Below are 54541 nucleotides of genomic sequence, written 5' to 3' on the forward strand. Positions count from 1 at the left end.
ATTTTTTGGTTTTATCTTTATTTTTTCTCTTACAGTCGATAAATAAAACTACTAAAAATAGACTCGTCTATTTTTAAAGCGATTACAAATTGCGGGACGTTACATATTTTATTATTTTTTTTCTAACTATTCGAAGATCTCTTTACTCATCATTTAACTTTATTTTATATATTATAACGATTAATATATTAATATTATTATTAGTAATAATTTTATTTTATTAAACGCTCATAAATCTATTGATTACATTTGTCTTAATTATAAATATATATGTATATATTAATAATATTTTGCACTTTAGTCTTCAAAAGTCCCTCTAATTAAGCGCGCATATAAAATAAAAAAAGCTACATATTCATATTTATATACTTTTATCTATAAAACTTATCACATACCGTGATGCGAAAACTTATCAAACGCAATGTATTTTTTTTTTCAAAAAGTCACATATGAGGGAACAGGAGAGGGGGGGGTAAACGGGCTACCCCTAAAATAGGTTAAAAAAAAGTCTTTTTGAATATTAAATAAGGGAGGGTGGGGCAGAGCCCCCCTGAAATTTTGATCAAAAAAAAATTTTTTTTTTTCGACTAATTACTATAACTCCGATATGTTTGCGCATTTTTACCCCTACGCATGACATTTGGGGCAAAATGAACAAGCCCAAAATTTTGAAAAAGTGATTTTTTCATATTTTTATCGTCAAATTAAAAAAAAATGATTATAATTGCACATTTCTAGCCCTACGCATAACACCTGGGGCAAAATGGACCAGCCGAAACTTCCGAAAAAATTATTTTTTCATATTTTTCGGCCGTTTCTTTATGTAAGAGGCAAATTTGCTTACTAAAAATTTATAAAAATAAAATTTTTTTTTTTAGTTGATAAATTTTTGAAATAAAGTAAAACTATAGAATTGTTTTTTTTTTTTATTAAATAACAATTAGTGATTAAGGTAATCGAGAGTGAACGATTTATTACACCTTAAAAAATTTTTTTCGAGTGATATAAAACCAAAAATAGTTGTCAAGAGAAAGAAATACATTCTTAATGATGAAAACAATTTAAAAACAAAAAAAACGAAAAAAAAAATTTTTTATCATTTTTGGAGGGGGGCCGCTCTGCCTCACAAAAAAAAAATTTTTTTTTTCTGAATTTCGGGAAAATGTCCATAAATTTGTTCGAAATAGGACAAAAGTAAAATGATCTTATGGTTGAAAGCCACAAAATTAATAACTATTGGATGCAAAGAAAAAAAAATCTTTGGTAGTTTGTATCATAAAAAAAAGTCATCAAAATTTTTTGATTGACTTCGATTTTTGAAAAAATTCAAAATAATGCTCAATTATATTCACAAAAGTGATCTTGGAATGTTTGAAAAAAAACCTTTTTTATAAAATTCTGGAGGTATCTTCCCCCCCCCCACTCTGTCCCCTCAATTAATTAATTTATCAAAAAAGATATGAATTTTCCTCATGTACATAAAAAAATACAAACAAAAAATTTGAATATTCATATCTTTCTGATTGAATCGTAACTTTTTATGTATAACGTCATTATTTCAATAAATTTTTTTGAATATTTTAATTAAACGATTATTGCCAACGTTTTGTTTGTTTACATAATTAGTTTTGCATGTATATGGAGTAATCTATGTATATTTGTATATATATTTTGTTTTTATATTAGGTTACTAATTCAAATTATAATTCCACTTAATTTCTCAGTATTATTTTTTGTTCAGTTAAAATCATTATCGGTCTATTCGATACACGTAAATTTGATAATAAATTTTTTTGAGGCAGGGTTTTAACTAATGACCTAATTGTTCTACTCAGCCAGAAATTAATTAAAAATGTTCGTTCGCTGTCATTAGGACTCAAGAATTTTCGATATTTTTATCAAATCATTACTAAAAAAATCGCAATGTCGCCAATCCTACTTCAATTTTTTGATTCACAATCCAGTTTATCAATTACTTACACTACTGAGATTAATAATAGTAATATACCATATATATATAGATCATATGTATAGATATATATATATATATATATATATAATAGGGTAGCAATATCTTTTCGACTTTTTTTTCATGTAGAACTCCCATGAATACTTCAATCCAAAATTTCACAGGTCAAATCCAAAAAAAAAAAAGAAAATCCAAAAAATACTGCCGCCCTAATACATATATATTTATATACTTCTAAATAAATTTCGAGCAGTTATCTTACAACGCAGCTGAATAAGCATTTAAGCTCTTCCTCCATACCGAAATTTCTTCACAACCCATTTTTTATTCAATTAATTGATCTATTGATTAATCAATTAATTAATTAAGTAATTTCTTCAGTTACTTCTTCATGATTCAAAAGCATCCTATTCAATATATACTATGCATATAATATGATGATTAACTACTCTGACTAAAATATATATTTATTAAATAAATATACGATTAATTAACAATTGATGATAAATATTCAACAATGGTAATTGACTTACTAGGGTTCTAGCCGATTCACTAAAAAGCCAAATACACATTTTTAGTGACTTTTGATATGTGCATTTAAAGTTATTATTTATTATAAAATTTACTTTTTATAATCAACAATCTCATCACGTTTTTTTTTATAAATATTAAGGAGAGTGTCGGACAAAATGAGGGCATTATTTAGCAAAAAAAAGTTTTTTTCTTGTTTAAATTTCGTACTAGTTGGGCTGTCCATCCCACCCCATATTTTTTCGAGAGGCTCTAGTTCAAAATTCACGAAAACACTTTTTTTTTTTTTTTGTTAAAAAGTAGTTTCTCATTTTGCCCCACTCTCCTATTATTAATCTCAGCGACACTTATTCTATTATTAACAATAAATTTTACGTGTACCGAATACCGTTAATCTGTAATTTTGATATTTTTGAAATATTTCTATTAAAAAAACATTATTTTGATTTTATTCTCTGGCTCTGTATTTTTAAAATTATAAACTTAATTTAATTATTAAATTACTTTAGGCTAACAAATAATTATCTGACAGTATTGACTCAAACACGTCCATGCTCCTTAAACATTAATTATTTTAGATCTTCAAAGATTAGCGCCACTTTTTTAAATAATTATTGACTTCTCATTGATCATTAACTTATTCAGTAATTAATAAACTAACATACAACCAATAAAAACATTAACGAGCCCTGGCGGATCTGAATCACGGTAAATTATTTTAATTACCGTAATTTACGGTGTTCGGAAAAATTTCGGTAATTTACGAGTGTAAGTACGGTAATTTACCGAGAATTTGCGGCAATCATGCAGTATATCAGGATAAAAGTGTGGTATGTTACTGTAAGATTGCGGTATTTTATTTAAAAAGTGCAGAATTACTGCAATATTTGTAGTAAATTGCCGCAACTTGTCGTAAATTACCGCATATCACGGTAATTTGCAAAATATCACTGAAATTCGCCATAAATTACCACACGCTATAGTAATTTACAATAAATTGCTGCAACTTGTCGTAAATAACCGCACGCCGCGGTAATTTACGGTAAATGGCGGCAAAGTACCTCAAGCTGTGGTAATTTACAGTAACTTCCCATAATTTACCGTGAACTCCCACAATTTACATTAAATTCCCGTAATTTGCAGTAAATTCCCGTAATTTATAGTGAATTCCCATAATTAACATTAAATTCCCGTAATTTACAGTGAACTTCCACAATTTACAGTAAATTCCCGTAATATACAGTAAATTTCCGTAATTTCCTGAAATTTACAGTGAATTTCCGTAAATTCTCGTAATTTATAGTGAATTCCCATAATTAACATTAAATTCCCATAATTTGCAGGAAATTCCCGTAATTTGCAGTAAATTCCCGTAATTTATAGTGAACTCCCACTATTTACAGTAAATTCCCGTAATTTGCAGTAAATTTCCGTAAATTCCCGTAACTTATAGTGAATTCCCATAATTAGCAGTAAATTCTCATAATTTACAGTGAACTTCCACAATATACAGTAAATTCCCGTAAATTCCTGTAATTTACAGTGAATCCCCATAATTTACAGCGAATTCCTATAATTTACAGTAAATTCTCGTAATATTCGGTAATTGAAGGAAATTGTCGCAAAATTCAGCCAATTTGCCGTAGCAATCCGGTATTTTGCGGCAAAACATGATCACTTACGGAAAATACCATAATTTAGATTCACTAAGAAGAGATTAAACTTTTCTAACCTAACAATTAATCAAAAATTTTTTATCACATTTTTAAATTTTATTTACTAACTAATTATAATAAAATCGGTTTTTTTACCTTAATTCACTTTATATTTACCAAAAAAAAAGTAATTCGGACAAATAAATCCAAAGCTATAATTATTAGATGTTTCTAAAAATTTTAAGTGAATGTTCTAATCTGCCATTTGGGAGCAGGGTCAAGCGCAAGATTTAATGATCAGAAAAATATCTTAATTAAATTTCTTTAATAGACTTTTGAACCAAATTCACCTGCGATTAACCAGAAAATACTAATCTTACCCTTCCGAATTAAGTATTTTAATTTTTATACACTTTTGAATCTTCCAAGCGGGTCTGGTTTCATGTCCGCCATTTTGTGATCTCAAATTCCTATTATCACATAAAATCACTTTTGACTAATTACGCAGTAATTAAAAATAAATTTTCCCCCATGAAAAAAATTTATAAAAAAAATATATGTTAAAATATAAAAAAAATATATTTTTCATATAAATAAAATATTTTAAAAATACATAAAAAATATATTAATATATATAAAATATGTATAAGAAATATATTTTAAATAGCTAACTTTTGGCCGATTTTTGTATATTTTTTATATATTTTAAGTATATTAAAAATATATCTTAGAATATATAAAAAATATATTTTTTATATAAACTTTTTATATTTTTTATAGATTTAAAATATATTACTAATATATTTTTTTTACATTTTTAAATATAAGAAAAATATATTTTTCGTATATTTTTATACATGTATTTTTTATATATTTAAAATATATACGAAAATAGGCCAAAAGTTAACTATTTAAAATATATTTTTAATACATATTTTATATATATTTATATATTTTTATGTATTTTTAATATATTTTTTTTATATGAAAAATATTTTTTTTTTATATTTTAACATATATTTTTTTTATAAATTTTTTTCATGGGGGTTCACTGCTTTATAAGCAAATAAACACTTTTTATAAGTAATGAGAAGTCAATAAAAATGATAAGTGAGCCATTAAATTTAAATCCTAGCCGAACTAATTGCATTAGTCTAAAATTAACCTGATATTTTTTAGCACATGGCTGTTGATAAATGCAAAAAAATCCCTATAGGATTGAATGTATATAATAATAAAGTTACAATTACAGTTAATAAATATTTTTTGGCCACTAGACTTAACGTTTTTTTTATCGCCTATTTTTTAAAATTATTTTGTTTATGATTTTAAGCCGCTTGTTAATTAGGATTTATTTAAGATCGTAAGGATAATATTGATAATAAATAACATAAAAAATATTATTGTTCGGCAATTGATCTTCTAGGATTGGCAGGAGGAATAAAAATCCAAAGAAAATAAAAAAAAAAATTTATTCATCTATTTTATTTATCGTCTCGAAGAAGAGCCTCCTCGGCTTCCTTTCGTCGTGCCTTGGCTTCTTTTTTCGCTCTCTTCTTTTCTTCCTTGGCCAGTTTTTTCGCCTCCTTTTGTCTGGCCTTCTCCGCTTTCTCTTCTTCTTTAATTCGCGCTTTTTCCGCTTTCTCACGTTCTTTTTCTTTCTCCTTTTCTTTTTTAGTATTCTGGACCTCTTGAACTGCCGTCAAAGGCTTTCTCGAGACACTACTCGGTCTTTTTGTTGACGATGACACTGGAGTTACTGTTTTTGTTGATACTGAGGCTGTCGCGGATACGGAAGATGACGTTGATGATGATGATGTTGGTCTTGATTGCGTTGATGCTTCCGCGTTTGATGTCGTCGCAGGACTACAGAGTGACACTCTGTAGCTTGGTGTTATTTCCAATTGAGTTACAATTTTCTGTGCGCATCTGAAAATGGTCAATTGTTTATATTTTCGTTGCATCAGTCAGTTTATTCAATTTTTGATTAAAATATTGGAGATACGACAAAAATGAATGAATACTTTTTTATAGGAAATTTAATTTCCTATAAAAAAGGTCCTTATCACTTTTCGGATAAGTGCAATAGTTTAGCTATGATTGCAATTTAAAGTTTTTTATAATAGAAAATTTTCGGAAAAATGATGAAATTTGATCGGAAATTTATGAAATTGTATAAAAATTGAGAAAACTTTTAAAAAATTATGAAAATGCAGAGAAATTTGATTGAAAATTAACGAAAATTTTCCCGAAACTATGAAATTTTTCGAAATTTTCGAAAAAAGTTGAAACCACGAAAATTTCATGAATTTCGACAAAAAATTATGAAATCCCATAAAATTTCATCGAATTTCATAAAATCATTTCTTGACATTAGCAAACTGTTTTACAAAATTTCATAAATTTTTCTGCAATTTCCTAATTTTCCGTTGAGTCATAAAATTCTCATGGTTTCAAATTTTGTTCAAAATTTCGAAAAATTTCATAGTTTCTGGTAGATTTTCATTATTTTTTAATAAAATTTCATAAATTTCTGAGCGATTTCATAATTTCTTATAAATTTTCCTAAATTTTTATTTACTTTCATAAATTTCCAATAAAATTTCATCATTTTTTTATAAAAAATTTTTAAAAATAATTCTCTATACATAAAAAAAGTCTTTTACTTTCTACCAAAGTTCGATGGTTTTATCAAAATTTCAACAATAGTGAAGTTAAAATGAACCATAAAATGTGATAATATACCTAAGCCTTGTGGAAGCTTTTCCAGCTCGATAATCTCGCTGGAACTCTTTGATCGGTGGCAGTCGACGGTCATTTTTATTATTATTATCACGGTTTTCATCATTATCGTTAATCTGCGGACTAGGATCCTGGTACTCGTGTATTCTCATTTTCATGGACTGAGTTTGTGTTCGTCTGAAGGTAACACCTGATGGCTGTCTCAAGTGTCGGGAAAGTTTAACAGGAGCACTCGCGGTACTTCCTGCTGACGATGAGGACGTCGAGGTTGCTGACGATACGGAAGACACGCCAGATATTGAGGATGATCCACTGGCCATTGAATAGAGTGAAGCTGATGCTGGTACATTACCACTGGACCATCTATTACCACTGACACTCCCGCTCGTTCCGACACCTGCGCCCATACTGTACTCTGATGCACTCTGAGGCAGTACCCACGATTTTCCCGACATTGAATACTAAACAAAAATTCATTATTCATCAACTCATCGCTCAACTTCAAATATCTCATTACCTATCAATTTTATCGAAAAATTTTATCAGACCTTTTTTGTAGCTCTTTAAATTTTCTACAAAAAAGGTCTCTGTACATTTTTCCTAAAATCCTTTAGTTAATGAGTAATCAATAAATTTACTAATCAAAAATATTCACATCCAAAAATATCAAAATCTTGCTTTTAATTTTTAATTGACAATAATTCAGTATATATCGATTTTAGGTAAAAATTTAATCAGACCTTATTTGTAGGAAATTTAAAGGGCTACAAAAAAGGTTTCTTAACATTTTTGCATAAACTCAATAGTTAATGAGTAATTAATAAATTTACTAACTAAAAATATTTACATCCAAAAATATCAAAATACTGCTTTTAATTTTTAATTGACAATAATTCAGTATATATCGATTTTAGGCAAAAATTTAATCAAACCTTATTTGTAGGAAATTTAAAGGGCTACAAAAAAGGTCTCTTAACATTTTTGCGTAAACTCAATAGTTTAAAAGTTATAATAAAATATTAACTTACATCACGAGGAATAAGCGTTTGTTTTAATCGTAAAATTTTAGCACGACAGATGACGCATCTTAGGGGTAACAGTCTTTGAGAAACGGCCATCTGTATTGTTTTAACAAAGCATCGTCTGCATAAAAAATTATATGTTTTAATATACATAAATATATAAAGTATTTTAAAATATAACAAGACTACTAGGCTACATTTCATTATTTCAATTTACAATGAACCTCTAGAAAATTTTTCAATGGTTCGCAGTTTGGAGGGTAATTTATAAATGTATATAGGGGAGGGTGGGGCAGAGCGGCCCCCCTGAAATTTTGATCAAAAAAAAAAATTTTTTTTTTTCGACTAATTACTATAAATCCGATATGTTCGCGCATTTTTACCCCTACGCATGACATTTGGGGCAAAATGGACAAGCCCAAAATTTCGAAAAAGTGATTTTTTCATATTTTTTATCGTCAAATTAAAAAAAAAAATATTATAATTACACATTTCTAGCCCTACGCATAACACCTGGGGCAAAATGGACCAGCCGAAACTTCCGAAAAAATTATTTTTTCATATTTTTCAGCTGTTTCTCGATGTAAGAGGCAAATTTGGTTACTAAAAATTTATAAAAATAAAATTTTTTTTTTTAGTTGATAAATTTTTGAAATAAAGTAAAACTATAGAATAGTGTTTTTTTTTTATTAAATAACAATTAGTAATTAAGGTAATCGAGAGTGAAGGATTTATTACACTTTAAAAAATTTTTTTCGAGTAATATAAAACCAAAAATAGTTGTCAAGAGAAAGAAATACATTCTTAATGATGAAAACAATTTAAAAAAAAAAAAAAAACGAAAAAAACAATTTTTTTATCACTTTTTGGAGGGGGGCCGCTCTGCCCCACAAAAAAACATTTTTTTTTTTCAGAATTTTGGCAAAATGTCCATAAATTTGTTCGAAATAGGACAAAAGCAAAGTGATCTTATGGTTGAAAGCCACAAAAAATAATAATTGGCTTAGGGGGGCCACTCTGCCCCACCCTCCCCTATACATATATACGTATATATTTGTATAAAAAAGCGGGTAAAAATAATGGTGTCATAAATTTGTTACAATGTAGGAATAATTATAATAATTAGCAAACTTTTAAACTATTCTGTTACCTGCAAACCACACGGTGACCACATGGCGCTGTTTGCATGGTCGCTCTTGCGTTTACGCAGATGACACACTGGAAAAAATTAGTAATTTTTTTTATTATACTATTATTCTAATATTTACATACAATTAACAACTAATTGTTTACAATTCATTTATTTTCACTGCCCAAACAAATACTCGCGTTATTCAAATTTTTTTTTAGAAGGATAAAATTTAAAATAATTTGAAAAGCCATTGATCAACTTGCATTTATTTTTATTGCCACTACATTTTTAATGTACAGTGAATTTTATTGTTTATAGTATTGTATAGAGTGCAATCGTGATCATGTCCAGTAGAAAAATTTTCTCTTTGTTGTAAAATCAGTGGACTTTAGTATAATTTTGGTCCCGGTGGCGGACCCGATGGTGGGCCTGAAGGTGGGCCTGAAGGTGGCGCTTGAGGTGAGCGACCCATTCTTTTGCCTTTGTTCAATTCTGAAAAAACGAAATAAAAATAAAAATTAGAAGATTTTAAAAAATCTATCATTCAAATTTACCAATTTTTGGGATCACATTTAACACTACATTGAGATACACAATCATCGACTCTTTTAGTCCATTGGCCTGATACCTGAGTCCCTAAAATTTCAATTAATAATTCATGTCATAAAAAAATGTTTTTTTTGTTTAGAAAATTTTCGGGGCTAGATATTTGTAAGAGATCATTTTTTATTGCCGAATGTTCGGTAATCCGATTCTACCGTCCATCTTACGGCAGTTATTTTTTACATTAATTTTAGAATTTCAGTTTTCGGATTTTTCTTAAAATCTTTTCTCATAACTGCCGATCTTATGGCAAAAAATCAATTTCGAAAATAGTCAATTGCTAGTATTTTTTAAAAATGCTAGATAACTATAAATGACAAGAAATAAAAGGGTTTTTTAAAAGGCTTCTCGCTGCCTTCCATCTTACGGCCATAAAGAATTTTTTTTTAGTTAAAATAATTTTCAAATTTGGCAATTATTGATTGATTGAATTGAAAATTGGCGATTGTTAAAACGTATCATCTCCACCGTCCATCTTACGGCGTTAATTTTTTTTTTTTTAATTAATTCCGAAATTCAAAGATTATTAGAATATTTTTAAAATGCTATTGAATTTTTTAAAAAATTGGTCATTTGAAAGTTTTCTCTTCACCTTCCATCTTACGGCAATAATTTTTTTTTTAAATGATTCCGAAATTAAAAAATTATTGGAATATTTTTAAAATCCTATTTAATTTTTTAAAAATTTGGCCTTTCGAGAGTCTTCTCTTCGCCTTCCATCTTACGGCAATAATTTTTTTTTTAAATGATTCCGAAACTAAAAAATTATTGGAATATTTTTAAAATCCTATTTAATTTTTTAAAAATTTGGCCTTTCGAGAGTCTTCTCTTCGCCTTCCATCTTACGGCAATAATTTTTTTTTTAAATGATTCCGAAACTAAAAAATTATTGGAATATTTTTAAAATGCTATTGAGTTTTTAAAAAAATTGGTCATTTGAAAGTTTTCTCTTCGCCTTCCATCTTACGGCAATAATTTTTTTTTAAATGATTCCGGAATTGAAAAATTACTGAAATGTTTTTAAAATGCTATTGAAATAAAAAAAAAATTTTGATCGTTCGAAAATTTTCTCTTCGCCTTCCATCTTACGGCAATAATTTTTTTTTTAATAATTCCGAAATCAAAAATTATTGGGATATTTTTGAAATCCTATTGAATTGAAAAAAAGGGCTGATATTTCGAGAGTTCTCTCTTCGCCTTCCATCTTACGGCAATTTTATCTAAACTCTAATCATCTAAATTTTTTTAATTAATAAAAATAATTCACCTTGAGTACTGTCGTACTGTCCACTGAAACCTCCAGCATAATAAATCTGAGGTTCAGCAGCAAGCAATTGATCAACGCTCCTCTTTTTCCCCATACCTCCTGCTCCACCGCCCATTCCAGCACCAGCTTGCGCTCCAAAACCAAATCCAGCTTTCGCTCCCATACCAGCACCAGCATCCCCACCAGCACCAGCACCAGCTCCGATTTCTCCACCCATTCCAAATCCACCACCGAATCCACCTCCAAGATTACCACCTCCACCTGGCATTCCAGGAATTCCAGGCATCCCAGGCATTTGTGCAGCCTAATAGAATAGAATTTAAATTTGAAAAAAAAAAAATCTCAATCTTAATAATTAAGGAGAAAAAAATACTTACTGCCAAAGCAACTGCACAGGCAACAACAAATGTAATTGTCAATCCGTTCATGATCAAATTACTTGTGATGTCTCGTTGACAATTGTCGTGTCTTATATACACAAAAATTTTCATTATTTGCGATATATTTTTTTATAAAATACGCAATCATTGTATAAGATTGATATCTTTGTTATTCCCCGTATTACTATTATTTTTTTTCTAATTATTTATAGGACCTTGAATATTACAATTTAATATCCTGACTACTGACAGGAAATTCACTTTTGACGATTAAATTATTTCGTGTCAATTATAATTAATTAGCGAGTGACCGACACTCGAATAATTATTTCAATATCGCATTACGATTGTGTAAATAAATATGAAGATACTTTTTATATGTTTTTTTCTTCCTGAATTAGTGTCTCATATTTTTTTAAATTTGATTATTCATTTATATAACGATCTGTAATTAATAAGCGAATGATTTTTTTTTTATTATTTTTTACCATCACACTGAGAAAAAATTTATCTTCGGACAATTAAATTGGTTTTGTTAAATTCTGTTAAACTAAAATTTATTTGGGACAACTAAATTTTATTACGTCAACATAATCTATTTTGTCATTTTTAACAAATGATTTAATAGACTCTATTTGGTTGACATTAAGATTTCTCTCTCTAAGATAATAAAATCATTTGGTACAGTCAAAAAAATATTTATTTAATGGACAACTAAACTATTTTGTACTGCCAACAAATCCAAATATTAGAGCAAAATATTATTATATTAACTCTAATAAATATTAATTAGACACAAAAAAATATATTCATTTAGAATAAATATATATATTTGTTCGAGGTTAATAAATATATATTTGAACCTAATGATTATTGATTTAAAAGTTATGGTGTTAGGCAGCAGCAGCGGGAGTAGTTCGGTGCTCGCCACTAGATCGCGCCGACCATTTGTGGTGTCCCTGGTAAGATACTTATTTCAGAGTTTGTATATTCGCCAGCTTGAAGCATTCATGGGATGGGTTATCCGCTGAATATTTTCGACAACAATATATGGGTATCCTATATTACACTCTGACATTAATGTTCAATAATAATGTTTTTCCTGAACAATTTTTGACATAGTACGAAAAAAAGTACGTGTGAAGGAAATAAATTATTTTTCTAAATATGCATTTATTTAACTGTTAAATCAATATTCTGTCATTTAAAAATAATATTTAATTATTATTATTAACTCATTCTCTATAATGATCACTCATATATTTCATTATGACTATTTTATAAGCTCTACAGGTAATCAATTTGATTTTATGCTTACTACATAACGCATAATTATCTTTACTAAATATTTTATAGTTTCTAATAATTTGTTTTGTTGGTGAATTATACAATATTCAGTGAAAACAACCAAATATATGATTGGCAATGGGCAATCAAATCATTTTCTTGTCATAACTAAAATTTAGTTGTCAGGAGAAAATTTTTTTCTGTGCAAATTAAAGTAAATATTTTTTAGTTTGTCAATCAGACGATTCAATTTGTTCATTGAGAATAATTTTATCATTTAGGTCTACTAACTAACATAAGTCCTTATTCACAAAATATGATTTGTCAGGTGTGTTATTACGATATGTTATTTCTTTTAAAAGTCCCACTGCGGATATTCCAATAAGTTTTATCAATTCTTTGAACTTGGATTTCAAACTTTGTTTCGATTGATTGTTACTGTACAAGAAATCATATTTTCTTGCTAACCGGTCATCATTTATTCTAATATTTTGACTAGAATTTAATTGGTAAAATTCATTTACGAAATTCCTCAAAGTTCGATCGAAACTTATTGCCATTTTTTTTATTAAAAATAACTAGATATCATATAGTTTGGTCAAGTAATTTTCTCTTTCGAGAAATTAGTCAAAATACTTAAACCGTTTAACTTTCAAAATGGTAAACGTTACACAGAAAACGAAAACAAGAATTATTAACTTGCTCTTGAGTAATTATTTTACTTGTAATTTTAAACTGGGTACCGGTACCATACCAGTACCATAAACTAAATTCTAGTTAAATAACTGTTAACAATATCTCTTATTTGTTCAGAACATAAAAATTATACTGTGAGTTATCAATTGTCGAGAATGATGAATGATCTGAGAAAAATTAAAGCTCACACTGTCATTTTTAAATTCTATATTTTAAGAAGAACAGAATAGTAATATTACGATTGAAAATGTAATTTTAACTAATTTTAGAATAAACTTTAAAATTATAAAATCTGTTTACTATAGAGAGCTGGACAATATCGAGTTTGAAACTGTAATCTTTGTTATGTCTGGGATAAAAATGTAATTTTTAGTTTCAGAGTCACAGCGCTTTACTACTATACGAAACTGTGATAAATACAGATATCAGTTCAATTTTAAAAGGAAAAATTATTTTTCTAAATTTGCATTTATTAAATTGCTACATAAATATCCTGTCATTTGGAAACAATATTTAATTATTATTAATAACTCATTCTCTATAATGATCACTCATATATTTCATTATGACTACTTTATATGCTCTACAGGTGATCAATTTGATTTTATGCTTATTACTAAACACGTAATTATCTTTACTAAATATTTTATAGTTTCTCATAATTTGTTTTGTTGGTGGATTATAAAATATTTAGTGAAACCAAGCAAATATATGATTGGCAATGGGCAATCAAATCGTTTTGTTGTCATAACTAAAATTTAGTTGTCAAGAGAAAATTTTTCTCTCAGTGTAATGACTTAAAAACCCGGGTCAAAAATAAAACTTGATTCAGGCTCGCTTCGCCTTATTCTCTTTTGAAGTTATCGATTTGCCGACGATTTTTTGATAAGATCTCGACTTTTTCGACTTGAATTTAATTTTTTTAAACTTTTTGAGCTTTTTTCAGCTTAGTTTCAACTCATTCGTCTTTACTTTGAGCACGATAGTCATTCACATTACTTTTGTCTTGCTAAACCAAGTCGAAAAAAAGTCATTTATTCGCCTTACTTTCGCCTTAATATATCAAAATTATTTCACCTTAGTTCGGACTTTTTCGACTTATAATTTAAGTCGAATAAGTCAACATCAAGTCAGTTTCGACTTGATTTAGACTTTTTCGCCTCACATTTTAAGTCGAATAAGTCTAAACCAAGTCAATTTCGACTTGATCTTGACTTTTTCGTCTTAAAATTTAAGTCGAATAAGTCTAAAGCAAGTCAATTTCGACTTGATTTCAACTTTTTCGTCTTAAATCGTGACTAAGTAAGCCAGTTAAGTCTAAACCAAGGCGAAAACTTAATATATTTCATATCTCCGTAAAAAAAGTCGAGTTTGTCTTGTGAAAAACGGCTCCAAATTTCGACTTAGTAAACCAAGTCTAAATCAAGTTTTATTTTTGACCCGGGAATAAACTTTACTTCAGATTACTTTGATAGTACGAAACTTCAAATCTTATTTATTAATAAATGAAAAATAAATAAAAAAAATTAAATCAAGACATTTTTCAAAATACATTTATTTTTATTGCCATGTGCAGAATTTATCAAACTTAAATACATGTATACATAAATCGATAACTCTATTTAGTAATAATAAATCTTTATATAAATATACATCATACATCATAATCAAATATATCAGCAAAAGTCATAACTAATTTTTTTATTTTTCATAATTAATAAATCAAATTTTTCTTCCCATATCTTCTGGTCCTTTAGGTCGTCTCTGAGGTGAACGTCGTCCTCTGGCGCCTCCAGCTAGGCCTAAAAAAATATATGTCAATATTAATAAATATCAACTTTTTCAAAGAATATAATAATTTCTTATGATAGCGACCTTGCATATCATTATGAATTTTTTCCGCGAATTCGATAAAAAAAGTTTGAGGTTCATCGTCTCCTAAACTTCTCCTTTGTCTTGAGCCCTCATTCATATCAGATTCTCCTCCACCCTGTCCACCAAATCCACCACTCATTTGCCCACCAGCTTGACCACCCATTCCACCTTGACCACCTCCTGGGCCTCCCATCCCACCAGGGGGAGGTGGGGGACCTCCCATACCATGAGGTGGATGAGGTGGACCCCCCATACCACCAGGTCCTTGTGCAATCTTTATAAAATTATGAATTATTAAATATATGAGCTCTCCGTACTGATGACCGAGTAGTAAAACCAAGTAGTGAAATAGTGAAACTTCTTTTTATAAAATATTCATAAAAAAGGCCAAGTGTGTGGGGGGTAACAGGCATCATAATAAAAAAAAATGCCCGGGTAAAAAAATTTCAAACCAAAATAATAAATTTTTTCTCGCCCGACAAATTGCTAAGGTAGTAAACGAAAAGCTGAAAATTATCTGTCCAAAAATAACCGAAATTAGGAACAAAATAGGCCGACTCAATTTATCGGTCAATTTCCGGTCTATTTATTAAAAATCATAAAATTTCGGCCAACTTTGGACGTTTTCCTATAAAATACTATAGTTCGGCGTAATTTTGACCAAATTTCGGTCTCTTTGACTAAAATTCTATAGTTCGGCGTAATTTTGACCAAATTTCGATCTTCTGAATAAAATTCTATAGTTCGGCGTAATTTTGACCAAATTTCGGTCTCTGACTAAAATTCTATAGTTCGGCGTAATTTTGACCAAATTTCGATCTTCTGAATAAAATTCTATAGTTCGGCGTAATTTTGACCAAATTTCGGTCTCTTTGACTAAAATTCTACAGTTCGGCGTAATTTTGACCAAATTTCGTTCTTCTGAATAAAATTCTATAGTTCGGCGTAATTTCGGCCAAATTTAGTCTTTTTTGCGTTGATTCGGCTCATTATTTTAGACCAGGTGACCATAGGGCCATGTTACCCCTTTTCCCTTTTCTTTATCCAAATTCGAGTATTTTCTATATACAAAATAAATTAATAAATATAAAGCTATATAAAATACTTACCGCTAGACCAATTGCACAGCAAACAATAAATATAATCATCAATCCGTTCATTTTTAAAAAACTGATATATTTTTCACAATTATTCTGTCTTATATATACAATGATTTTCATATATTTAGATATACATGCACATATATTTAAATTATGATGACTAAATAATTCGTTTCAATTTATGTAACAAATTTTTTTTATTCATAATTATATTAATGTATATATATATATATATATATATATATATGTTAAAAAAATTAAAAATAACAGGAAGTGTAATTTTAATTTTATTTTTCGCCATTAAGTTTAATAATTTATGAGTTAATTCTCAAGAAACTTAAACAATTATTTGTTTTAAAAAAATAGAATAACGCGAGTGTTATTATTATTTATGGGCAATTTGTTTTATATAATAAGTGTATAATTAAAATGTATTTAATGATTTAAAACTCACTTCGTCTTCTTGTGAGGAAGCCAACTCGGGTTCATTTTCTTCCAACTTGGTGAGTAGTTTATCCTGCAACAAAAGTCATTAATTTAATATTTACAGAACTTATAAATTAATTATAAGTATATATATATATATGGAATTAGTTTCGATTCGTTAAATACAAAAGAGGTAAGTTGGTTAGTCTAGACAGTGAGGTCAATTTTAACTTAAAAAAGAATTTTTCTATTATAATCGTGACCCATTTTACCCGAAGTAAGTTTTTTTCTAATTTTCAATAAATAAATCAGATAACAAATACGAAAAAATTTTTTTCTACTTTTAATTTGCAACTGGGTACAAATTTTGGACGTCATCTTGCGACAATTTTTTGTGCGCACCGAAAAAAATGTTTTTTTGGCGCGAAAAAAATTTTATATTCGAAATTAAAACAAAAATTTTACTAGAAATTTTTTTTTTCTGGGTCATTGTAAATTTATGAATAAAAATTATTGTAGAACTTAATAATTGTGTCCCATATTGCCCCAGATTCCTATTGGGTATACATGTATTTAATTACTGGTATAATTGCGGTATAAATAGAAATATCGTTTCCAGAAAGTTTGCAACAAGTAATCGATACTCGCAGTTGATAAAGTCTCTTTCACTTAACGTCAATGAAATTAACACACCTGAGTTCTAATTTTATAATTTGTAGCTTAAAATAACATTAATGAGTAAGCGGTTATTTTAACAAATAAAAAGCTTTTTAATTTTTAATCCCACTTCAATTATATATTCCCAATACTCGACTCAACTATTGAGTTTTAATTATTAATTTTACCCATGGCTTCAAAACCTTCTAGCATCTAAACTTTCGATTTCTCAAATTTATGGTCCTGACATTTTTTATAGAAAATTTAATTATCTAAAATTTTGTACTCTTTAATTTTTCTTGTATCTTTAATACTTTAGCCAGAATTTCAATTTTAACTTTTCCCAAAATTTGAAAAATTTTTTTTTAAACCAAAATTTCATATTTACTCAAAAATTTCCTAGCGCCTAAAATATTGAGTTTACGTAATTTTTCACTGATACTTTTTTTATAGGAAATTTAATTTCCTACAAAATCATATCAGACCATTTTTCTCGTATCTCCAATACTTCAGCCATTATTTGAATTCAAAACCAAAAACAATGAACTTCCCTATCAATAATTCCAAAACCAAAATAATAATTAAATATTTGATGTTTGTCGACAAAAGATCAGAGCTTAGTAGAGATTACCAGCATTATTTGTTTCAGAGATAGTAGTATTGCAAACTGTAATGCGGTACACAGCAGTGATGAATCTCTGGTGCATTTGCGCTAAAACTTCCAGAGCATGAGCCAGTTTCTGGCTTAGCTCGACGTGTATATTACGTTCCAGTGCACTTTCCACTCTACTCAGCTCTGTACAGTCAAACTGACCTCGATATTGAAAACTACCCTCTCTGTCCATGCCAACGGTACTCCACACATAAGCCAAGTCTTTTGTCCCCAGCAACTCACCGATTGTTTCCTCTTTTAAACTTTTTTCAACATTTTTTAAAATAGAACTCTGTTAAATTTTTTTTTAATTTATTTTTAACCTCAGATTCAAAATAAATCGATTGATTACTACTGCAATCTAATTAAATTTCAAAAAAAAAAATCCAAAAGTCCGAGGACTGGGATCGAACCTCCGATCTTCCGTTACGATTCCGGAATCAAACCCTTGCCACGCGGGCCCTGTCGGCAAAGTTGAGAACTAAAAATATAAATAAATAATTTTGTAGACGACAAACTAAAGAACAAACGAGACTCCGTTGATTAAAATCTCAGTGTATATAAAAAAAAAATCTAACATTTCCACATGACGGTCGAATTTAAAAATTGAGATCTGCCGGGACAGGGAATGAAAAAAAAAAATCTGTCTGAGAAATGAGACAGAAAAAAAGTTTAAATTTATCTGTGTCGGGGACAGATCCGGCGAGTGTGAATGGTGGGGATATTTTGCGCATCATCCACCTAATATCTGACAAAACCACCCCAGGTACTCCAACTACCCCTGACCCAGATACTCTCTAGTTTCCAGCATCAGTACCCCCATCTCCCATCTCCCATCTCCACTATCTCTATGTTTCTATTTCCTACCCCCACTCCTACGCTTACTCTTATCCCCTTCGCTCTTATCATCTTTCCTCTTTCAAATCCCCACCCCTTTTACAGTTACCCCCACCCCGCGGACTGAACGTATACATTTACGCTGTTACTGTATCTGAGTCCATACTGAACCCACACATCCCATGTTACGTGTCATTGTGTCATAACATGTGTCATATGAGACTTATATCATCTACAAATATATTCACATATATGTATGATATATATTTGATATATAATATCCTCAAATAACAATTCCCTCAGTAGCATTTTATTTTATTTTTTTCATAAAAAAAATTGTTTTTCTTAATTTATATTTTTTAAAGTAAAATTAAAAATTTTTTGCCGCGCATTTTATTAATGATGGGAGGACACTTTAATTCTGTGCTTAGAATTAAAATTGTGGATGAACTACTAAGTTTATGAAAAAATATATTGAATAGTTTTCTGTAGAAAATTTCATTTCCTACAAAATTTTATCAAAATGTTTTTGTTATAAAGTCAATACTTCAGTAGATATTTTAATTTTAAGATGTAAAAAATTTATTGAATAAGTTATTTTTGACACTGGTTACTTTGGACTTAAATTGTGGGCATTATTAAAGATATGAAAATATATATAAAAACAAAAAATAGAAAGTAAGAAAATTTTTCAAAATTATTAACATTTGTAAGACTCAAAAATTATTTGTTGAATTGACAAAAAGAAATTAAATTTCTCGTAATAAGTACTGTTCTTTTAACGCAAGAATTTTCGTATGCTCCAACTAAAAAAAAAAAGTTGATTAAACCAAGAGAAAAATTTCTTGGGAAAAAAAATATACATAAAGAAAACAGCAATGGGAGTAGTTCGGTGCTCGCCACTAGATAGCGCATACCATTCGTAGTGTCCCTGGTAAGAAACTTATTTCAAAGTTATTGGTTAATTAAATTTTAAGAGCGATTCTGACAGCAATTCTCTCCTCTTCTACGACTGACGTTTAACATATTAAAGATTAAACTGTTTAATTTTATTTTACTAAATACTCGAAAGAGAAAATTATATTAATTTACTAAATTAGTATTTCTGATTATTTTAAATAGTGTTAATCACTTTGTAAAAATAGAAAATGAGCAATTAGCAAAAAATACAATTTCTTAGTGAGTAAAATCTCGGATGGGAAGGTACGAATTATGATAACAACGTCCTTCTCACCGGAGATCGATACAAAATTCTGGATCTATCTCAGAAGAATAGACAGTGATTATCAAATGAATATAAGTGGGACTCAGACAATCCACAATATAAATTACCAGGACTTTCTCGACCTGGACAACCCAGATCATGCCAGATACATACCTAGTAGTGGGCTGAAGTTCAGAATACTACTACATACTATATTACAATCAAAAATGATACTAGTTACTCTGTCGATTAACAGAAAAATATTTATTCCAGAATTGTTCTCAAGCTTCGAATATAATACTTCTGAAATAAGTTTCTTACCAGGGACACTACAAAAGATGGGCGCGATCTAGTGGCGAGCACCGAACTACTTCAGCTGCTGTTGCCTTGCTCTGGTGACTTCCCTCTCCTCCATGTATATCTTTTCTCCCAAGGAATTTTTCCCTTAGTTTAAGTAACTTTTCTGTTTTAGTTGGTGTATAAAAAATTTTTGCGTTAAATATTAGTACTCATTCCGAGAAATTCTATTTGCTTCAAACAAAAAAGTGCAGATTGCTACAAAAACTTATACATCTTGCTTCAAAAAAGTATCTAATATTAAGAAATAAAAGCTTCTGTAACAAGTAAAAATTCTTCACTTTAAGTATAAGAATATGTTAACTTGAGAAAAAAAAATTTTAATTAAAAATAAAAATTTCAAGATAATTATTTAATTAGGGCAAGAAAATTTTGATTTTCAGAATCGATCAAAAAAAATTTCTTGATTCAAGTTAACTATTTTTTTTGTATATTTATGATTCTCAAAAGCAGCAGATAATTTAAAAATATGTGTAGGATTAATATTAATTGCTGGAATTATTTTATAATATGAAAATTGTAAGACTGCTTCAATTCAAACACGAGCAATTTTAGCAGCCATCATCTTCTTTTCTCCTCTTGTACGACCGAAGTTTGAAAAAAAAACAAATATGGAAGTAACATTCACTGTCGATTTGCCAGATATTTGAAACACATTTGCTGAATATCCAGCAAATGCGGATTTTGACTTAACCAATATTAATTTTTCAAGAAGTTATAAACTCGTTTTTAGTAAAAGTCCGGATGAGAAGGTTCGGCTCATGCTGACGCCAGGGACTTTCTCACCCAACATTGAGACTAACGTGAAAATCGAGACTCGAAATAACGAAGGGAATTTTGAGGATTTCAAAAAATGCACTATTAAAAATAATAATATTAATTATGAACAGTTTCTATAACCGAACAATCGCGATCACGACAACTATATTGTAAATAACAATGTGAGGCTGGAATTTAAAATACGTGAGCAACGAGTCTAAAACCTAGACGACTAATTTTAAATTTTTGACAATACCCGGGTAAAAAAAACTTGCTTTTGACTAAGTTGTCTTACTTAGTACCCATTTACGCCAACAGCAATAAAATAACTTACACTGAGAAAAAAATTTTCTCCTGACAACTAAATTTTAGTTATGACAAGAAAATGATTTGATTGCCCATTGCCAATCATATATTTGGTTGTTTTCACTGAACATTGTATAATTCACCAACAAAACAAATTATTAGAAACTATAAAATATTTAGTAAAGATAATTATGCGTTATGTAGCAAGCATAAAATCAAATAGATTACCTGTAGAGCTTATAAAGTAGTCATAATGAAATATATGAGTGATCATTATAGAGAATGAGTTAATAATAATAATTATATATTATTTTAAAATGACAGAATATTTATTTAACAGTTAAATAAATGCATATTTAGAAAAATAATTTATTTCCTTCACACGTACTTTTTTTCGTACTATATCAAAAATTGTTCAGGAAAAACATTATTATTAAATATTAATGTCAGAGTGTAATACAGGATACCCATATATTATTATCAAAAATATTCAGCGGATAACCCATCCCATGAATGTTTCAAGCTGGCGAATATACAAACTCTGAAATAAGTATCTTACCAGGGACACCACAAATGGTGGGCGCGATCTAGTGGCGAGCACCGAACTACTCCCGCTGCAGCTGCCTTACACCATAACTTTTAAATCAATAATCATTAGGTTCAAATATATATTTATTAACCTCGAACAAATATATATATTTATTCTAAATGAATAAAGCTGAGACCACTAGCTGACGCAGCGCCCGGTAACAGGGTAATTGTGGATGGGTATGAGGCTGGTGCGCCCGATGATGTTTTGAATCCCAAGAATACTTCAGTAGATATTTTATTTTAATTTTAAGATGTAGAAAATTAATTGAATAAGTTATTTTTGACACTGGTTACTCTGGACTTAAATTGTGGGCAATATTAAAGATATGAAAATATATATATAAAAAAAAAAATAAAAAGTAAGAAAATTTTTCAAAATTATTTCCATTTGTAAGACTCAAAAATTATTTGTTGAATTGACAAAAAGAAATTAAATTTCTCGTAATAAGTATACTGTTCTTTTAAAGCAAGAGTTTTCATATGCTTTAACTAAGAAAAAAGAAGTTGATTAAACTAAGAGAAAAGTTTATTGGGAGAAAAAATATACAAAGAGAAAGGCGGAGTCAGTACTAGACAACGGCAATGGAAGTAGTTCGGTGCTCGCCACTAGATAGCGCATACCATTTGTAGTATCCCTGGTAAGAAACTCATTTCAGAGTTATTATATTAAATTTTGAAAACGATTCTAGTAGCAATTCTGTCCTCTTGTACGACCGACCAACAATTACCTCTTTGATAGGTCAACGTTTTATATTTTTTGGACCAATTAGTCGTCAGACAAAATCATTTTCTTTGAAAAAATTAATATTTCTAGTTGTTTTCCCGGGTATTTATTTATTTTCATTTATTTTTATATTTATTACTCAGTAATATTTATTTATTACTGATGATTGGAAAATTGAAAAATGTTTTTCAAATCAGCCGTGTTGTACTCTCTCCTCTATTATTAGTCTTATTCTCTGATCTCCAGTTGGGAAACATTGGGCGTGATTTAGGTCGCTTAGTGCCAGAAATTTTTCATAATTAATATTATTTCTCTAGAGTCCTATTTTGGAAATTCCAATAATCTCCGTCGATTCTTCGGCCATGGATTTGAAAATCCGATGCGATTGTGGGTGATGACGATGTTACCATTATCTGTACCCTGTTTTCCGGAAAAAGTTGTATCGTCTTGCAAACCGGGTTATCACTTATGTTTATATTGTGACTAGCATTTAACTCGGAAAATTCGTTTAAAAAATTTTCCAGTAAACTATAATATAACAAACTTAAAACTTCAAGTGCTATAAATATAATATTTTAGTTGTAATAACTAAATAAAATCTTGTTGAATGTGCAAAAAAATGGCCGGTACCTTAACCCGAATGTTTGGGAGATTTCTTTTTTTTTTCTTACTAAATTTTTATTTATTTTTAAAAATTGTTAAAATGAGCCGTTTTATATTTCTTGCTCACGCAGTATTACTCTCAACCTCACATCACCATTTGAAAAATATTTGTAATATTCCGGGTTTCTAAGCTCTAAAAACTTTCGAAAATTTATATTATGGTTGATATAAATACATTGTTTGAAGAGCGAATAACCGCCTTCGTTTTCTTTCATCATATATATTATTCATACTTTTTTACTTGAAACCATGCAATGAAATGAAAATTTTTTTACTTGATATAAATTTATTAATAATATGATAGTTACTAAGGAATAAAATGTTTCATTTTTTCAAGTTTAACTAAATCGATAGAATAGTAATCATGTAATACTATCTAAATAAAATAAATATAAAAATAGAATTCAATATATCGTTATATTTTATCATACATTGAAAAAAAAAAAAAAAAAAAAAACAGATTCCAATGCAGGAAAAAATAAATGTATCCAACATATTCTTAATTTTTTTCTCTAATGGACTATAACTCACTCCATTGGACCAACTCTACCAATATTAATTAATTGTGTTTTCGCACAATACAAAAATTTGTGTTCAACTAATGCCTCATTTTGCTCTGTCTTATAACACTGACTTATATTGCTTGTGTCCTTATATTTCATATATATATGTAATGAATATGTATGAATTAGTTAGGATCTCTTTGATTGCACTATTAATATAACAAAAGTACACTGTTAAAAATTTTTGTAAAATTACAATAGTTTTACAAAGTAATGGTATAGTAAAAATACAAGCCAATGTATGTCAATACAAAATTACAACACAATTTGAGTGATCTTGCATGATGTATTAGGAAAACTACTAATATGAGTTGTGATTTTACCATCTCTGGGTATAAATCGTACTCGAGTTGTAATTTTACAAAAGAGTACATTGATTTTGAATAACAAGCGATGAAAGTTTACAAAGAATTTTTGTGATTCAATTTGCAATAATTCTTAGTAAAATTATAAATAAATATTGTAATTTATATTGCAGTGAAATCATTCAAATTTTACAAACCTTAATTATTTTTTTACAAATTCTATTGTAGAATTACAGAGTGTATTGTAATTTCGCTATGAATTTTTACTTATTACATATGAGCTGTAATTTTACAAAACAGTACGTTGATTTTAAATAGAAATCGTTCAAAATTTACCAAAAATGCTTGTAATTTAATTTACTACAATCCTTAGTAAAATTAAAAAAAAGTATTGTAATTGATATTACAATGAAGTCATTGGAATTTTACAAGCCTCAATTTTTTTCTTACCAATTCTATTATAGAATTACAGAGCGTATTGTAATTTTACCATACATTTTTATTTATTATACCCGATTTGTAATTTTACAAAACAATACATTGATTTTAAATGACAATCGTTTAAAGTTTACACAAGATGTTTGTAAGTCTATTTGCTACAATTTCTAGTAAAATTAAAAAAAATGTATTGTAATTAATGTTATAATGAAGTCATTAAAATTTCACAAACTTTAATTTTTTTTTTCACGAATTTGATCATAGAATTGCAAAGTGTATTGTAATTTTACCATCAGTTTTTATGTATTATACATGAATTGTAATTTCACAAAGCAGTACGTTGATTTTAAATAAAAAGCGATAAAAGTTTACAAAATATGTTAATAATTCAATTTGCTATAATTCATAGTAAAATAATAAAAAAATATTTTAAATAAAATTACACAGAAATCACTGAAATTTTACAACCCTAAATTTTTTTTATCACGAATTTAATTGAAGAATTACAGAGTGTATTGTAATTTTACCTAAAAATTTTGAATTATTATACAGGAGTCGTAGTTTTACAAAACAGCATGTTGACTTTAGAGAAAACGCGTTCAAAGCTTACAACTGATGTATGCACTGATAGAAAATTTATATTGACTCAAGAAATATTTTCTTTAGCCAATAATTTATTTTTGTAGAAAGCCAATTATCTTGCTTCAAGAAATTATGTCTTGATTTAGATTTTCTTGGCTCTAAAGATTTTATATCTTCGATCTCCTGAGTTATTGACTGTCAAAGTCAAAATGGACTTTTTCGCTTTGATCAATGATGAATTCGCGCCAAATCGTCGTAGGGACATTTTAAGGGCGGCAAATCAAATTAACCAAAAGAGGTTCAAGGATAGATTATTAAAAACAATTTATTTAAGCTCATAGACCTTTTTTAAGACGAGCAAAAATTTGGAAATTTTTTTTTTTGCAGTGGTTTTTTTTTATTACTATTTTTTTATTACAATAAAAATTTTTCAAGACCAGATCTGAGACTTAGACACTTGAAGCTACAATTTGCTTTTTGTATTTTCACTGTACGACCATTTTCCTCCAAGTTACAGCACATTGAAAATCACTTAAAAGTTTGGAATTTTTTTGAATATCCTTTAATTTTTATAACTAATGTAAGATACTCGAATTTTTTCAAATATATAATATACACTGAGAAAAAATTTCTCTTTGGACAATTAGATTGGTTTTGTTGAATTCTATTAAGCTAAAAATTATTTGGGACAACTAAATTTTATTACGTCAATATAATCTATTTTATCATTTTAAACAAATGATTTAATAGACTCTATTTGGTTGACATTAATATTTCTCTCTCTAAGATAATAAAATCATATGGTAGAGTTAAGAAAATATTTATTTAATGGACAACTAAACTATTTTGTAGTGCCAACAAATCCAAATATTAATGCAAAATATTATTATATTAACTCTAATAAATATTAATTAGACACAAAAAAATATATTCATTTAGAATGAATATATATATTTGTTCGAAGTTAATAAATATATATTTGAACCTAATGATTATTGATTTAAAAGTTATGGTGTCAGGCAGCAGCAGCGGGAGTAGTTCGGTGCTCGCCACTAGATCGCGCCCACCATTTCTGGTGTCCCTGGTAAGATACTTATTTCAGAGTTTATATATTCGCCAGCTTGTGAAGGAAACAAATAAGTTTTCTAAACATGCATTTATTGAACTGTTGAATAAATATTCTGTCACTTCAAAATAGTAATTAATTATTATTATTAACTCATTCTCTATAATGACTACTCATACATTTCATTATGACTACTTTATAAACTCTACAGGTAATCAATTTGATTTTATGCTTGCTACTAAACGCGTAATTATCTTTACTAAATATTTTATACTTTTTAATAACTCGTTTTGTTGGTGAATTATAAAATATTTAGTTAAAACAACCAAATATATGATTGGCAATGGGTAATCAAATCATTTTCTTGTCATAACTAAAATTTAGTTGTCAGGAGAAAATTTTTTTCTCAGTGTATTTATTTTCATTTTATTTATTCATTTTTATTTATTTATCCGAATTTTCCCAATCAGCCATCTCGTATTTCCTCTATGTTGAAACGGAAACCTCAGCTCCCCATTTGGGAAGTATTCGGCATATAATTCATTGTTTAGCTGTATAAATTTTTCATAATTAACATTGCCTCGCATAAGTGTCATGTCGCGAAATTTTTGATACGTTCCGTCGGTGTCTTGAACATATATAATAATTTTCGTTCTGATAACGGGTGATTCGGCCTTTATCATGATCCGGATCCTATCTTCCGGGGCCTTACTCACCAAGAAATCATATTCTCGTGCTAGTCGTACATCGTCGATGTGAAAGTTTTCACTAGCACTAAACTCGTTAAATCGGACTAGACAACGTTCAACAGTTCGGTCGAAATTGAATGACATTTTTTTTTTTTATTTTACGAAACAGATCTATAATTACTTGTCAAATATTTTAATTTTCGCCATTCGATTTCTTTATACTTATATCTAACTTAACTCTACTTATATCTAAATTTTTACAATATTTACAATATATACAAAGTTTGTTAGCTTAGGCTTATTTGTTTAAGAGTAGACTATTTGGTAAGTTATGCTTAATTTTAAATGGCATTTTTGCTAAGTCGTCATAAATTAAATTGTCAAGTATACTGATATGATTTATTCATTCTGTATAGAATAAATCTGTTTGCTTTTGCTGCCAGAATTGCTCAAAACAATTTAACTTATTCACGTTGAAATAAGTATCTTACCAGGGACACTACAAATGGTATGCGCTATCTAGTGGCGAGCACCGAACTACTCCCATTGCCATTGATAACTTGCAGTGTAATTTTTATATTTTTAATTTTTATATTTATAATTTTCTGAGTACTAATTAGTATTTTTTTTTGTTTAATTTAGGAATCCAAGAAAAAAAATTATTTAAACGTTTAATGCAGTAATCATTTAAAACATATATTTATTTTTTATTAATGAATATTTGAATTTAATTTAAACATTTTGCAATTTGAATTTCAGAGCTTGATTCTTCTGATATGCTAGCATTTTTTTTATAATTAATTTATATTTTAAAAAATTTCGTGGCAAACATGTTGTTATTCATTAAACCCAAAGATATGTTCGATCGAAAATACCTCCATCGGGTACTTGTGGAACTTGACCGATGTAAAAAGTTACTTCCAACCAAATTGTTAATGTATCATTGGGTAATTCCAATTCCATATCAGGTTCGTGTCTGGGTAACAATGAACGAAGGTAAAGCAACCCTTTGAGCCTCATTATTCAAGGTTGAAGTTAAGTAAAACGACTTCAGTAATCTTGAATAACTTTTGAAGGAGTGAATTTAGTGAAAATTGTTAAGAGACTTTTTTTGTAGAGCATTCAATCTCCTTCAAGAATATTCATTAGCTTTTTCCGGAAACTTATTTTTACATGAATTACAAAATTCCAAAGTTGAACAATCAAATTTTAAAATCATACCAATGTTCAAAGCATGATTATAAGGAAACGGTTCATCTGACAAAAAATTTTAATCAAACCTTTTTTGTAGAGCATCAAATTTCCTTCAAAAAATGTACCGAAGTCGATTTCGTTTATCTCGATGGTTTGAGAGTTATGAGACAAAAACCAGCTCATTCAAAAAAAATCAAAAATCGCGATGATACACCTCTTAATATCAATATTAAGGGCTCAAATTTTCCCAATAATTTTTTTTTGTCATCCCAAATAATATTTTCACAGTATCGTTAAAATAAAAAATAGTCGATTTTTTTGGCCCAGTCTAATATATATATATATATATATATATATATATATATATATATATATATATATATATATATGCATTAGTTAAGATCTCTTTGATTGCACTATCAATATAACAAAAGTAAAACGTCTTAGTCGAAAGTACCCGAGTGTAAAAATATTTAAACTCTAATAATCACAGCATGTTGAAAGAATTAAACTATATATATTTTTAAAAAATAGAAAAAGTTACAAGCAAAAAATAGCAGCGGATCTTTTAAAGAGATCAGTAAACATAACTCTAGCGAGAAGAATCGATTGCATTCAGTTTACCGTGAAACATCGATCAGTTAACTCATTTCTCTTTATTCTGAAACTCGTCTTAGATCTACGGTTTTTTAAATTTTGTGAAAAATAGCGCTAAATTTTTTTTATTCGTTGAATATTAATTGTAACATCTACAAATAGATATAAAAAATGTTATCTTCGTTAGTTGCGTCAATGTTTTGCCGCTTGATTGTTATACCCAGAGGTAATTTTGTTTGATAAAATGATTATATATAGAAACTTTTAGTTTTCTGATGTTTTAAAGTGCAACTGACTGTGAAGCTGATGAAAATTTAGTGAAATGAAAGTCGTTTCACGAACCACAAAAGAATCTAATGATTTATGTCGCTCAACAAACCAGAAGCCATTTAATTTTATTATTTTTTTTTTACATAAATTTTTAAAATAAAATTTAACTACTGTTTGAATTTAAAATAACTTGTTAATTATTGAGTTTACAAAAAATTGAGAGAATACTTTTTTGTAGGAAATTCAATTTCCTATAAAAATAGTATCATGCATTTTTATCGTATCTCTGACAAATAACTAGTTATTTTAATTTTAAAGTATTAAGTTATCAATTACGATAAAAATTAAATTGCCTTAGAAAATTTTTTTTTTAAATCCAATTTATGATGAAACTATCGAAAATCTGACAAAAATATAAGAATACTTTTTTATAGGAAATTAAATTTTCTACAAAAAAGTATTCATTAAGTTTGTCCGTAAATTCAATATTTAAAAAAATATCGCAAGTAGGAATTCAGAATTAGCCTTTTGATAAATATTTAAAAACTATTTTTACATTTATATATATTTTTATCTAAATATATAAGAAGTTATAACATAAAAATAAAATTGTAGTTAAGCTTGACCTTTAAGAATCGTAAACTAAAACAGTTTTCTTAAGAAACGGCCAATTTACTGCCTCTTTTTCTCTTATTTATTTACGTTTCCATTCGCTCTATTATTCCCGACCTGCCTTTAAGAGTAAACGATCCAATTAATTTTTTTCATCATTTAAAAAATTGTATCAATATTATCTAATTGAATTTTTTTGTCCGCCACAAAAATTTTTTCTCTCCGTTCCTAAAATTTACATAAAATTTTTGAATTATTCGAAATTAGAACTCATGAAATTTTTATTAAAAATAAAATTATGAAAATACAGAGCTGATATTATTAAAATGTTGAATTTATTGAACGTGAACTAAATGACCTGATTTAAAAATTTGATTACAGTTGCTGAGTCTAATATTTATATATCACCATTACCGACTGGTACGTGCGCATTTTGTTGCTCAATGGATTTAAATCGTGATATCCAGTATCATCTTTATACGAGGTATTCCATTAGTAAAATTGCATTTTATAAATTAAGCTGATTAAAATAAAAAAAATTGATACACAGAAAAAAAGAATTTCTTGACGCCATTAATCTAAAAAATATGGATTTTTAAATACACTACAATTTTACTAAAAATTACGCGGGAATTTTTTTAATTATTTAAAAAATTAATGTCTATGTAAAATAAAATTTTTATAATCTAGTAAAAATTCTCATTATTATTTATGAAATTTTACTGTAATGCGAACTTCTCAAAGACCATGAAAAAAATCGATTGTAAGAATTATTTAGTATTTATTTTATTTGATGCCCTAGTCGGGATTCGAACCCTGATCCCCCGCGCGTGAGCTCTAGCCTCAGGCCAACGCTCCGTAGTCGCCTTTAGCTAGAGGCGAATTATCGAGTAATCAACATTTGAATACATTTTCCCCACTTATTTATTTAAATCTTAATATTTAGTGACAAATTAATAAAGTTCCAGTACTTTGTTAATTTCTGTAATAATTAAAATTATTGTCGGACTTAAATAAATTACTCTGCATATTTACCTTGCGATTCTATAATAATTAATCCACATCTAGATTATAATCTCCCTTTCTTAAACTCAGTAAATCGTATATTTAAATATACAATAAAATATATAACAATAATTACAATGCAATTAAAATAGAGTTTACTTTTTAATTAAAAAATTAATTGAAGAACAAGTAATAAGAAAATTTTTTCTTCATTTCATGTAAAATATTTCTTAAAATTATTTTTTGCTGTGTAGTTATAAAAAAATAAATGACTTTTTTTAAGGAAAAATCCAACACGGCCACAAATTTTAACATTTATAAGGTCAAGTCTCGAAAGAAGTAATTTTGACCCACTAAATCCAACTGTTTTTTACATTCACGGATACTCTGAGCAAGCTACTGGAGACAGTGCCAGAGCCATTCTCAACGGTTAGTAAATCTACATTACTTTTTTACATTTGTACGTTTTTGCGTTAAATATGTAAATTGCGTTCCTTTTCCTTCCCTTTTTATATTAATTTTCATACTCTTTCTTTTCTTTTTCTTCTTCTTTACCCGACTTCGTTTTTAACTTTAGAGCGAACTATTTCTCACACTCTGATTCTCCTTGTGAATTTATAAAACTGTTTAAAGAAGTTAATGTCACTTTTTTTATATCGCAGGATATTTTAATATTTTATGTGTTGTACTTTTATATTGCATTGAATTATATAGTTCATTTTAACAACAATAAGGTTAATGTACCAGTACCTGTCTGAGTAATAAAATAATTTTTTATATATTTATAAATATATAAAAAGTTCCCGATTTTACCCCAGAGTTTTTCAAGTTCTCAAAAAAGTAATAAAAAAAAAATTTTTAATGAAAATTCAAAATTTTCTGAACTGTTTAACTTTCCCCCAACTTTTCTATAAGACGTAATTTCGTATTTTGGCACGAAAAATTTTTTTTGTCTTAAAAATAATGTCTCACTTTGCCCCGTTTTTCCCACAAATGAAAATTATCAGCGGAAATCCCCGAATTTTCTTGGCGCCTTATAAATTTATGCAAATAGAAGCGTAATAAAAATAAAAAATATATTTTGTAGCATATTTAAAGCGTGGAAAGTACAACGTCATCTTAGTAGAATGGGGAAGACTATCAGCGATGCCCTGGTACGTGACAGCAGTAAAAAATACCCGTCGGGTTGGTTGGCATGTGGCGCAAATGGTTAAATGGTTGGAACTAAACAATGCAATAATGTTGCCAAAACTCCACGTCATCGGATTTAGTTTGGGCGCAGAGGTCGCTGGTTTCATGGGCAAGTCCTTAGGACCTCGAAAGGTGAAAGGTTGTGATGTTCTGTAGGACTTTTTTTAGTTGCTATTGTTGCTGATGTCCGTCATAAGAGAACAGTTTTATTAATTCACGAAGTAGGTCGGCAGGATAACGGGACTCGATGCAGCGTATCCTCTTTACATGGACAAGGGAGCTGAGGGACATCTGGCGCCATCTGATGCCACTTTTGTTGACGTCATTCATACCGATGGAGGGATCTTCGGGTTCCCTTCACCTCTTGGTCATGCCGACTTCTACCCCAATGGCGGACGACCTCTGCAACCAGGATGCACTGCGGCAAACTTCATTGCCATGGGAATGTACCGAATTTTCAGGCATTACCGTCAGTATTTTTTTTTTTTGTAATTTAATTTTATTAGAACTGAGTATTGCTTATTAATGACGTGTCCATTTTTTCGAACTTCAGAATTTTGAAAAACTTCTTTAAGCCGAGAATTTATCCAATACTTTTTTTTATAAGAAGTATTCGAAAATTTCATGTCACCAAAATGGCGGCTCGGGTCAAAAAAATCCAAATCAATTTTAATCATTCGAAAAAAAAAAATTAGATACAATTATAGAAAATTTTTCTAGATTCACTTTTTTTGAACGCAATAAAATTTTTAAAAATGAAGTCCGTTTATAATTTTTCTAATAAGACGTGATCGAAAATTCGAGGTGAACAAAATGGCAGCCGCAATTCCGAAAATAGTAAAACTGTGTAAAAAAAAATACTTCGCGTAATTAATCTAATAAATTACGTGATATCACGGCTGTAAAGTAATGAATTAATTAATTAAACGATAATTAATAAGCAAAACTGAGTGGAAGCATAAAGACAAACAAATAAAATTCCATTGAAATCAGTCGTGTGCAGTCACAACCGCGCTTGGCGTTATTACGTCGAGTCGATAAACAATCCGAGGGGATTTCCGTCGACTCGTTGCCAAAGATGGCGGCCTAATTTGCGAAGTTGTACTTGGAAGAACGACGCATTCATGGGATTTGCAACAGATCCAAGGACGCGTGGAATTTTCTACTTGCGAACAAATTCGAGGACACCTTTTGCAAAAAATCTGAGTGATTACTCCCCAACTCATTATCTTGTTAGCATTAAATTAAAAGACTGACATCACCATATACATACATTTTATAAATAAAATTGCTATAATTTTAATTCACCTTTTCAACTTGCATTTTATTCATGAATAATTTAAATATATTTCATATTTTTTAAAAATTATAAGCTGCCTTAATTAATTCCTCTTTTGATATAAACCTCTGACACGCACTGAAAATGTCACGACATCCTTCTTGTGCTTTACAAACTGTATTTATTATTATATTTTTTTTTAACTATTTAATAATCCCCTATATTCCTATATGATAATTTTTTTCCAAATCTTATTCTATTAGTTAATATGCATATTTATATTAACTTACTTCTTATAAATTATAAAAATTTATTTGACCTCGAAATTAAAGAAAACTATCAGTTTTCCTAAAATTACAGAGTATACTTTAGATTTTTTGAAAAGATAAATCAGATACGAGCATAAATATGACATCACATATAATCATATATATGACCACCTACGTGCTCATATACATGACAATATATGTGATCATATATATGACAACATATATGATCATATATATCACATCATATATAACAATACATGTGATCATATATATGACAATACATGTGATCATATATATGACAATACATGTGATCATATAAATGACAATATATGTGATCATATATATATGACAACATATATGATCATATATATCACATCATATATAACAATACATGTGATCATATATATGACAATACATGTGATCATATATATGACAATATATGTGATCATATATATGACAGCATATATGATCATATATATCACATCATATATAACAATACATGTGATCATATATATGACAATACATGTGATCATATATATGACAACATATATGATCATATATATCACATCATATATAACAATACATGTGATCATATATATGACAATACATGTGATCATATATATGATAACATATTTCGTCATGCACAATGACAACATATACGATAATGTATATGACACCATATATGATTATATATGCGACAACATATATATGATCATGTATATTACAGCATATACGACAATGAATAGGAGAACATATATGATGTCATAGGTAATCATATAATCATGTAAAATATTATGTATATTCAGATGTGATTATGTGATCAGATATGGCCATGTGATCACATTGTATTTAATTTGTGATCAACAATGGTATCTAACATCATATATATGATCACTGATACATACATGAAATTAAATACAAAATATGTGATATCAGATATGATCATATGATCACATCTGATATCATCTGTGATTACAAATGATCAGATAGTCATATATAATCAAATATGATTATCTACAATATCATTTGTGATCAGATAAATCATGTGTGATCATATCATATATATGATCATACCTGATCATATACGATTCCATATAAAATTTATTTTTGACTCGATCAGGAGCTCAAGATTCAAAAAACGTAAAAATAAAAGATCGAGCAATTATGAAGTAATGCGTAGTTTTTCCGACACAACAAAAAAATAAACGATGTTTTGTTTCAATTAACACTTGTAGCAAACACGAAGCATCATCGCTATTGATAAATATGCCCGTGACTAACTGATCGATAATTAGAAGGTGAAAGGCACACTGACAATTAATATATTTTTTCCGTATACCCCCTCCCCTTATTATGTAACTCAAACAGTAGTTAGTTTGCGGTATATTAATAAACTCACTCATTTCTCTCAGCCCCGACCGCATTCCCATTAACCAACTTTGCTAATATCATTTTTTAAAAGCTAATTTTTTGTACTTAATAACAGGCACTGCAAAAAAATCATCTAATACTTTCTTGCTTAAAATTTAATTATCTACAAATTTGCTTTCATACATTTTCATCATATTTTTCATAGTTATCCCACAAATTCAATTTAAAGTACTCAGTTAATCCCAATTACTGTCAAAGTCCCGCCATAAATATTACGCCACCTTTAATTTAAAATTCTAACTAAACTATTGAAGATACGACAAAAACTTTGCAGTACATTTTCATAGAAAATTAAATTCTCTACAAAAATGCTCTCCTTAATATTTGTCATAAATTCAATATTTCAGCCGCAATTTCCTTTCCAAGTTTATAAAAGTTTGTTCTCAAATAATTATAATTAATTAATAATTAAAAATAATTTAATTATAGAACCGAGTTTCATTCATAAAATTCCATTATTCAAAGATTAATTATTACTTGTCATCTACACTATATATAACTTTTATACAGCAAAAGTTAACTAAAGTTCGGAGGTCATGTCCTGGCGTTTTCGGGTCTTAAATATAAATAAACATTTTTTTTGGTCATCATAGTTTACTTGAATTTAAAATAAAAATACTTGATAATTCCCGATAGTAGTAGTGGTTTATACATATGTAAATATAAATACATATATATGAAAAGAGAAAGAGAGGGAGTGAATTCGGATATAAGTAGTACGTGCTTTCCTGAGTCTATAGACCGACAATTGTTATCGACGTGTCCACCTGAATATTTTAAGCGATGAAGAGACCTCACCGGGTTATTGAACCATAGTTACAGCTTTTGTGGAAAATATATTACACTATAAAAATATATACTTTATAAATTGTATAGGTAAATCTATAGCTTCACGTTTAGTGATATAGATTTAAAACCAGGGTATTGTTTTTTTTTTTTTTTATATTTTCTTGTCGATAGCGAATTTTCTTTAGTCAATCAGAGTTACCGCCGACTTCTTATAAATTCAAATGATACAAATATATATTGCTAGTATTATTCTGAAATTTTTATTATGTATTTTTATTGCAGACAAATTCACTGATTTTATCGCGCGGTTGAAAACTTCAGAATGCAGCTAAAAAGGAGGACTTCGACCAAGATAAATTTTTTCGTGTTTACTAAAATTTAAATTAATATATGAATCACATATGATTCATATGCTTCATATATGCTCCATATATGATCCATCTATGCTTCATACATGTATCATATATTGTCTATACATGAATTACATATAGCTGAAGATCGTGATTTAAATCTTGCAGTTCAACATATTTATTGCAGTACACGGAGAAAAATGTTGGTTCAAAACCTACTAATTTTTATTATGCTGTCGACGAAACTTGAAACAGTAAGGGAAGCATCCAAAAAATTATTATGCTCATACGAAAAATTATTATGCTGTATCATAATACTTACTACGCGCGAGACACTTATCGATAAGATTTAATAAAAATTACTTCCATACATTATAATAATTGTGATGCGGCATAATAATTTTTCATAAGAGCATAATAATTTTGTGGATGCTTCCCTTACTGTTTCAAGTTTCGTCGACAGCATAATAAAAATTAGTAGGTTTTGAACCAACATTTTTCTCCGTGTAATTATTCAAAACATATATTTATTTTTTATTAATGAATATTTGAATTTAATTTAAACATTTTGCAACTTGAATTTCATAACTTGATTCTTCTGATACGCTATAGCCAAATGACAGATTTCATCTGTAAAAAAGTGCAGTGAGTATCCACTTATTGTAGTAAAAAATTTTAAGGCCAAAATATTTATCACATATCTAAGCGGCACAAAATAAAGTCAGCTTCATATTAAATTTAAATCAACAATTAATACTTGTTGATATCTTGTTCAATCAAATTTATCAAAAAGCTAAGGATTTCTTTAGCTGTGCTTACTGTGAAAATTATTTGCGAACTTAACTGAATCATTTACTTCATTGAAAATGTTCTGGATTAACAACATATTTGTTAAATTAACAAAAAAAAAATTAAGTTTCTCGGAACAAGTACTATTCTTTTAACGCATGAATTTCCGTACGCTCTAACTAAGAAAAAAAAGTTTACTAAACCAAGAGAAAAATTCCTTGGGAGAAAAAATATATACAGAAAAGGGGAAGTCACCGGTACCAGACAACAGCAACAGGAGTAGTTCGGTGCTCGTCACTAGATGGCGCACTGCCACTTGTGTCGTCCCTGGTTAGAAATACATTCCAGACGTGTTATATTCTAAGCTTGAGAGGAATTCTGGCACCTATACTCCTCTGTTATACGATAGAGTGACAAGAGTCTCACTAGATAGTCAACATGTTAAGAATTTTTTGGCATGTATTAGTGACTTAATATAATATCTTTTATAATGATATTTAATTGAAAGTAACATAAATAATACTAGACGATAATATTAAATTATTTTCTTTAGCTAACTTTAAAAATTCATAGTTATTCTAACTATGAAATCTTACACTCAGAGAAAATTTTAGTTCTCACGACTTAAATATAATATTTATAGTACTCATAACTTTAAGTTTGATTTAAAGTAAATTTCTAGTTAAAATAACTAGAAATATTAATTTTTTCTTTTAAAGTTTAACTTTAAAAATGATAAACGTAAGTCGGTCGTAGAAGAGAGGATTGGGGCCAGAATTTCTCTCAAAACCGAATATAATACTTACGAAGTAAGGTTCATCCTAATCGTTACGTGATTATTGTTTATTGATTGGGCGTAATTGCCAAACTCCTCTTTTCCAAACGTATTTTTTGTTTTAATATAATTGAAAAGTGTTAGTAATAATTTGTTATTTTTGCTTTAAACTCTTCCGATTACAACGGTGTAATTAGAAAACGCACCCGTTCGTCTTGAACTCTTACTTGGGAATAGATTGTCTATGTCCTCATATAAGAAATAGAAAAAAGACTCGAACAGACAATTTTCAATGTTTAGAGCAGGTATTATGATCACGGCCTCAATACTCAGTGCAATATTTTTCCATTTTATTTTAGATTCACAAATTTTTTTAACCGTCAACTCAACAACTTCTCGAAACAAATCAACATTACTTTAAGTAATTCAGCATTCTGCCGATATTTTCTCTAGCAACCGAACTCTCTAAATATGAATTAGTGATTTTTCACTAATTTTAAGTGAATATTCACTAATTGTCAATGCTACAATCGTACCACGCAGAATTAGTTAATATTCACTAAATGAATATGTGAATATTGGAATTCACTGATTTGATAAGTGGATATGAGAATCCACTAAATTGAAAAGTGAATATGGGAATCCACTGATTTCATCGGTGAAAAAAAATATTGTATTGCGAAAAAAAATATAAGACACTTGTAATTAGATCCGAAATGTGATTAATGTATTAGAATCATTACTTAGAGGAAGTATACATGATTTTAATTGATGAAAAGATCCCGGTGACTGCTGGGCTCGAACCTGCATCCTTCCGATTTAAAGTCTTTGATGCTATCCACTGCGCTGGCCTACGCATGTGATCGCGGGAGTGTAAATAGTAAATTCGTTATGATACCAAACAATAACTGATGAAGAAATAAAAAATCCGTGATGTTATGATTGACGTACTCTTCATATAAATATATTATTGTTCTGTACTTCTATTTTTTTTATTTTGAAAGTTTTTTATTAAAATTTTTAAAAATAGTACCATAATTATTAATTATATTTATATCTAGTAAAATATTTAATTCTTTGCTAGTTAAAGTTACTAGTAAAATTGTGAAATTCATAAATTAAGAAGTGAATAACAGTTTCACTTGTGGAAATTATGAAAATATCGCTAGTTCAGTAGTGAAAATTACTAATTTGCTAGTGAAAATTATAGTACTAAATTTATTAGTGAGAATTCACTAATTCGTTATTTAAATACACTGATTATGAAGTGAATACTGCTTCACTAACATAATTAATGAAATTTCCACCAATTCATGTTTAGAGAGAATAAAAATTACAAAAAAAAAATCGTCTCTTAATAAAACCTTCTGGAAAAAAAAATTTCCACGTGAAAAATTTTCACGATTAAATCGTTATTATTGATAATATCATTTCTATTATCAGACATCTGTTATTTCAGAGTTTAAAATAGTGTGCGATTGTTTACGAAAGAGGTTTTGAGGAGTAAGGAGAGCAGTAAAGGAAGTCGGGATAAGGAAAAAAATATATATAAAAAATATGAGGACCTTGTGAATCATGAGACCTCAACCTTGACGGCTATTCTGCTCCCACTTATTATTTTAACCCGCATTAAATTGCAAGTGTGTGGCTCCGTATTATTATTTTTTAAAAATATCTACTCGCAAATATATATATCTCATATATATATCTGAGTAAATTTAAGTAAATATTAGTATAAGTATGAGTGTGCAATAGACGACATGTGATAAGACTTAACTCACGCTAGTCTCACGTTAAGATCCGATCTATTGACTGACGCGTACACGGAAATTTTATTTTGTCATTTTGTTTCAAGATAATTACATTTTTTTCCCTCCCATAATTGATAATTATTTTATCTCCACTCTGATCAAACAAATTATATTATTTAATTAAAAATTATTTACAATTAAAGAACCGGAATTTTTTCTAACGTTTATTATTAAATTTTAAAAGTTGCCTCTAATGTTTATTAAGGGAGGGTGGAGCAGAGCGGCCCCCCTGAAATTTTGATCAAAGAAAAAAATTTTTTTTTTGCCTAATTACTATAAATCCGATATGTTTGCGCATTTTTACCCCTACGCATGACATTTGGGGCAAAATGAACAAGCCCAAAATTTTGAAAAAGTGATTTTTTCATATTTTTATCGTCTAATTAAAAAAAAATGATTATAATTCCACATTTCTAGCCCTACGCATAACACCTAGGGCAAAATGGACCAGCCGAAACTTCCGAAAAAATTATTTTTTCATATTTTTCGGCCGTTTCTCTATGTAAGAGGCAAATTTGGTCACTAAAAATTTATAAAAATAAAATTTTTTTTTTTAGTTGATAAATTTTTGAAATAAAGTAAAACTATAGAATTGTTTTTTTTTTTTTATTAAATAACAATTAGTGATTAAGGTAATCGAGAGTGAACGATTTATTACACCTTAAAAAATTTTTTTCGAGTAATATAAAACCAAAAATAGTTATCAAGAGAAAGAAATACATTCTTAATGATGGAAACAATTTAAAAAAAAAAAAAAACAAAAAAAAAATTTTTTTATCATTTTTTGGAGGGGGGCCGCTCTGCCCCACCTTCCCCTATGAACAAAAAATTTTCGTAATTTTTAATTAGATGATTTTGCTCGTCCCTAGAAATTTTTCGCATTATAAATTGAAAACAAAAATTTTCTTGAGGAAAAAAAAAATTTCTTGCATCGGGAAATCCTTTTTTTTATTCTGGGTAGTAACTTATTTTGCCCAATTAATTTTTTCACTGTTTGTTTATTAAATAAAAATTAATTAAAATAAAAGACAACGGATTAAATGAAATATTTAATGAATAATTACGGTTTGAAACTTGTTGTTATTAATTGGATAGCTTTTGTAGTGATTCTAAGAGGTAGTTTATAACCGAAAGACGCGGTTTATCGAATTGTCGAGGTACTAGGTTGCCGTGACTGGCTAAAAGTGAGTAAGTACTTAAGAAAGAGGGAGAAAATACGAGAGAGAGAGAGAGATAGGGAGAGAAAATTAAAGAGAGGAAAGGGTGAAAATTGTCTTGAGGGCGGCGTTCTTGAGACAAGGAACGACCGGAGTAAAGGGAGGGTATGAAAATGAGAACAGAGGAAAGATATATAAGTTCAATTACCTGTGAGGTAACACGATCATCACTACCCTGAGGTTCACAAGAAAAGCTTCGCTAGACATTTATTAACGCCTACACAACCTAAACTTTTTTTACTTGTCTGGCTGTTGACATGTTTTACAAGTTTTTTTTTTATTTATATCAACTATATATGTATATAAGACTTTACATATATTTTTTTCACTGAAAAAAAGATAAAAAAATGCAATTTTTTTTTAGGCTGCACTTTGAAGTTAAATTGCGGCTAAACTATCGACTTTCTGAAAAAAATTAATGAACACTTTTTTGTAGAAAATTTAATTTCCTATAAAAATGTATGAGAGTATATTTGTCATATTTTTAATATTTAAGGCAGAATTTTAATTTAAAGGTACGAAAATATTAACGAAGATGAAGAATTTCAATTTTTATTGGAGCTGAATTTTGAATCGGATTTGTGGATTAAATATTAAAGATATGAGGAAATGTACTGATTAAAATTTGTAGAGAATTAAATTTCCTATAAAAATGTATGAGACTATATTTGTCATATTTTTAATATTTAAGGCAGAATTTTAATTTAGAGGTACGAAAATATTAACGAAGATGAAGAATTTCAATTTTTATTGGAGCTAAATTTTGAATCGGATTTGTGGATTAAATATGAAAGATATGAGGAAAATGTACTGACATAAATTTATAGATAATTGAATTTATGACAAAAAAGTATTTTATGAATTTTCTTGTATATTTAATAACTTGAGAGTTATTTCAATTTAAAGTCTAAGTAAAATTTAATTTTAAAAATAATTATTTGAATAAAGTTTATGTAAGATAATAAAGTTGCACGTTATCACGATCAGCATGAAAGAATGAAAAGTCTGGACGATGACCCCACGATATTATGAAAAAAGTAATAATAATAATAGTGAAATACCCAAGAGAAAAGAGGAGGAGTCAATGGAGTGTGCATGTAAAAAACATGTTAAAGTTTTTCCACCAGTCGGATTGTGATATCAGCGATGTCGGTGTAGTTGAGAAACAAGAACGAGAAAAATATAAAAGAATAGAATTAGTTGAGATTGTTGTTTAGTTTGCAGAATAAAGTTTACGATTGAGTTAACTCGCTGAGTAGAGTAGAAGGTTTTAGTTCATTGATATTTCAGGCCAGGATGAGATAACTCGTGCACGGTAGTGCTGGGCCGATTACTGCTGGTAGTCTGGAGTGACATTAAATGCTAGTGTGGATAAAAATTGAGGATTGATAATATGGCAATCCCTGTAGAGAAAAATAAATGGGAAAAATAGGGCGTGTGATAACTAAATGTCAAAACGATGATTGAATTAAAAAAAAAAAATGTAGGCTATCATAGAATTTTTTTAATTTTTTAAAAAATTTTTCCCTGTCCATTTTAACCCACGGTAGAATTTTAAAATAAAATTTTATTGGGCCATTCTACCCCGTGTAATTTTTCATCGGAACAAATGTTTTAATATTTTAATACAAAAATAACTTTTACTCGTCCCAAAAAATTTTTCGCATCATAAATTGAAAGCAATTTTTTCTAGTCCTAAAGGAATTTTTTTCTTCAATTCATGATACAAAACATTTCTTGCGAGTAGTTCGACGCTCTCCGCAAGATCGCGCTCAGCCACACGGGGCGTCCCTGGTAAGAAACATAACTCAGAGGTATTATATCCCACAACTGAGAGACCTCAGACTGAGTGTGTCAAAGAGTTTTTTTCATATATTTAACTCACGAAAATCAAATTTTTATTTATTGCAATAAATAACGACAAATAAAATCTTAATAAAAATAATATACATTATATTGGTTTGATCTTTCTAAAAGACATGATATATTTATAATAAACCCTCCCCCCCTTATATATAGATTCAAATTTTATAACATTCATTTTTCAACATTTGACTTTTCACGTGTCATATTCATTAATAATTATTAAATAATAGTTTTCACATTAAAAATAAATTTCACATTAAAAATAATTTGAATTGAAATTCAAATTTAAAAATCATCAGCCGTAATAATGGCGGGAATTCAATTGCTACTTAATTAATTCATGCATAGCTAGGTGGTAAAGCATGTATACGTTTTTTTAAAAATTGATTGACAGTAGGAATAAGACGTCGTGACGTTACATATAGAAGAAATACGAACACTTTGTGGTTTTGAAAAGGGCCGTTTTTAATCTTCTCTTTACTAATGTAACAAATTATATTATAGTATTCCATAAAATTATGTAGATATATTATTACGAATAATATTTGCAGGAGAGAAATTATCAATGTAGAGTCACATTGAAATGATTCATATTTTATTCTATTCTTTTATAAAAGTGTTCACTAAAATTATTTCTAAACTGAAAACAATTCGAGTTGAGAGTTTTTTTTGGTTCTCTGGTGAGCTATGATCTGATTTTCCAATGGGTTTAAAATTAATTACAATTATAAATTACAATCACGGTTTAAAATTAATTACAATTTGTATAAAAAAACTTATACATTTATGGTAAAACTTTAAGTATTCTCTTACCAGTGACTTAGATGTAAATATAAATAAATGGACGAGGGTTTGAAATTTAGTAATAATGAATTTATGTAATAATAATAATAATAAATAATAATGTAATAAAATAAAATGCAAATAATAATTTGATGGGTTTTATATTGAGGGAGCAGTTATAATTTCAACTGGGGAATATAGAATAAATACGTATATATGTTGATATAAAAGCCAAAAAGTTTTTGTCGGCGTATAGTTCTGGAAAGAGATAAAAATATAATTGTTTTGGATGGTTTTCATCGCCTCGAGTTTTAATCACTTGTAAATGAGAACCCGTGAGAATGCTGAGTTTTAAAACAATGAAAATTCTTTTATGATATAAATATATAATATATCGAACGTTTTTAGATTTAAAGCTGCCGGAAAATTAACTCTTACAGAATGATAATTAAATTTTTCGATCTTATAATTTTAAGCGAACTTTTTTGGTCCGAATATTTAACGTCCCCGAAGATATTCAAATTTAAAGGCAAATGTATGGTAATTTACGGCAATTTGAAGTAATATACGATAATTTATTGTATTTTTACGGCGAATTACGGGAAATTACGGCAACTTACCGTAATTTACGGCCGTAAAACGCCGTACGATTACCGTAAAATATCATAATTGACCTCCCGGGTCAAAAATAAAACTTGATTTAGACTTGGTTTACCAAGTCGAAATTTGGAGCCATTTTTCACAAGACAAACTCGACTTTTTTTACGGAGGTATGAAATATATTAAGTTTTCGCCTTGGTTTAGACTTAACTGGCTTACTTAGTCACGATTTAAGACGAAAAAGTTTAAATCAAGTCGAAATTTACTTGGTTTAGACTTATTCGACTTAAAATGTAAGGCGAAAAAGTCTAAATCAAGTCAAAACTGACTTGATGTAGACTTATTCGACTTAAATTATAAGTCGAAAAAGTCAGAACTAAGGTGAAATAATTTTGATATATTAAGGCGAAAGTAAGGCGAATAAATGACTTTTTTTCGACTTGGTTTAGCAAGTCAAAAGTAATGTGAATGACTATTGTGCTCAAAGTAAAGACGAATAAGTTGAAACTAAGATGAAAAAAGTTAAAAAAGTTTAAAAAAATTAAATTTAAGTCGAAAAAGTCGAGATCTTATCAAAAAATCGTCGGCAAATCGATAACTTCAAAAGAAAATAAGGCGAAGCGAGCCTGAATCAAGTTTTATTTTTGACCCGGGCTAAAATACTACAAAATTTTCAAATACCGTAAATTACGGTAACTTCCGTAATTCGTATCCGCCAGCAAAATAAAAAAAAAGTAATAATAAAATAAAATTGTAAATGTCAGTTTGTTTGACAATCGGGTTGATATAATTAAATAAAATATTTACTCACAATTTTATGATGCAAATGCTGCAATTCACGTTCAGTTATTCTTCTTCTCGACAATTCACGCTGTTCACGCCGATACTGACTATATTTATAAAAAAGATACATCCCCGGAAGTGCTAGAACAACGAGGGGTTTCATTAACCCGGCTCTACCACCCTGTCCATTGTCACGAGCATCTCGTCCATCTCTACCGACATCACGCGACCCTCTTTCCCCGGTTTCTCTGGCACCTCCACCCGTTCCCCTCCCGCCTCTGCCAGCAGGGGGTTCATCCAAGTCTTCTAATTGACCGATGTCTTCTACCAGAGCTGGCTCTGCGTCCGCCGTTGGCATTTTTCTTCTGAAAAATTTCAAAAAAATATATTCCTCACAATGTCTATTGTTATTTGCTGTCGATATTTTTTTTTTTAATGAAAAAAAAAATCGGGAATCAAAAGCTTTATAAATAAAAAAATATCGAGGCACAATAAGCTTGAGAGTACGTATTTAAAACAATTAAAAGGCATTGAACGAAACACGTCAATTATCAGAGTAAAGTTGTCAAGTGCTGTCATTTTCTTTGTTTAACAATGTGTAGGCTGATGGCAATTACTCGTTTAATTAAAGATACTCGAGTTATCAAAGTCAAACAATACGTTAATAATTACTATTTTTTTTTTTTTATTAAATACAGTTTTTACCTGAACTTTGTATTTTATTTTTTAATTAAAAATATCTCGTTAACTATGAGTCCAATCACGAAAATCCTAGAAACCTTTTTTCTAGAAAATTTAAAGGTCTATAAAAAAGGTCCCTATGCATTTTCACATAAACCCAATAATTAACGAGTAATTAATGAATGAATGAAAATCACAAATTTTAATTTCCCATTTTCGAATCAAAATTTTATTTTTAATTAATAATATCTCATTAACTATAAGTCTGAGGATAAATATCATGAGGACCTTTTTTATAGAAAATTTAAAGGGCTACAAAAAAGGTCTCTTTGTATTTTCTCGTAAGTCCAATAATTAAGGAGTAATCGATAAATAAATAAATTATGAATGTTTGGTGGAGTGAAATTGCGGCTTTGATTTTTGTTAATTTGGTTACATAATGAGATAATTAATGTAATTAGATAACAAAGTGAAGCTCATTAAAACACGGCCTTTGAAATAAAAAAAGGACAAATTCAATAGCCGTCCTACAGAAAACTTCACTTAACTTCGTTCAATAAATCCCTCACTGTAATACGTCAGGTTTTCCTTCTCTATTTATTTCCAATCGAACAATACACCTCAAACTAAATTAAACTGCATTCAAACTGGAAAAAGAACTTGAAACAAATTAACCTACTCAATAATAAATAAACAGAAATCAGAAAAATAAATATAAACCTTATTGATGAGTTTTTAATAGTCAATATCTATAAATTGGTTATTGAATTCTCGTTCTCTTCAATTGAATCCTCATTGAAAGCCCTCGGGTTAAAAAAATTTTTCCGTCATTTAAAAAAATTTTCCTATTTAGCAATAAATCATTTTGAAAAGTTCCTTCTTAATCTAAAATTACGAGCTTACAAACCCAACCTCCAAATTTCAGCAAATAAATTTTTTCCAGAGACTCAGACCCTGAATCCGAAATTCCGGATTTCCAGCCGAAAGTTGTTTTTTGTCCCGAAAACGATTAAAAAATCTTTAGTTTGAAAAACGACCAAAATCACCTTAAAGTAGAGGCTTCAAGCTTTGAAAAAAAAGTTTTTTTATTTCGATTCAATACTTCTGTGCCAAATTACAGCAGATTGAATTTTAGCCACTCGTGAATTCTGAAAATCGGTCAATTTTTCCGACGGGTCTCGATTGGTAATTAACGAATATCGATTATAAGATAAATGTTAGACTAAAAAAATGAGTTAATACTTTAGACAGGTTCGTTAACCGGCTATATTTAATTCGAGCTTCGACTTAGTAGTCTATTTTTAGCCCGGCTGCTCTAGAAATACATACCAGGTTGTATATATTTGTGCTGGTGCAGCTGATGGTAGTTGTGGCACTCAGTAAATGTTCATTGTACCATGCAATCTCTTGTCTTCCGGTTTAGCGCGTGGCATTTAGCAATATCTAATATACATACACATCCATATGCATGTAAAATATATAACCATAAGTCCAATAACCCAGCGCTTACTCAGTTCAAAAAATATAACGTTTTTCATAAACCCGGGAATTCTGTATCGATAGGAATTACTATCATCCATTTTGCTCTCTGTGATTTACATTTTAAATTTGAATCGGTAACGTTACGATAAAATCTTAAAAGTGGCTATAAATCTAGGTCGTTGGTCCAACGACGTGAATTTTTCAAGAGCCGAATTGTTAAATGTAAAGTATCTTAAATCGAGAGGAATTAATCACATTTTTGAACTGTTCCATTTCAGAGAGACAGGAAATCATAATTCGAAAAGTGCCGCTGGGATCTTTCGTACATAAATATATATTTATATATATTGTGAGTTATTATTCATAGAGTTACGATGGATTGTTATCGTTCAAGTTCCCTGGCACGATAAAAAAAAACCCCAGAGCCTTGACATCGCGTTGGCAATGTCTAGTTTTTTTTTTTTTTTCAATAACCCGTTAAGGACAAGGTGATTTAAAAACTAACTTATCAATGAATTTATCATAATTCTCGACTATTTTTAATCCAATTGTGCCCCTGAGTTATAATATTTAATATTCGAAGGCGAATCCCTGATTAAATTGAAAAATTTGAAAAATTTCGAATTCGGCTGCTTTGGGAATGTGACCAAAAATTAATTTATTACAGATTCTGGCCAAATTTTTTTGTAGTTGTGTTCAAATTATGTTGGGCCACGACAATTGGAATCATTTGGGCCCAATCTGGACCTTGGATTCGTCGAAATATGGCAATTAGCGAAAGTTACGAAATTAGGCGCATTTTGGGCAATGGTCGAAATTCGTGTTATTGTTAAATTTATTAGGTTTTGTTTGTATTCATATCAAATCTGTGTTATGTTGAGGTGATTCGACGCTTTGAAACCTGAGAATCTTAGAATTTTTGAAATTCGCAAAAATATCAAAACTGGCGTTTTCAGAAAAGGAATTGATGAGCAAGTTATTGTAATATATATCCAATTGACTTCTTATTTACATGGAATGCGTGTTATGCTCTAATAACCAGAAGCATTTGAAGCACATCTGAGTACGAGATTCGAACAAACATGCAAATTAGTGCTAATCCTGAAATCAGCCGCTTCTAAACTAATGAAATTTAATGAATTTATCAACGAAATTGCCCATTTTTTTATATTTACATTGAATTTACATTGTGCCCAAGTAGTCGAAAGCGTTTGAAACCAATCTGAGCCTCAGATCCCCCTAAATATGGAAATTAGTCAAAATACTGACAAATATCGCTTCACAAAAAATGATCTAGAATGAATTTATCAAAGAAACCAAATAATGTCACTGTATCTACATCAAATTAGTATTGTGCTCAAGTAAATTGAAGCTTTTGAAACCGATCTGAGCTGCAGATCCCCCCGAATATGAACATTAATCAAAATTCCGGTAAAAGCCGCTTTGCAGAAGTTGCCGTAGAACGAATTGATCAAGGAAACCAAACAATCTTCTTGGATTTACATTAAATTTGTATAGCTTTAAAGTTATTTCAAGCTTTTGAAACCATTCTGAGTTTTAGATTTGCCAGAATATGAAAAATCATCGAAATTCCAACAATAGCCGTTTCAACCAAAATGATGCAGAATAAATTTATGCAAGAAATCAAGTAGTTTTTTGTTATCTACACTTAGTTTTCATTGTGCCCAAGTTATTTGAAGCGTTTAGAACCAATCTGAGCCGTAGATCCCCCCTTATATGAACAATAGTCAAAATTCCGGTAAAAGTCGCTTTGCAGAAATTGGTGTAGAATGAATTGATCAAAGAAACCAAAGAATCTCCTTCTTTCTACGTTAAATTTGCAATACTTCCAAGTTATTTTGAGCATTTAAAACCAATCTGAGCCTTGGATCCCTCCGAATATGAACAATAGTCAAAATTACGGTAAAAGTCGCTTTGCAGAAATTGGTGTAGGATGAATTGATCAAAGAAACCAAAGAATCTCCTTCTTTCTACGTTAAATTTGCAATACTTCCAAGTTATTTTAAGCGTTTGAAACCAATCTGAGCCTTGGATCCCTTCATAAATGGAATTTAATCACTATTCCGATAACAGCGATTTCATCCAAAATGAGTAGAATCAAATAATGACAGAAACTACAAAGCTTTTAGTAACATTTAATAAAAATGGTGATACTCACCAGTATTTAAAATCGTTTTCTATGACTCTGGCCATGAGAAAAGCACAATTAATCACATGAATAATAAAATCACTAAAACGTTAAAAAATTTCCTTGATAACACTGAGCCTGAACAAGTTGATTGATCTAACACATGATTTGCCGTCCACATTAAATGTTAAATAATAAAAGATATGTGCGTTTGTCGCTATAAATATGGCAGCAATAAAAGTAGTTGTGCCGGCGTGGTGGCCGGGCAGCCACTGAATCTACCAGGCGCCGTACTCTAGGCTGCAATCTACCGTCGGTGGTGGAAAATCGATAGAACAAGGACAAAGCTACCCTGATGATGCTTATAAGCAAGACCGAGATACTGTGACCCTCCTCCCCCCAGCAGTCAGGGGTAGAATATAACCAGCGGATTTGGCAAAGAGACAACCAATGGGAACTCCAACCGAGAGTAACTCAAAGACCTTTAAAGGTACACAAGTGCCCACTGGAATCCGTGCCCTTAGCCATTTCTATTCCCTTACGACAACCCTACTGAGGCTCATTCAATCCCTTTGGGGTTATTAAACTCCCTACATATGCTCTGTTCTCAAACTTAAGGGCTGTATTGTGTGCATCTATACACCGGGTTTCTACCGCAGCACGTGGAATTCATTCCGGCCAATTAATTCATAATATCGACAGTTGATTTATGGATCTATTAAATCGACAAGTTTGTTTGGTTACATTCAAAACCTCACGGGACTCTGCTATAGGTTTGTGTGTGACAGTCTGTGGGTGGGTGTTTGATGTCATATTTATGGATATATATATATATACATGTTTATGATATGGATGTCAATATATGAGAAAACATATTACGCTGAGGAAATGAAATTCAATAACCAGATGGTACAACTTTTAAAAGACGGCTTGTATCAACTGTCTCAAGTTCAAATTGACAATATCCAGATCCAGGTTCTTCTGTCGTCTATAGCTATAGTAATATATAACGGAATTCACTAGAGTCTGTCATTTAATTTGGAGTTACATGTTTTTGCAAAAACGGATTTTGGAAAATTTTTTGACCCTGGGCTCAGACATTATTGACCCAAAATTTTAGTGAATGAAAGGGTAACATGGACATCGGGGCAATTCGGGCTACGAAAAATTTTTGTTTAAATAATGGAGTTTCTTCTTAAATTTTTGATGGCAAGACTCGGGTACACTTTTATAGGACATTAAATTCTGTAAGGAAGAATTGCTGTCAGTTTTTCAATAAAAATAATTTTACGGTTTTTTTATGGGCTCATAAAATATTTTGAAAAATTATTATTATTATTTGAGGAAATTTATTAATTATTGAAGTATTTAATTCATGAGAGACGTGGTTATCAACATCGAAAACAGATGACCTTATTCTAAAACTGTCGGAATAATTCAAAAGTTAAGTTCATAATTTCGTAAATTTAAACGCTCGCGGGTCAATGAATTTTTTTTTATTTTTAAATAAAGAAAATTATAATCGTAAATTTCTTTAATCAATACTCTATTTTTAAGTTTTTTTTCATTGACAGCTCGGCGAGCCTCCAATTTAAAGTAAAAGGAAAATTCCAGTCCCAAAAAAATTTTCTGTATTCAATAATTTTTTCAAAAAACTTTTTGATTGATCCAAGAAAAATTTATTTAAAAAAATAAAATTCACGGCTTTAGAATGATTACACTCAGAAAAAAAAATTCATTTTCTAAATTTTATATGATATTTTTGAGTCAAAAATATATGAGCTCAAAAATTTTCTTCAAAACCCTGATTTCTTGAATCAAGAAATTTTTTCGAACTTTAAAATTAAAATTTCTCCTAAACTATCACAGATACAACAAAAATACTCTAGATAAATTTTGTAGCAAATTTAATTCCTCACAAAAAAGTATTCTATGAGTTTTTCCATAAACCCCATAGTTTTGCCATAATTTACCCATAAACAAAAAAACTACTAGAAGACGTCCATTATCTACCAGAACAAAAAAAATATCATAGATACGAACTACTAAAACAAGACTAGAGTTTAAAAAATATGTCAAAGATTTAAGCGGTGAATGAGCACCGTCGTCATGACGTCACATTCCCGTGACGTCATCCGTTCGATACAACGGGTCGGGTTAAGAGAGTGCACAGTTCGTTGTATTGAGTAATAAAAAGTTTAATTATTATTATTATATTTTATTTGTATTACTCATATTATTTATATATATATATATTTATATATATAACTTTATCTAACGGAATAATGAAATATACTCGGTGATGAAAGCGATGCTGATTGAAAGCCGTCAACTATTTTTAACTTTACGTCATTTTTACATCCAGGGCCAAGGGAAAATCTGAGTAATATATATACATATATATGAGCAGGTACTCGAGCAACTTTATTACGGTTCATTGAATGTCACGTGGGTTGATATTAAGGGTACATGGGCTGTAAAGACGGGGTGAAATGTTAACTTTTGTCATACAAGTTAAAAGACTTTTTGGGACAGAGAATGGAGATTGCAAAGCGGCAAAGGAACAAGAAAAGGTCATCGGGGTATTCCGAGCTTATGATTATGACGATGAAAGGTTTTTCTGATGATATGGGCTTCTATTCGGGCAAAAAGCCTAAATGTATGTCGAGTGTCGGGTGTAGTACTCAGGCAGAGATTGATGAGATGAGTCTGGACTACTGGGTTTCAATAGAGAGGAGGAATTTTATAAAATTAAGTGGAATATAAAGGTGAGTTGACGACCGACAAAAAGGGTTTTCAGACGAGGATCTGGTGGGTTGAAGGAAGAAAAAGGCGAGGGCTAAAATTTATAAATTTATTAGGCACATAAAGAGAAAAATGTAGAGAATTTTATAATTATTTGTGAATCTTAATAAATAAATTTGATTAAATTTCTGTAACTCATCAGGGGCTTCCTACAAATATTTTTTGACCATAAATTGGATTTATTTTACATATTTTTGTGCCCACGGATGATCTAGAAACGATTTAAGACCACTCGATCCCCGAAAAAAAAAGTTGGTGGTGGGTCGACCCCTCAGAGGGCCACTTTTGTGTTGTGAGCTGCTGTGAGATGCTGTAACTCATCTGGGGCTTCCTAAAAATTTTTTTGACCATTCGAGGTAGAATCTCAAGTTGTGAGATTCGGTGTAATATGAACGTTTGTGTTCGCATTTAAAGAAAAATTAGAACTAGATCCTTTAGATTTAGGGGAGGGTGGGGCAGAGCGGCCCCCCGAAGCGAATTATTACTTTTTGTGGCTTTCAACCATAAGATCACTTTACTTTTGTCCTATTTCGAACAAATTTATGGACATTTTGCCAAAATTCTGAAATAAAAAATTTTTTTTGTGGGGCAGAGCGGCCCCCCTCCAAAAAGTGATAAAAAAAATTTTTTTTTCGTTTTTTTTTTTTTTTTAAATTGTTTTCATCATTAAGAATGTATTTCTTTCTCTTGACAACTATTTTTGGTTTTATATTACTCGAAAAAAATTTTTTGAAGTGTAATAAATCGTTCACTCTCGATTACCTTAATTACTAATTGTTATTTAATAAAAAGAAAAATCAATTCTATAGTTTTACTTAATTTCAAAAATTTATCAACAAAAAAAAAAATTTAATTTTTATAAATTTTTAGTGACAAAATTTGCCTCTTACATAGAGAAACGGCCGAAAAATATGAAAAAATAATTTTTTCGGAAGTTTCGGCTGGTCCATTTTGCCCCAAGTGTTATGCGTAGGGCTAGAAATGTGGAATTATAATCATTTTTTTTAATTTGATGATAAAAATATGAAAAAATCACTTTTTCAAAATTTCGGGCTTGTTCATTTTGCCCCAAATGTCATGCGTAGGGGTAAAAATGCGCGAACATATCGGATTTATAGTAATTAGTCGAAAAAGTTTGAATTTAGCGCCATCTTGTCGTGTGGAAAATATTGAAATGAAGTTTTCAAACCCGAGTTCCATATTATCGATAACAATACAACGAACATATGCCCTTACCCCGGTAACCAATTGAGCTAAATTTTACGACAAACAATACATGACATGTATTGGTTCACGTACAATTGAGCTCAACTGGTTATCAGGGTAATTAACCAATTAAAAAAAAATAGAAATTCTAATTGAAAAAAAAGATAACGTGTAGTTACAATTTCGCGGAGATTCAAAAAAACTTATCTACAGTTGATATCAATGGGAATACATAATTTTAAAATTCAAATTAAAAATTTGAAATGAAGATTCTACTGAAATTTATTTAACAACTTTTGTTTAACTCCCAATTGATATGAACTGTAAGTAATTTTTCGTTTTAATTAATTAATTAAATTTGAACACGGTTATAACTGTTCAAGGTCATTGCCTATTTTTAAAGGGTCGGGGGGATATTATCTGGCAATTTCCTTAATCTTCAAAACAATTAAATAAGTATTTGCTGGTGGATTTTTTTTATCTGAAATTAAATTATCAAGCAATTAATTTACTTATTAGTACGCAGTGTAAAATTATGACTGGATGTTAATTTATTTAATTAAGTAAGAGTTAAATACTGCCCAGGTGAACATCAATGGGAAGTCGATAGACCTCTAGTGGTGTCACTGTTCAACTTTAATACATTTTTATGCCTTTTTGGTATTAGGGACGAGTTTAAAACATCTCGGAGTCCAACAAATGAGTCATCTTCAAATTTTAAAAGTGTTCAGACAATTACATTGTTTCTTATAAGTACTTAAGCTTGCAGCCCTTTCTCTAATAATGTCTCTATAGTAAGGCAACTATACCTTGAACATGAGATAAATTTTAGTCTAGGTAATATAATATGTAGACAGTACCTAATGACAGACAGATAGCAATCTACTTTATGAATCTGAAAAGGAGGAGTATGATGCCGAAAAATTTTACAAGGCTCCGATCATTAGCACAGTCGACTTCAGTCCCTGATCGAAGCTAGACCATCACTAGCAGTTCAAAAGTTTAAATTTAAATTACACAAAGTTACAGTGAGTTCAAAAAATCTTTTATTTCGTTAATTTCTTTTGAAGTCAAGAATGGAGAACTTACAGAAGAACAAATTATCCAGTGAATGTTTAAAAGATCAATTGATCTATGAAGATTATCGTGATAAAGTGAAACGCGGAATTATTGACATTAACGAACAAATACCTCTAAAAAGTGATGACATGTGTATAATGATGTTGCATTGGGCGGTATTGATGTCTGACGAAGAATTCATCGATTATCTTCTAGTGAACAAAGTGGATATCGATGCTCAGATAAATTTTCTTAAGGGTACAGCTCTTATGGTAGCAGTCCGTGAAAAAAAATTCGATATAGTTAAAAAATTAATAAATGGTGGTGCTGACGTAAATGCTTTGGGGATGCCAGCAATAAATCGTTACAACCTTCCCAGAATGACTCCATTAACTATCGCTGTTGAAAACGATGATTTTCATACAGCTGAACTATTGATTGATTCCGGAGCAAAATTTTATAAAGTGCCT

At 29.2% G+C, this 54541-nt stretch overlaps 4 protein-coding genes across 6 annotated transcripts; 1 reads left to right on the forward strand and 3 right to left on the reverse strand.

Annotated features, from left to right (window-relative positions):
- Positions 1 to 5077: 5077 nt before the first annotated feature.
- Positions 5078 to 49285, reverse strand: LOC130665099 (putative uncharacterized protein DDB_G0271982). Its single transcript, XM_057465369.1, has 7 exons — positions 49032 to 49285; positions 44718 to 45054; positions 16714 to 16776; positions 9070 to 9137; positions 7926 to 8040; positions 6901 to 7358; positions 5078 to 6084 (listed from the first exon to the last, which is right to left on the reverse strand). The coding sequence occupies exons 2-7, from the start codon at positions 45045 to 45047 to the stop codon at positions 5640 to 5642; spliced, it is 1479 nt and encodes a 492-aa protein (XP_057321352.1). The 5' UTR covers positions 45048 to 45054; positions 49032 to 49285; the 3' UTR covers positions 5078 to 5639.
- Positions 9306 to 11439, reverse strand: LOC130665101 (pupal cuticle protein 36-like). Of its 2 annotated transcripts, XM_057465374.1 has the most exons (4): positions 11299 to 11439; positions 10922 to 11225; positions 9606 to 9687; positions 9306 to 9543 (listed from the first exon to the last, which is right to left on the reverse strand). In XM_057465374.1, coding segments are annotated over exons 1-4 (501 nt in total). In that variant the 5' UTR covers positions 11413 to 11439; the 3' UTR covers positions 9306 to 9542. The 2 variants fall into 2 exon arrangements, with proteins under 2 accessions (XP_057321357.1, XP_057321356.1); XM_057465373.1 differs by lacking the exon at positions 9606 to 9687 and having other exon boundaries at positions 11299 to 11438.
- On the reverse strand, positions 14822 to 16418 carry LOC130665102 (protein pygopus-like). Its single transcript, XM_057465375.1, has 3 exons — positions 16269 to 16418; positions 15160 to 15433; positions 14822 to 15086 (listed from the first exon to the last, which is right to left on the reverse strand). The coding sequence occupies exons 1-3, from the start codon at positions 16377 to 16379 to the stop codon at positions 15007 to 15009; spliced, it is 465 nt and encodes a 154-aa protein (XP_057321358.1). The 5' UTR covers positions 16380 to 16418; the 3' UTR covers positions 14822 to 15006.
- LOC130665100 (pancreatic lipase-related protein 2) lies at positions 16566 to 33370 on the forward strand. Of its 2 annotated transcripts, none has more exons than XM_057465371.1 (6): positions 16566 to 16762; positions 30133 to 30235; positions 31040 to 31185; positions 31844 to 32079; positions 32173 to 32416; positions 32941 to 33367. In XM_057465371.1, exons 2-6 carry the CDS (start codon positions 30195 to 30197, stop codon positions 33201 to 33203), a joined length of 930 nt encoding a protein of 309 aa, XP_057321354.1. In that variant the 5' UTR covers positions 16566 to 16762; positions 30133 to 30194; the 3' UTR covers positions 33204 to 33367. The 2 variants fall into 2 exon arrangements, with proteins under 2 accessions (XP_057321354.1, XP_057321353.1); XM_057465370.1 differs by lacking the exon at positions 16566 to 16762 and adding an exon at positions 28933 to 29095 and having other exon boundaries at positions 32941 to 33370.
- Positions 49286 to 54541: the final 5256 nt, after the last annotated feature.

Source organism: Microplitis mediator, chromosome 3, assembly GCF_029852145.1.
Source record: "Microplitis mediator isolate UGA2020A chromosome 3, iyMicMedi2.1, whole genome shotgun sequence".
Lineage (NCBI taxonomy): Eukaryota > Metazoa > Arthropoda > Insecta > Hymenoptera > Braconidae > Microplitis > Microplitis mediator.

Coding starts and splice junctions, on each gene's coding strand:
- LOC130665101 (XM_057465373.1), bottom strand. CDS start 11,412: ATGAAAATTTTTGTGTATATAAGACACGACAATTGTCAACGAGACATC. Junction 11,226..11,298: donor CCTGTGCAGTTGCTTTGGCA/GTAAGTATTTTT, acceptor CTATTCTATTAG/GCTGCACAAATGCCTGGGAT. Junction 9,544..10,921: donor ACAGTACGACAGTACTCAAG/GTGAATTATTTT, acceptor TCGTTTTTTCAG/AATTGAACAAAGGCAAAAGA.
- LOC130665102 (XM_057465375.1), bottom strand. CDS start 16,379: ATGAAAATCATTGTATATATAAGACAGAATAATTGTGAAAAATATATC. Junction 15,434..16,268: donor GCTGTGCAATTGGTCTAGCG/GTAAGTATTTTA, acceptor AATTTTATAAAG/ATTGCACAAGGACCTGGTGG. Junction 15,087..15,159: donor AATTCATAATGATATGCAAG/GTCGCTATCATA, acceptor ATATTTTTTTAG/GCCTAGCTGGAGGCGCCAGA.
- LOC130665100 (XM_057465370.1), top strand. CDS start 29,041: ATGTTATCTTCGTTAGTTGCGTCAATGTTTTGCCGCTTGATTGTTATA. Junction 30,236..31,039: donor CAGTATCATCTTTATACGAG/GTATTCCATTAG, acceptor ACTTTTTTTAAG/GAAAAATCCAACACGGCCAC. Junction 32,080..32,172: donor AGTCCTTAGGACCTCGAAAG/GTGAAAGGTTGT, acceptor TTCACGAAGTAG/GTCGGCAGGATAACGGGACT.
- LOC130665099 (XM_057465369.1), bottom strand. CDS start 45,047: ATGCCAACGGCGGACGCAGAGCCAGCTCTGGTAGAAGACATCGGTCAA. Junction 16,777..44,717: donor AGCATTTGCATCATAAAATT/GTGAGTAAATAT, acceptor CTTTTGTTGCAG/GATAAACTACTCACCAAGTT. Junction 7,359..7,925: donor AAACGCTTATTCCTCGTGAT/GTAAGTTAATAT, acceptor ATTTTTGTTTAG/TATTCAATGTCGGGAAAATC.